This window comes from Nothoprocta perdicaria, unplaced genomic scaffold, assembly GCF_003342845.1.
Source record: "Nothoprocta perdicaria isolate Ctin4 unplaced genomic scaffold, notPer1 scaffold_38, whole genome shotgun sequence".
Lineage (NCBI taxonomy): Eukaryota > Metazoa > Chordata > Aves > Tinamiformes > Tinamidae > Nothoprocta > Nothoprocta perdicaria.
Genome location: NW_020455621.1, coordinates 5,002,434 through 5,063,381, shown reverse-complemented (window position 1 = coordinate 5,063,381; position 60,948 = coordinate 5,002,434). Strand labels below are relative to the sequence as shown.

The 60,948-nt window shown below is 39.9% G+C and overlaps 2 protein-coding genes across 2 annotated transcripts in view; both read right to left on the bottom strand.

Annotated features, from left to right (window-relative positions):
- Nucleotides 1-1,966: 1,966 nt before the first annotated feature.
- RAB32 (RAB32, member RAS oncogene family) lies at nt 1,967-20,441 on the bottom strand. The gene is made up of 3 exons (XM_026044754.1): nt 20,213-20,441; nt 5,451-5,728; nt 1,967-3,440 (listed from the first exon to the last, which is right to left on the bottom strand). Exons 1-3 carry the CDS (start codon nt 20,439-20,441, stop codon nt 3,291-3,293), a joined length of 657 nt encoding a protein of 218 aa, XP_025900539.1. The 3' UTR covers nt 1,967-3,290.
- A 35,239-nt stretch (nt 20,442-55,680) lies between these two features.
- The window catches only part of GRM1 (glutamate metabotropic receptor 1), a 171,605-nt gene continuing 166,337 nt past the window's right edge, over nt 55,681-60,948 (bottom strand). The window contains exon 8 of the mRNA XM_026044728.1: nt 55,681-56,553. Within this exon, the coding sequence (XP_025900513.1) occupies nt 55,725-56,553 (829 nt within the window). The 3' untranslated portion in view covers nt 55,681-55,724. The remainder of the gene's footprint in view (nt 56,554-60,948) is intronic.

Sequence of the window (60,948 nt, the reverse complement as noted above, 5' to 3'; positions counted from 1 at the left end):
GCCCATGTACCATGCTTCCAAGCTTCAGTACCCCACTCTCAGACAAAAAAAATGAATGTTTACCTGGGTTGCTATAAGACCAACATTTTATACTGTAAGACTAAAGAAATGGAGCAGCAGGGAGACCTTGTTCATCTGATTGACATAAATCATCAGTTTACCATATGTGCCTAAAGTGTAAAACAAGTGATGTTTGTCACTTTTTGCTCACTTTGTTGCCTGAAGTCAAACTGTCTAAGCTTCAAATATTTTGTTTAATTTCTTTTAGGGTTAGCCTTCTGCTGGATCAGCTTCCCCAATTCCCACCTTTACAGTCTCACATGTAGTAACACTACTACCTGGGAACAGGACAGAAAATGACAGCGGCAACAGAAGGGAAGAAAATAAATCTAACTAGCAACTCACAGTGGCCATGTATTAAAGCTTCCCCCCCCCACCCACCCAAAGGAAGGCGGGGGGGGGAAAAGGACTTCACACATTAGCAAAGAAAAATGATACAATTAAGTTGTTTTGTAGGCTATTAGAATTAGATAATCTCAGCAAGTCTGCAGTAAATACAGTCTTGTCATTTGACACTTTAGATATTACTTCATTTTTATTTATAGCTCTTCCTGAACCTTACCCTGCCTCAGCCTCTCTACTATATCAAGAGTTGCACAGACCACTGTAGTTGGACAGTCCTGGCCACTCTGCATACATGTAAATGTAAGAACACAAGCCACACACAGAGCAGGAAAAGTGCTTGCACACAGCAGTAACAGTTCTTTCAGCAGAAGCTTAAAAATTTAAAAAGCTAGAACCTGTACAGACCATTAGCCTATAGCCATAACAGGAGACAGGGCTTACCAGTGTCACTGACAGGATCCCATGAAGAATAGGGGCTCCAGAGCTGGTCTTCATTCTACTATTTCAAGAACATCTTTTAACATCTGAAAACTGAAAGCACATGCTGATTTGTTGGCAAAAATAAAATTAAAATAAAAGCCATAAACCTTAGTCTTCCCTTAGCAGTTGCTCCAATGAGGTATTTAACAAATAAGTATCTGAATTTAGATTAGTTTTGTGTAGTACAATTCAATATATGAACAGGCAGAAGCAGTGGTATGTTCTTCCACAAGCAAGCAGTTTTGCATAAGAATGCATGCATCTAAAATATAATTTCATGCTACTGTTGCTTCAAATACATACATCATCTTTGACTGGTCACCAGCTGCTACTGTATGTCTTGATCTCCAGTGATCAAGCTATACACATGCTTCTGTTGCCAGTTACTGACTTTGTGCAGTTACGTTCAGAAACAGTATGGCTGGGAATAAGTGGCTTTAAAAGGCCAGTTTACAGTTCAAAGGGAGCTGCTCTGTAAGTGAATGGACAGGGATATTAGTTTCAGGTTAGGTAAAAGGACTCAGGACAATTCAGGATAAACAGTAAATAAGGAACAGGGATAAGGGGCAGCTTCCTTTCTGAGGTGACATAGGTTATTAAAGTTGGAATTGCAGACAACCTTTAATGCCCAGTAACTCTGCACAAGCCTAATGGAGACCAGTTCTTCAGTGGCACATAAAGGGAGGATGAGATGATGGACAAAAGAGAAGATCAAACTAAATAGAAATATTCAGTGAGGAAAGTCGAGCATTGGAACAGCTGTGCAAGGCTGTGCAGGCTCTATCATATTATGCAGTCTGGTGTCAAGTCCTCAGTGTGCTGGTGTGATCTCAGTTGACCTTGCCAGGGGTCAGAGGCTGAACTAGACAGTCTCTAACCTCCTCTCAACTGAGTTATCCTGTGATCCTAATCCAGCCAAAATCCAGTTTCAGCTTATGCCAAGCCTTACTGTAATAAAGGTCTTTGATGCGGCAGCCACTGGGGGAAAACACCCAACAGTTTTCAAATGCCAGTGAAACATTTATATATAGAGTAAGTTAGCATATGTAAAGTTTGAGCTCTCAAAAGCACACACCAACAATAAGATGCCCAAATATATTTATTTGTCTCTTAAAAATGTTCAGAAGACAGACAAGGAATTCTCAATACATATTGAAGTAGCAATCTGGCACAACTTATGCTTACGTTTAAACACCAATACATAAGGCCAAGCAAGCTAAGATTTCAGAAGTCAGTGGCAATCAAGGCAACAGGATTTAAGAAGCCCTTAAGATAAAAGTGGGCTTCAAAGCTTCTTGGCAAAGCAGAGCCAGAGTTCAAGAACATATGCATGAACTGTAAAAGCAAGTCTCTGCTCCCTTTTGATCTTCCTCTGCTACCAGCAGTGCATGCAAGTTGCAACAAGAGAGGAAAAAACCCCAAAAAGTTGAAGCATCTCAGTATACTGCGTTACAGACTGGTAAGCCAGTTCATCAGCTCCAAGTAGTCAGAAGAGTACAGCACTGTTCTAAAACTGAAAAGGTTAGAATTTAGGGGTTTTTAATTCATTACCAATGAACATCAATTTCATCTACTTTTTACAGCTCTTGCCAGTTTCAGTGTTAGTGCATTAAAGTTTCTTGATGCTTATTTCTCGGTGTGCATATGGGTGAGATTATCACTATTGTGCCAGCTGCACAACTGTATTTTTAATGTGTTTAAGTATTAGCTGAATATTTGCCTTAACGGCTAGAGATGCATTTTTGTTGATACCTCTGTAATATTCCCCATCCCTTCCCAAATACAGTCACTTTCTCATTTTGTTCTTATTTAGTGGCAAAATCTGCCATCTACTACTCATAGTGAACACACTAAGAAAAAATCTCCTGTCATTGGCAGTCAGCTATTTCTACCCATTTCAAGATCTCTATGATGTCTTGATCAAGGAGAATTAGCTATGAGACAGACTCTCATGATGAGGATAATAAATAGGAATAAGTGCAAGTGAAAAGTCAGATTAGAGTGGGACATCACTGGTGACAAAGAAAAAGTTTACAGCAGAGGTATAAGTGCTTATTCAGCTAAAACCATGCTGTGTGAGTCCTATTTGGATTATACCATGTTGTAGAAACAAACTACATATCAAATGTTGCCTTTGATCCTTTATGGGAAAGTGTAAACACTACCTTATGTTCTCAAGTAAGAAACTACTCAGACACAGCCACTGAAGAAAGTGGAATGATATCACTCACAACATACTCAGTTCCAGGATAAATGAGAATATGTAAACACCCACAAGCATCACCTATTCCAAGAATACCAGGCACCCCACGTGGATTGTCACAACGCAGCACCATAGCAGCTGTGTGATTTAAGGAACAGTCTTGCTGCTCATTCCATCATGTTCACACTGAGCAGTGGTAGCATTAGCAGCACTGTGATTTACTCTCCGCTTTCAACGGGTCTAGGTCCAGTTTTGGTTTCCCTGTGTCGTTCTCTTCATTAGGAAAGGTTTTGTAGTTTGCAAGGATGTTTTCCACCAAGAATCGAGCAGCTTCATCTATGTTGATGTTGTCCTAAAAGAGTTGAAGGCAAAGTCGTGAGGTCCTTTAAACAAAGGTCACACACATACTTAGTAAAAGCTGACCAAATGCAAACCCTTCTATATATACAGTCTCATAACCTTGACATACAGCTTAAATACACCAGATCATTGCTGGCACACTTGCTTTTGCAAAAAAATACTAGAAAAAAAAGATAGAGGTAAATACCTTTTTATAACATGTAGGATATTTTGACTCATCTCTAGACCACCTACCAGGTTCATGTCACTTGCATTTAGAAAGTTAGCAAGTACTATAGTGTTTCTGTGTAGCAGGAAGAATAGTATAAAATTACACAATTTTGTAACAGTATTCTACATTCTGGGGCCTTTTTCTGCCTTTGCTACAGTTTGAATGCACTTACTTATCTAAAAGAATATTTTTCTATGTCTAAAGTAGTAGGCCAGATGCCTAGAGCTACATTTCAGCAGCATACCTCAGATGGGCTCTTAGCTACAGCTTCTGAGCAGGCAAGGATGCCTTTTACTTTACCACTGGGGAACCACTTTTGGAACCATTTTTATTTTTTATATCAATGGAGATACCAAGACAATGCACTGTTTGGCCTCCATAAGGGGCTACACCAAAGACTAGGTCATAGAAGCATATTTAAGCAGTTGCTGTTGTAGTGTGAAAGCTCGTGGTTGACAGACAGAAGTTAGTTTTGTGGATCTGCAGGCAGATGCTTTTCTCTGCCCATGGTGGGGGGGGGATGAAGATTTTCTTCCTACTGGGCAGATGTTCACAGGATTTCCATGAGTATTTATATTCTCTGCAGATCTACTGCCTAATGCACTGCTAGTAGACACTAACATGACAACTAGACTGAATATTCAAATATCAATTGCTGATATTGATACACAGGAGTGTTAAGTGCAGCTGAAAAGTTGCACAGCTGAACTTTCAAGGAAAACACAACTCATAGCAGAATATTAAGAAAAAAAGGCTCTTTTTACTAAATCCTTCTCTTTCTGAAGAGCAGATGGGTGGGTTTAAAAGTTAATATGCACAAGTAATTACTTAATTTAACTTTAATTCCTGCCATTGTGTACCCTGCTTCCTTTTTTAAAGTGCAGTCAGGAAGAGACTTGTTGCTTTCTTCTTACCACATTCCTCTTGCAGATCTTTTCTTCTTTTAACGTTATCTAAGCATCATAAGATGCCAGAAATGGTTCACACTTACAAAACAGAACACTTTGTGCCAATTTGTCTCAGTAGTAGATGAGGGAAGTGGGCAAGTCAAGGGGAAAGAGTGGATCTTGTGATTTAGTGTATATGAACAAATTGAGACAAACAAGGAATTCAGTTTGTTGGGCACATTGATTCTAGAAGTGAAAGGCTGCTCTAGATGAGGACAACCAGATCACAAGGTCCTTGTTTTCTTTAAGCAACCATCTGATTCCATTTCTGACGGAAGAGCAAGCTTATAAGCATATTAGCCAGGTTTGTAGACCATACTTGTAATTTAGATGATATATTGTAAGGTAGTCATCTACCTTAGCTTAAGTTACTTTGCCAAGAGATTTATTGTTTTCAATTTCATTTTTGCTACTACATAGAAAGATACTGGATAAAAAGATGATTTGGTGGAATCATATAGCCCGATAATACAAATAAGCAAATAGCTTGTTCACTTCTGGAGTATAAACATTTTCTACATGCACCAGCGAAAAGCTCAACTTAAATTTCAGTTAAATATTATTCTTCGACACTCTGATCAGTGTTCAGTAGCACTACCGTCTAAACCACACTGATCCTTGACACATGCATAATCTTAGACTCATTCAAATCAATTAATTCAAGATTTCTAGTTAAGTTCAGAGGTAACCTGAGGACTACGATGCAGTTCTTATCTAAAAAATAAATATGTTGCAAGATTTCCTTAGCAGTAAGATAATCCACACACCAATGTTAACTTTAATAGTCCAAGTCTCCAGTGCTTAGCAGTTTGTGCATCCAAGGAATTTAACATTTAAGACTCACCTTGGCAGAGGTTTCAAACCACCCAACGAAGCCACCTTCTCTGCAGAATTGGTCCATTTGGGAGAGATTCTGGCTGCCATCCTTTTTCTGGTCACACTTATTTGCGAGAAGAACTGCAGGGATGGGGCTGCCATTGGGAAGTAGCACTTTACTGTCCAAATCGTGCTTCCATTTTGAAACAGCCTCAAAAGTGGAGCCTCTTGTGACATCAAAGACCACAAAAGCCCCAACTGCCTCTTTGTAGTACACTCGTGTCATGTTTCCAAAACGCTCCTGGCCTGAAAGAGAGTGACAAAGAGTTTATTTTTAAGCATCGCCTGCAATAATGGTAAATGCATTTTAGTGCCAGGTTAGTAAATATGAGTTTAGTATTCAGAAGTAGTCACCTAGTTTATACAACATAGCTCTGCCTCTACCCTCCTGTGTTAGTGAGCTATTATGTATGTGATGTATGACAAGACTCAGATGCCAGTTGTTTTGCATTTCCACTACTATTTACCAATTATTTTACTTGTAAAATAGTGTTCCTTAAGAGAAAGGCCATGACTAAAAATGCTACCAGCACAACTAGTCCCAAATCTCTTTCCTCAGAGAAAGCATCTACATATAACTGAGGTATTAGCCTGGTTTCTCCATATAAAACCTATAATGTATTTTCAATAGGGATAAGCTGAAAAAGGAGCCTTTAGTTCCAGCTTTGGCATTTATCTGGAAGTCAAACTGTAGGTTTCAAACTACAGCAAGCAGTCACAGGATTTGGCGCAAGATTACCAAGACCAAAAAAAGACAGTTATTCATAACAAAAATACCCCCATATGCTAAGGAGCAGAAAGATCAAGGGGCCGCTCCCCCGAGCAAGGCTGGCAGCTGCTAGACTGCAAGGGCCACATTTGCCTTGTGGCAGAGCAGCAGACAAGACAGATGAATCTCCTCACGGAGTCCTGACCGGGAGAGGCCACTGCGAGGAAGGCTGTTGTAACCAGGCTCTGTGGGAAAACACAGAAGCCAGGGTCGACTTTGAGACAGGTTTTCTCCTTATTGTATGATATGACGACACTTCTGGCGGGAAAGCAAGCCCACGACACACCTGCTCTTTGCCTTGAGACCAGTTGGTGCTTTACAGCATCCGCCTGAAAGAAGTGCTCCAGCTCCCCAGGAAAAGTATCAACTTCCAGTTGGTTTACTGACAGACATCAAGTTATTTGCTTTTACACTGAAAGTTTTACATTTGGAATAACATTAACACATACTCTTTTGTACTTTATACTTAGGTGAAAACTAAAGACAGATAGGCCCATAACACCTAGCAATGTGAACAAGCCAAATCACTGCTTACTGAATTTCAGTTTTGCCTGCAAGTGTTTGATATTTCTTTACCCTGAAAACCACTACTGTTATTTAAATTAATAGTCCCAATATGCTCCAGTATGGAGTGCTCCTCCGTTCTGAAGTAGCCCAAATGTCATAAGCTTTTGAATTACATGGAGAACTGCTTCCACCTCACTTACATGCATTGATGCTAGACTTGATCCACATACTAGTTTATGGCTGCTTTTTTATATCATCTGGAGTCTTACAAGGAAGTAAATGTTCTTTGTATTAATCTAAATAAAGAGATGGTAGAATACGGCTTGCCTGCAAAAGCAAACTGCAGAGCATTTTACTCTTTCAAAGTCTGCAGGTCTGAACATCATTCTCTGCTTCTGATTGAAATTGTAAAATGACTCCATTTTCACCGTGCCCTGTCCATACAGTGACTTGTCATCTCCCTCCCTAAGGCAAGCAGAACTTTCGTTGCCTCCTCACATGGAGGAATGACTAATATTGAACAGTACATAAAATAGATCAGACACTCAGATGGGAAAAGGATAGAAGTGACCAGAAGAAATTAGACTTATTCCTGTCCCGTTCCTTTCATGATTCCATGTACCCTGAGTTTAAAGCTACCTGCTTACAGCAGTAAGCAAGCAGTAAGCAGTTACAGCAGTACTCAGAAGAGACATTACAGGTTTAAACATGGTGGTAGGTCTAGCTCTTTGACACAAGCCTAGTGGTACCAGACGGGTATCCATCCATGTTCGAGGAGATGACTGGCTAAGCTATAGGACAGTCTTACACATTAATTTTTTTTTTTTTTTTTTAAGATATGACAGTGGCCACATGCAATACAGTTCTGCATTCTCTAGCCACACAATTTCCACATCTAAATGACTCAGCGCACTTTGTCACCTTATTTTTTAGTAATTGCAACAACATTAAGCGAAATAATTTCATAATGTCATATATGAGGAACTAATGAAGTTCCATGCAGCAGAATCCTAGCAACTGAGTTTAAAGTAAATTTCTATCAGTGTTTAAGAGCTTTCCAAGTTGCATTTTGGAAGAGCTAAAGAGCTAGAGATTAAAAAAAAAAATAAAAAAAAAAATCTATATACATATATATAGCCAGTTCTATTACTTCTCCACAAAAGTTAAGGCATTTAAAAGGACAAAGAAAGGTTACCACCAGATTCAGAAAATACAAGTCTTGCCTTGAAAAAGAGGTAGAAGTTTCTACAGCAATCTTTCCCTGCCTAAGGAATAAACAAGGGAGTCCTGTTTATCACAGCAGTGAGACTGATCATTGTGCCAGTTTTGCTTTAGTTAACAGAAGCTACCCTGTGCTCCTAACATTATTCTGCTCAACTTCTGTTTGAATTGAGGAAATAAAAAAAGTTAAATTCAGAAGCGATTGCTGAATATAACATGCTATTAAGTCTCCTTCTCCCAAATTACTTACCATACTTAAGGGTAGATTTAAGTCTTAAGACAACTGTTATGCATACCAACATGAACGTCAGTAATGAAGAACAAAACGGCCAGTCTAGAAAAAGCCTCCCCAGCTCTATTTTTGTTATGGAAGTGAATTTTGGCTTAACCTGTTCTACTGATGGAATTGACAAGAAGTTCACCTACCTTGCAAAAGCTAAGCTTAGTCAGTTCTGAAACTATGCAACTCTGTCAGAGTAAGCAAAGTTTAGTTACATGTAAACCCTTTAAGCTTATCAGAAGAACTACCACTGGACAAAATCTAAGAAGTCTCTGATGAGACCAACAATTTCAAAAACTTCCTGAACTTAAATCATTCAGGAGAAGCAGAAAGATGACCCAAGGGTTATAAAAGCTCCAAAACAGGAAGAATGAGGGAACAAATAAAGGCTTTTGCTTAGCTCATATTAGCTGAACTCTTCTTTGACAGGCTAATCAGCTTAATGGATTGCCAGAAGTTGATATTGGACTATTTGATGTAGACCTGTCAATTTGTTACTTACACAAGTCAAATTGAATCCAGACTGCAGTCACTCCCCCAAAAACCAAAGGCACGGCTAGCTGAAGAATTCTGTTTCCGAGCTGTCAGAATGCTGCACAATACATTTTGCAGTTGCCTCTGCATCCAGTACACGGAATTTCCTGGTAAGTAGTGAGGATTTCTCAAATATGAATAAGGCCAAGCACTTACTGCTAACATTTTGTCCTTCAGAGTGATAAAACTCAGAGTTTAGTTAATTTAAAAGCCAGTTTAATTTCAAGAAAAAGGAATGTCATACAGAAGATACATAAAACAAAGCTAAGAAATACCCAATAGCATTACAGTAGTTAAAGAAAAACGCAATCAGGAGACCTATGGGATCAAAAATTGAGCAAGTTAAGGTACATTGAAATAGCATCCTCCTAAGGTGCTTGAGAGGCTCTGCTTTCCTGTCCTCAGGTGAAGCTCAAATACAGTGCTCTACCATCAAATGATTTTGATGCTTATCAAACACACCAAATGAGTATAATGAAGGGCTTAATTCCATAAATAAGTAAATACTCTTCTTCCACTGCAAAAAGTTCTTTCTCAAGGATCAACTATTCTAAATGATAATCCATAGTCAAGGTTAATTATTCTAAAATTTTAGGTTGTTGCTATTGACACTTCTTAAGATTTCTTAGAAGCTTCTTGGGCTCACAGTTTAAATACTTAGAAAAGCCTCTCTCAGAGGCTGAGGTATTTTAAGTTTTCTTGCTGTAAGAAAGCACCACGGCTACCAAGTGCTCACTACCAGCTCTCCCTTAGCCTCTCTGCTTGCTAGTGTAGACAGCACCTCTGTTCAGACCTTAATGCCAAACTAGAAGTTAGTTCTTTCAAACAGCTCTTCAGAACTCAGCAGCAAGTGCTTTTATTTAGCCCAGACAGGAAAATAATGTAATATTTTTAATAATTATAATACATGTAACAACCAGTTTAAGTTGAAAACCCTTCTTGCCAGTATTCCCCTGACAGGGGAAGGTCTAACTTAACTAAATAAGGAGGTCAGGACCCTTATCTCTGTTCTGCTGCTCTACAGAAGATTCAGGTCTCTGCATTTCTACAGTCAAATTCACACATAGTAAAGTTATGAAATATCTGAGTGGCAGCTCCTTATTCTTGATTCCAACAGTTTATTAGATTTTTCAATGGAGGTAAATTTAAATCAAAGGAGCATCCAAATGACCTGACATGCAGCCCAGCCCTGGCCCTGCAACATCAGCAAGTTTTACAGAACTTAGGACCACCATCCCTTGGGAGCTGTAGGCAAGAACACCCTCCATGTCAGATGCCTGTTGGCCCTATACCTGACTGCTTGGCACAAGACAGCCATTATCCAGCAGTGCCCAGAGGGTGCATCTCCCATTTCTCCAGACACCTAATATGCATTTTAGCACTGCAAGGGTCAAGTGAAAGCCAAGTGTGACTCCAAAGGAGACAGATACAGTAATATGGTACTGACAAGCCACTACTGCTGACAGTCTTTTTCTCAAAACCTGCACAGCTTGACCAAGAAGTGTCTCACTCAGATAGGCTTCTATTCAGAGGAGGAAGTAGGTTAACCAAACCACTATCAATGTGACAGGACATGCCCAAGCATGTCACATGGGGAACAACTTTAGATGACTAGAATAGTGAGTCTGACCCAGAGACAGTCAGTGCTAGATGTCTCTCACCTCCTCATCCCTTCTGTTTAAGCTATATGTGCAAAGTTGCCAAGCATGTAGACTACACAGGTGTTGAACTGTAGTTCGAGTTGTAGCAGTATGTAGGAACCTCTAAGGGCTACAAAACGCACATCCAGGCTGAGTCTTGCTTTCCTCTATTATGCAAGTCATATTTGGGATCTGTGGTTCTGCTGACAAATGCCAAGACACTATAAAGCAAGAACTTAAAATATTTTCCTAGATTACCCAATAATAAAAGTTTTCTGACTTCAGCTCTTAGTTTCTAATATATAAAACAGCCTCGGAGCCTTTTTTTTTTTTTAATTAACTACTAGAGTCATTGCTTGAAGTCAGGAAAGAATAAACACTACTAACCACTGGATCAATCTTCTCCTGACAGCATTCCATGCAGTCACGGAAAGGGTCTCCATGCAATAACAACTAGCCAGGCCTAGCCCATCTACCCATCACCTCACCATACAACCTTTGGCGCTTTGTCTTCATCATACACAAGCAGACCTGCAGAGAAACAGCCTGTGCTGGAGGCCTGTCACCCACAGTATAGACAGGGGGATTTATTTTAGATCACTGCTAGTCTATGACAAAAGATATGCTCAAAGTATATTAAAAAGATTAGATTAAATATATATATATTTGGGATTAGTTTCAACCAAGAAATCTGGCTGTTACAATCCATGATCATTTCATAAAATAAAGCAAGGCACAACAAAGCCAGAACAATCAGCTATCTTTTTTCCAGACACACCAATATAGACAGTTTCTTCTGCTTCCATTTGGAGCTCAGCTTATGAAGTTAGTTAGCTTCTCATCTAACCCTCAGCTTCTTAACTGCAATATTGAAGAATAGAGGCTTCACCTAGAGAGGTATGGTCCTTCTTAGTGTTGGTCATGAAAGGCTAATTCCTATCTTCTGGTTTCATGTTGTAATAGGACTTTTCTTACCAGCTAGATTTTGCTTTAGATCACTATCCTTATTTCTACTACAGAACAATAGGAAAAACAATGAAACCAGAACTCCACAGACATTTCTGTTAATGGCACAATGGAAGTTGTTCACTTACACAGGTTATTTGGGCAAATCCCTTGAGAAGGCTGAACAACTTCCCTGCACAAAACCAGCAAGGCGCATGCTGTCTCTAAAAATACAGCATACGTAACATTCACTGTAAAAATAGCAGTTAAAGTTCATTGTTTTGATTGTTTATATCAATATGTGAAGTGCTTTCACTCCTGACCTTAGATTCAGTGTTGTTTCATTACAAAGTAGTAGGAATGAGTTTAAAAAAATTGTACCACATGGGCTGAACCTAAACAGTTGGAAGTTACCTCAAATTTTCACAAGCATGGACATCGATCTCTTCGATCCCGTTCTCTGCCATTGTTATATTTTACTGCAATGAAAGAGAGGTTTGCTCTATTCCCTAGAAATGAAGCAGCAGGAACACTGAAGCCCAAGTACTCTCAAGCGCTCCCGCTTTCCGTCAGTAAAGTTGATCACTTAAGCGGCTACATAGGAAGTCTGTAGCAGAATAAGGTTAACTCGGACTGCAAATTTGCCCACTCCTGCATCTACAATGCTGTTTTATTCCCCATAGTCTTGAGGCAGAGCTTTTGCCACTCGAGTAGAAAGGGCATTCACAACCTGATATCATGATGATATCATAACAACATAATCTTTAAACCTTCATATCCCCTTCGGGACCAGCTTTGGGACTGGAAGGAATTAGTCATCTTCTAGAGTAGATTTTATTCATGATAGAGCCTTAAAAATCTGTGTGCAGTGAAGCAGCCTGCCAGCAGGCCATGGGCTGCAGAGGACAGCTTACCAAATCCCCTCTTGGCACAATGGCTACAAAGCTCTGTTCTGGCTTAGCCTCCATCCCAGCAGAGGAAGAAGGACACCATCTGCTTTCACAAGAATATGAAGTTTGTACTGAAAATTCCTCCTGAAACACTGCACAGCTCTCAGGAAAGGTTATAGAAAAAGTGGGAAGCTTTGGTTGTTGCTCATAGCCTTAGTTTGAATGCCTAGAATTAGTCCCCAAAAGCTTAACAATTTGCCTAAGTTTAGAGGCAAGACTCCCCTTTAATGTGGAGCTGGCTTTGTCCAGCAGCAAGCGCATTATATGTGAAAGTATGAGTAGTCTACTTTGTATTAGAAAATGTACACATTTATTCCTACTTGTTTTGCTTACAACTTGAATAGAAAGCATTTGAGCAAAAAAGGAAGTTCCTGACTTAAAAACTAGGTTTCTATCCCCATTCAACTATAGTCCAAGGCTAAAGTAATTTCTAACTAGTTGCTAAACACAACCTGTATGAGAGCCCCTTCTACATAGCCCAGTTAGGGCCAGCAACAGCATGAATGGGTGAGTCCTACTTTAACTAAGCTTATTCAAACATGTCCTCCACCGCAGCTAAAATTTTATGTCTTATCCTCCCTTACCCATTTTCTCTGGCTCGCTGCCATGCAGCCAGGCCTGTACTGTATGCTTAAGTGATGCTGCATGGCCCTACAGTGTTTTGCAAGACACAGGAGAACAATTCCAAAGTCAGTTTGTCTCAAGAAGTTTATCACGAGACTGAAAAAATGTTAATCTCTGGAACTGTAAATGTGTCATGGCACATTATGTGTGACTGGAATTCAGTATCAAATTGCTGCCACGTTGCTCTACTCTACCCAGCACTCTAATCTGGGAGTGTTTCAACAACAAGTTCCCATACCCTGTTTCATTCTTTGAAGATCTGCTAAAAATCAGCACAGCAAAGAATATTGTTTTGCACTTGCTGCTAATCTAGAAGCTACCCCCACTGAAAGGGTAATAGATTTTCTCTGGGCAGAGCTAGGATATATTTCTAAACAAGCCCTATAGTAACCCTGAAATCCTGTTGTGCTTCAGAGTCATCTTACCACATCTACCTTAGCTCTGCATCTCCACGGAGAAAGGAAAGCTTGTAATGCCTAATGTTTTACCACAGAGATTGAGAAGCACGTTGTACTTTGTGGTCACACACATTGCTGTTTATACTAGTTCTAACACTTGCAAGAATTTACAAGACAATACAAGCAGAGGATCTCCAACTGGAAATTACTTCCCTTTGAGACAGCATGCCACACTTCAGAAAGCCTAAACTGAGCACTTGGAGCAGGAGCTGCAGCTGCCCTGTGAGACCGAATTTCAGCAGAGGGTCTCACACTGGAGAACTGCATTCTTGTTTGCCATTCAAGCACAGAAACTTGCTTTCCACAGAGGCTGCTGGAGCCAGTCATGCACACTAAGAAAACTGAAAAGACAATCAGATACAGTCACCAAGATAACTTTTGAACCTGACATTGCTGCAAGAAGTGCTGATAAAAGTAGATTTGCATTCATGTAAAATATATGTTTTTAACGATGTATTACTGTCCACACCCAATTTGGCTCCGCCGGGCAAGCTCTTGACAAACACTTACTTAAGCAGCTAGTAATTAAGCTTGTTAAACATGAAAAGTGAGAATTTAGTCAATACTTAATTCAAAAAAAACTTAACCACTAATAAAAGTTAATGGATTTTTGCACCATTTCTCGGTTTAGTGCTCTATAATTTGATCCAAAGGTTAGTATTATTGAGCAGCATATGCTGTTTCTGTTCTGTTGGCTGCATAAGAACTCAGGTATTACAGTTTCCATTTAAGGTAGAATTTGTATATCCCTCAGAACAAACAACATCCACCCTTTATCTGCACTAGAAAGCTGCAGAAATATTTTCAGTGATCATGCAGCAAGTGCAAAGCTTCTGCTTAAATACACACCTCATCTATTTGGAAAATCAGGTGGAGATTCAAATTCACTTATACCATAGCAATTAGAAGCTCATACACTAAATAATATTTCCAAGTATAAAGTGCTTCCTTGTCAGTAGAAACAGCTCTCAAGATCAATACAGCAATCTTTATGCTTTAAGCATGATAAAGCACTTCATTTTCAACAGAAATTAAAACTGCTTATAAACTCAATACATCAGTCTTTAGGCTTTACACAACGCTTAAAACCTCACACCTTTAGGGATATTTCTTCTAGAATGCCTAAAAAGAGTAAATAAATTCTGAGGTCATTTCCAAGCAGCTTGCTCTCAAGTCTACCATTTAACTGAAAGAATTAGCCAGTCCCATTTTACACAACCAAAATGGACTAGCACACTAAATTGCCTAACAACATCACCTTCAAAGCACTAACATTTTGCATATGCTTATGGTATCCCTAATTTTAGGGAGTTGTATTTAAAGCTTCTGTGGTGATAAGCTGAGATAAGTAACAACCTAAACTACTGTGTGTTAAGAAAAATACTTATCACTTATTTCAAATATAAGATTCAGTACTCCCCACCACCACCCCCCAACCATTTAATACAAGGAAGCTGCTTACCAGCAAGATGAAAACCATACCTTGATATCTTTTGATAACAAGCTACTTAACTAGAACAGAATTCAAAAGAAAACATGATTTCCAAGAATCTGGATACCACCGAGAATCCTTTCGGTCAGGTTTGTGGTGCGCAAAGACATCTGAGACTTGAGACAGACTAAATGCCACAAATTAAACATTCAGCACTTTAGTCTAAACAACAAAGCTCCAAGGTCAGCAAAGTACATTCCCAATTAAAACATTCCTAAGTATAAATCTGCTGCTCCAAAGAAGTTGCTGGGAAGACCTACTTGAGACTTCCCACAAAAGGGCCGTTTCCTCCTACAAGGAAGTTATCTTCAGTTCTCTACAACTTCCTTCAAAAAGAGCAGGTCTACTACTTTTCCTGAAGCTTTGTCTGAAGAGACACAAAACTAATAGCTCATGTTATCCTTAAGCAATTCTTCTAATATGAATTTTATACTCAAGTGTGTGCATGCAGAAAGCTTATAGCAAGCTTGGAGGCCTGTGACTTCTCTCTGTTCACTCTGTCTTTAAGCAGACCAAGCTTCCTCACATGAAAGTCTCTCCAGTCCTGACTCTGGGGTTACAGACCTGCCTCAGGTCTTACCAGAGCACTAGTGCTCCCAGCTCCACAGGAAGGCAGCTGCAACTGGAGCCCCATTGCTGGATAACAAACAAGGAAGTTAACTAGCATAAGCAGTTATGTAGCAGTCACCTGCTAGTTCTTCCAGTTTCTGAAATGAAGCTTTGAGCTCCAGTTTTTGCATCTGTAATGGACATTAACATGCACATTTTTAACACATTTTGCTCTCTTCCTAACACATTTCTAACACATTTTGCTTCTCCTCTTCATTATTTGAATGAATAACTGTTGGTCTCCATGCAGACACAGAGCTACTCAATTTCTTAATGGTTTCTTTGAAGGGATTAAAATGGGAACTTCTGCATGGATCCTCAAAGTGTTGCAGGCAAGTACAAGTTGCTGCAAGCTTTGTCTTGCTTGAGAGACTACTCTGAGCACTCCACAGAGAGAGCAGGCTCACCTGAAAAAGCAACTAAGCAGTATGTGCAGCACAGGCATGCTTAAGTGAATAGCACACCAAAGAAGTTTTCCAGATATCCCATAAAGATAAGGGACGGAAAAAAATAACATCATATAAGGCTTGCTTTAGATCTTATAAAGATGTCAGGTTATAATTAAAACTAGTTCACGACCTAATATACAGAAGTAGTTTGGTAGTTTTTTGCCACACCAGTATCATAAACCCAGACCTAGAATAACCTGAAATATACAGCTGCTTGAAGCTAGAACAATTTTGCATACTGGAACAGCTTGAATGTCTTTGAAACTCAGTGAGAAAACTATGCAACAGTACAAAAGTATGCTGCACAGGCAAGTGCACCATCACCAACCACTCTGGCCCTCCAGACAAGATATACCTCATGCCAGGGAGACAAGAAGATTAGCAAGTACAAGAAAATCACTTCTGCAGATCAGGGCCAGAAGGCTGGCCTTTTTGCACTCATTTTCTTCCCTTCCAAGGGCTTATTTCACTTGGGGATTTCTTCTCTACAGAAAAATGTTTCAGAACATCTTCCTCTTCCCTGTACCACACAGTTTCCTGCACCCACTTGCCCATTTGTTATGGCTTTCTGTAGATAAGCATAAGCTAGCCTTCCAAATACCTTGAAAATTTAACACCTCTACATATCTAACACCTATTTTTCTCTATAAAGACATGTTTCATTCCAGCCATTCAACTCAATATTTGAACAAAAATATTTCCTGATGAAGATGGAAATACTAGTTTAGATTTCAGGCCGCTTCAAGGAGAAATAAGAGTTTTATTCAACTTACATGCAGTGAGTCTTATCAAACAACTCCAGAAAATTTTAATTCTCTAAAAATGCTATACCCATTAGTACAGTTGTTCCTCTTCCATTTTGCCAACTTCATGGCCATATTCTGCCAGTTAAAGCAATGTTTAAGTTTCAATAAGTCCTGGAACTCTGCAGTTACTGGAGGTAAGACAGACTGCTTCACTCAAAGCTTTCTAAAAGGAGTGTGGTGTCATTAGTGACATGCTTCAGGGGAAACCAAACACAAGTGATTGCTGGGGACTTTTGCCATCCTTCCCCTCCAGATGGCTTCATGTCCATTCAAGCTAATGTGAATGAGTGTTAGCTGGCTCTTTAGGACTGCACGGGCTACCATCAGAGATGTCAATCAAACCGAGAGGCTGTAGGGTTCAGGAGTCCTCTACAGTATTCTTTTGGTGATATCTGACTGATTTTAATCCTCCTGCACTATCCTGTATTCTCTCAACATAGTTATTCTCTCAAGTGTAGTTATTCTCTCAACAAGGTAGAATACTCAGGAAGGCTATTTTCTTCTGTTTCCTCAGCCAGTTACTTATGTGCTTTGAAGAAGCAGTTTAGCCTGCTTCTAACACTATTCAATTTATCTTCCTGGGTAAACTCTGAAAGACTTTGCATGCCAAGAAACTACAGCAGTAATTGTGCAAGGGCTGCTGCATGTTCATACCTGTGGTCTGTTCAGCTTCTTCCACAGTCTTCCATGCTACACAGAAGATCATTTGACAGTGGCTAAACTAACACACAACCCCTTTTGGCTCCACTATTCAAAGCCCCACAGCCTGTGTCAAGACAAGCTAATGTGTCTGAGTATTTGCTGAATATACAGGTATACGCACAATACCCTCCATCCCTTTTCATTCTGCTGCTGCAGGAATCTGTTATTTTGCACCTTGCAACAGGAAAGCCTTTTTCCTCAGAAAAGACAAGACATGAGTGTAACATAACATATTTTATTGGAGGTTTCATAGCTTTACCACAGAAAGAAGAAAAAGGGGATATACATATATAAATATATATATATATATGCATCCCCACCACACACCTTTAGCTAGCCAGCACGAAAGAACCCAGGAACTTGCTGCATTGCACTCACCTACTTGGTTACAATCACACCAGACACCAGCACAGTAGGGACGTTATAATCTTTAGCTGATGGACTGAGCTACATAGCACATTCTTATCCAACTCTTCAAGGAAGGCTTTTTTTTTTTTTTTTTTTTATAAACTTTTTCCAGTGGACTGTAGGCACAAACTCTGACGCGGTGAAAAGCAACATGCTGTGCTATGCTTAAGATCAAGGCTTAAATTCAGAAGCCATTTTAATGGCAAGAAAATCAATCCAGAAGGCCACACCACATAGCTTGGAGGGAAGTCACATGTAATATCACTTACCATAAGATTTAGATCTCTTTCAAGCTGTTTGTCTGCACCCAGAGTTATCTACATTAGTTGCTGAAAGCCAAAAGACAGTCAAGCTGATGAGTTAAAGGAGCATGACTATCACATGCTCTAAGACTTTGTTATATACTTTAATAAATTAGCAAGGCTTTAGGGAATATGAGCCATGACTGTTCAGGAGCCATCTTCTGCCTGACTTTCTGTAACTAATAATTTCTATATGAACCTTTTAGCATCCTCCAGTATTTATAATGAATTTAGACTATAGACAGCTGTAGAACACATTCCCAGGTCAAGCATATTAGCTACGTTAAGACCATTAAACAGCCCTTTTATACCAAAATCCAGTGTATTTCAACTATTAGCACTTTGCTGAGATACATCTGTGCAAGCCTAAGCTATGACTGTTACACTAGCCAAGCTTAGCCCAGATATCACTAAAAATAGGTTTGATTCTGTTCTCTGCCTTGTTTTAATTTGAGGAAGGACACAGCCCATTGGGAGCAGGATAGCCCAAACTTCCAATTAGATATAAGAATTTTGAAGGCAAATTGTATTTCCTCCCCCATTAAGACAAGCCTCCAGGGACTTAACAGCAACCCTTAACTGAGTGTTGACTAGCCATATCCACTGTTCAGGAAAAGAAGAGTGCTTTGAATCCTGAAATTAATCCACAGGTGTGCTGACAGACTCTGTTTTTACTATGGGAAGTTCTATCCAAAGTGTGTTACCAATTACAGCTAGGTTTCCAGCTAGCCTGTTGAAACAGATTGCTTTAGGGGGTGATAAAAGCTAGCCCAGCCTCCAAAGCCAAGGACTGCAGAGAAGTTAAACCCAGGGGTGGTAGCCAGCCAAAGCAGAGTAATCTGATCAAGTGTTCTGCCTTCAAGATTTGGGATGCCAGACTTGCTAAGATATATTGGGAATGTTCTGGCAACTCACACCAGAACTACCAATAGATAGAAAACACACATCCCACACAAAAACCTTCCTTAAAAGAATCCTTCTGAAACTCTTATCCAAAGGGAAAGTTGGCTATTAATTCACTTGTTCCTCAAAATAGCAATTAGCAAATGTGTTTGTTTTTCCTACAGGGTAACATTTCAACATATCACAAGAAAATCAGGGTTTTTTTTTTAAGTTTGCAAAATCATATTTGAGGTGCTTTTTAATGATCCTTAGAGCACAAGCAGGACTGAAACTGCCAGCCAGGTTTCCCACAGGCCCCGGCCGCCTGGTTTTTACACTTCCTGTTTCAGGAACTTCCACTCCACAGGGAGACTGCAATAACTGTTGCAGCAGCTGTGACTGCTTCATTATAGTATATCCTAGTAGCATATATTTAAAAAAAATCCTAATTCAAAATAAAGACCACTTTCTCATACCCTAAAAGATATACTCGGTACACTGCAGAGAAGAATACAAGTTAACACCCACTCTACATAAACAGAGAGCTACAAATCCAACACAGAGTTTCACATGCTAAGGTTACAGACCTCTCAAAGAGTACAACAGAACAGTTTGTATTGGGGCATTTAACACCTTGGCATTAGTAAAGTTAACTGTGCTGTGTTAAGTATTCTAGTTCTTTCAGAGAACAGGTTCGAACTATGGAGAGGGGTTCTGTGCAGTCCGCAGAGGTGAACATCTCCAACTCAGGTGTAGAATAGAATGCCGAAGGTTGGAAGGGACCTCAGAGGTCATCGAGTCCAACCCCTCTGCTCACGCAGGGTCACCTAGAGCACGTAGGTGTACTCAGAGTATCTTTTCAAGCACACAAACCCAATACTCTGAATGCAGAGATAAACATAACACAAATCCCCTTTGCTCACACCGAGCTGCAAGGACAAAAGCTACTTTTAAATTAAGTATGCCACTAAAAAGTTTGCCCACAACATCAGCTACCAGAGTTACCCCTAACCTGCAAGGCAGATCTCATAAACACAGTCCACTTAGGATAAAAAAAGAAGTGTGTGGCTAAGTGTATCTAGAGGTGCAGAGCACAGCAGCTGGATGTGAGAGGAGAGGGAGAGTGGCGGAAAGGAGAGCCGCGGCGCCCACCTGCGATGTCCCAGAGCTGCAGCCGCACCAGGGTCTTGCTGTCCCAGTTGATGACTTTGAGGGCGAAATCCACGCCGATCGTGGCCCGGTAGTGCTGCGAGAAGAGCTGGTGCACGTAGCGCTTGATGATGCTGGTCTTGCCGACGCCCAGCTCGCCGATGACGAGCACCTTGAAGAGGTGCTCGCGGCACTCGGGCACGCCGGAGCCGCCGCCGTCCCCGCCCGCCATCCTCGCTGCCAGCCGGCCCCGTGCGGAGCCCGGGCCCGACCGGCACCGCTCGCGCCCGCGCAACTTCCCGGCAACTTCCCTGCAACTTTCCCCCGGCCGCCGCGGGAAGGGGAGGAGGGAGGGAGAAGGCCCCGCAACCACCTGACTGCAGTCACAGGACGCGGAAACTCGGCGCCTTATGAGGGCGCGGGCGGGCGGGCGGCGGGAGGCGGAGCTGCCTCCGCGGCGGCTCCCCGAGGAAGGGCCGGGCGCCAAGGGCCGCCCGGGGCGCCGCTCCTTCCCGCCGCGGGCCCGGCTTGCTGCCGGCGTGGCCGGGCTTTCCCTGGGGAGCGCGGCAGCCCCTGCGGGGACCGCCGTGACGCACGAACGCTGCATGTTTGGGGCGCAGACGGCGGGCTTGGGAAAGGGCCCGGCAACTAACTGTGCTGCCAGTCCGTGCGAGCTAGTGCTCCTCATCCACGCAGTCCTCGGGGCGCAGCGCTGGGCATGGGCGCTCCCTCCAACCATCCTGCGCATCCGTGCAGGGCATGGCAGGCGCTGCTGAGCCCCGCGGCACAGGCAGGCCCGTGCGCACGCAATGGCCCGTCGCAAAGGCCGTGCTGCGCGAAGGGCTCGTGGCACGGAGGAAGAGGCCGTGTCCTCATCTGTAGGGCTTCCTCGGTTGAGCGCTTGGATCTGCGTTCGTTTTGCTTTTCATTCCTAAATTAATCCCCGCCCTTGAAGTGTTTGTTTTATTGTTCTTTAGATGTGCCAAAAATACATAAAACTGTGGAGCAAGCGAGCAGGCACACTGTTAACATCCAAAACAAATAAGCTTCCTGGCTCTAGGAGCTTGCGGTGCCCTGTGCACGGATAGTCTATGCTCAGGGAGAAAAAGCAGTTTTGCTATTATGCCTTCTGAATGGTAGACCCCAATCTTGGATATCTATTCCTGAGAGGAGAGGAAAAAAATGTGCATGGAAACAATAGTATCTGTGTTGCAATCTTTAGCCATCATGGAGAGTGGGATCCCATTATGCCTTGGCAGCCGAGAGGAGCATTTGGAGAGGGAGTCGCCGCGTGGCCGTCTAGACAGTGCGTGCACATGCAAGGAGCAGGATCAGGGAATATACGGTTAGGAAGGAACGGGAGTCTCCCAACAGGAAACAGAGCAGTGGGGAAACAAAACACTTGGCAAGTGATCCGTTGAGCAGTCACACCATTCGCTCCTGATTCTGTAACAGTTTAGCGTGTATATGAACTCCTTTGCCATGTTTTAAATTAGTTTGCTCTGTTTTAAACTAGAGTGGCTCAAGAAAAAATAAGCCAGACTTTCTCAGCTGGCTTGGAGCATGCCTTTTTTCTATGTCACACGAAAATGATGTATTGAATATAGATGGAAGTGGGTGAAGAGAATAGCTGACCAGAAAACAAAGCAAAACAGCTTTGTTTGTAAACATCCTGTATTTAGGGATGTTAGTTTAAATTTATTAATTTAAACTGTCATGCTATATTGGCTTCAAGATTGTTTTTTTTTTTTTTTTTTTTTTTTTTTTCCTAGTTAACTTCCCAGCAGCAGGAATAGCACCAGAGAGTAAATGAAGGGGAGAATGTTCTTGAATGTACTTCAGTAGACTTGAAACTTGATAGCAATGATACAAAGAAGCCTGTAGGTTATTTTTTTTTTTCTCATGTACTGATTTTGAGCAGTTAGAACTGATGGCAATAATAAATCTGTAAAAGTCATGGTCTGTTCACAGAAAACTCACAAAGAGAAATAAAGGCTAAATGTGATTAACAGTTGTTCACAATTAATAGTTTGATCAGTTTTGATTATATTACAGGGCCTGGGCAACCGAATACCAAATAAATACCACTGGATCTTGCTTGAACTATTAATTTGCCTTAATGTCCTTGTTATTCATTTAATCAAAGCTGACTAATATCTGTGTGTAACAACTTGGCAAAATTCTGTCATTCACAGTCCTGCTATTACTGCTCTGCCTCAGCGCAGTGCAGTATAATCAACCATGCATGAGGTTATAGAATAAAATATAATCACCATCCATTATTGCAGGGGATATAATCTGTATATCATGGGCTAAATTTTGGTGTCTCTTGGTCTTTTGCATGTAATTCTACTTTTCAGTTGACTCCGTGAACAGTTAAGTGTCAGTAAAATCCTCTATTGAGTGTGAGTTGGTGGCAGTATGTTCTACTATACTGTTACCTTCTTTTGCCTACAGAATTGTTACTGTGCCGTTTTAACCAACTTAGCTAGTTGGTTGCCTTTAAATAAGGCACCTGTGTCATATTTCGAACAGCAATTGTAAAAGCTGTTTGATTCTTTTTTTGGTGCATTAGAAATATTAGGAGGGAGGGACAACATAAAACTTACAAATCAGTCTTCGGGTATCCTCTCAACCAGAATGCTGAAGGTTTGAATAAAAAACAATTACATTTTTACAGCTGCTCTTTGCTGGCATAAGCCTATCGATCCAGTGGGGACCATTGCTATCAGTTTATGCATGTTTCACAGTGTAGGTGACCTGTGTTTCTAAAGGTATTTTGGTTCAAGGAATGAATGCTGGAAACTGCATGCTGGAAATACGCAATATCTTAATAATCATTAGATCTCGAAATACTGAAGGATTAGTAAAATAGGTTTTCATATAAAATGACACTGTAACATCTTTTTTTCTTTTTTGATTGTTGATGTCTTTTTGTCTTCATTTGAGACTACGTCATCTAATTTTCATCACACCAACTTTAATCCTCCTTTAACCTCATCCTTTTTTTTGTCTCCTTTTTGTTTCCATTTATTTCTTTTTCCCTTGAATGTCCTTCCTCACCTAACCTCGTAACTTTAAAACCTATAACCTCAGTTCAGCCCTTGTTTTTTTGTTTTCATTTTGTTTTGTTTTTCTTTTTTTTTTTCCATAGTTCATTTGCAGGAGATACACCTGAATTAAAGGAATAGCTTTCTTTTATTCTCCCCTGTAACTGCATTAGAAGTGAAATTTCTAGCTGAAGGGATGATGTGACTAGCTTGAAAAGCAGAAGTATGGGCACATGGAAAAGGAATCATCTTTATTCCAGGTCACGAAGCACAGCTTTTTGAATGCTATGATTGATTCTAGTTGCATGCAAATTTATGTATCTTCATGTGTTTGGTCACATAGGGGCTTCACAGAAGAGTTTTATGTGGCATTTCCCAATTGGCAAGGAAAAAAACCACCTGTGTTGTAAATCAGTACTGTTATAGTAGACATACTATATTGCCTGGAGCAGTGTAGGTGATGGAACATTTTATTTTAACAGTGTTTTCTTAGAGAAATGCCCCAGAGTGCTACTTTTAGTTGTATTAACATGCAAACAGTAGAGATCAAAGAAGACATATGCAGCTGGGGGTTTGTAGGGCCCTGTCTGGAGGAAAAATACTGCCATCGCCAAGTAAAACACTGGACAATAAAGCACATGCACTAGAGAAATGAATTAAAGCTAGATGCTACTTCTATATGAATTCACAGACAAATATACATGCCTAAGTTTTGCCCACTGAACATATTCATTTAGCTATATGAGAATACCAACAAATGTAAGGCTAAGGGTATATGTAAGTATTAGTCTACCTGGGACTTCACTTACTATATCGTAACACGATGTTTTGTCATCTCTTGACCAAAAATATAACCACATTATGTTGAGTTGAGCTTTGGGCAGTGTATCCTGTCCACATAAAGGACAATGCAACCTAAACTTAAAAGATTCAACTGTTGAAATACAGATGTTGTTTCTACTTCAGTTTTAAAATGTAGCTGGGATGCCTGCAGAGAGGCAGCAAAACAAGCACTGATAATATCTTGGAACGTACTAAAAAATGAAAACATGAAGGTTTTATTAAATTCCTTAAAATACTGTGGTATATGAAGTAGTAGATAAGTGATTTTGTCTAAAGGAGGAAGAGAAACCAGCAAGCGAAAAGTCTTTGACAGAACTGTGGAGAGGGGCCTGATGACCAAGTCTTGCAGAGAGGTTGGGATATCCTCACAGAGACTAACTCATGACTCATCTACGTAAAGAACTGGTGCGGAATTTCAACCGCCATTTTTATAAGGCAATCCAGCTTATTTGTTTCCTGTGTACATGCTTCCTATTAATCAAATTCTGTGATAAGTTTTTTTTTTTTTTTTAATTTCTGTTCCTTTGAAAAAAAATGTAGTCTCTGCAGTAATCAGCAACTGAATGAATGTGCATAATTTGCTGGGCCTGAGACTAACAGACAGTCTAGCCCTCTGGCTGTGACTGCTTCACATGATGCGGGTCAGGTAATAGTCAAAGCGCTAAGGCTCTTCCCCTGAACACTTCCCTGCACCTTTCAGTAAGTCTACATCTAGGAAGTTCACAGCAAAAGAACTTTTGAAGTCTCTCCCCTTCAAATATATATATATTTTTTTCCTCTTTGCAAATGATGATAACAGATCCAGCATCCTGGAGAAGGTATATAATGTACATGTGTATAGTTCAGTAGCCTGAGCTGAGAGAGAGTGCTCCCTCGGAGTGCTGTTGATGGGCAGATTTATGGCAAAATAACAGCAATACTTAGAGAGTTAGCACTGGTCTAAAAGCTGAGGATCAGGAAGGGAGGCAGTAATAGGCTGAGGTTCCGGGAAGCAAGATGGAATAGTCCACTGAGACATGAGTACTGCTCAGTATTCCCAAGCCGTGTGCTAGGAAGGATGCAGAAGAGCTCCCGCTTCCCATCCACAGGGCCTCCTCCACAAGATCAGGGTCCTGTTGATCACTATTCCCATAGACATAGTCCTAGGGCTAGGCATTGGCTTTCTCTGATGGTGACTGCTGGCACCTACAGCCGAATACTAAGGACCAGGAGCAGCAAAGGGAGAGGTGAGGTGAAAGGATTCAGGATTTACTTCAGTGATCGGCAGCTTTGTTAGCTGGGCAAGGGAAGATTCTACAGTAGGCACTATCCAGGCATGAACTGCCCTTGTGAGTGAGTGTTTTTCATATGTTTTAAGCAGTTGTGAAATTTAAGTTACAGGAAACCACTGGAAAATCTCTATTATTATGTTTACATGGGTGAGTCAGCATAGGGTTCTGTGCCATTCTTATCTGAAATCCTTATCTTAGCTCATCTTGATTTGTAAGCATACTTTTCCTGCACCACAGCGAGCTATGACTTAGTTATCTAGATAAATATATAGAGAGATATTTAAAGAGATAAGAGTGAAAATTGGGCACTACTACCAAGAAATCCATGTGGAGTCATATATTTCATTTTAACTAACTAAGGCCTGTTTCATTTATAGTGACCACTTAAAGTAATAACATTTATTATGTAGTACTCGTACACATCTGAGTATGTGCAGAACTTTGGATGCTGTGAGTCACCCCATCCAATATAGTGTTTATAGGTTATTCATGTGCGTAACATTTATCACATGCAGACAGATTCTTAGTTTCTATGGTGAAGCACTGAATGAAGATGAATATTACAGAGCTGCAAGTATGGCTAATGATATGCAAGTAAACATAAATATACATCATACTTATTTACTCAACACAAGTTTGGCTGCTGCCTTTGCTGCACAGTTTCATACTTGTAACAAAAGAGGTGAAAATACCCATTCCTTTCTCTAGTCCCATTCCAAAAAGCAGAGATTACTTTAATAACCATGAATAACATGTTTATTGTATTTTGATTTGATATCAGTGCTACTGCTAGCTACTGGCTAGTAGTCAGTTCTGTAGGTGTTTTTGTAGTGATTATACTTTTTTTCCATGTTGCTGTATTCTCTCCGTTCTAGCCTTCAATTTGGCAGCAAAATGAGCAAATTAGGGCATTTTTCATTCACCATTCTTTCCAGATAGAAGTGGCAGCAGCATATTTGGAACAGGTAAGTAGCGTGTGACTCCTGTAAGTATGTGAGAATGGAGCTGTAATTAATTCCCAAAGTACTTTACCTTTCTACCAAAACAGTTGTAAAGTTCTTCTTCAGGACCCTCTTTTCACTTATATTTTTGTGTACAGGTTCAGAGTGTCCTTGAGGCCACTTTCTCCCTTGAGTGTGTGCTCCATCACTGCGCTGCAGTTCTTGACCTGTCCCCTGCCCTAAGTGCCTTGGCTCAGCAGATCCTTCCTGAACAGCAGTGCCACTCGGTCCATAGAGAGCTGGCAGCACAGAGCTTCGGCTGAGAAATTTTACCAGATGGCTCATCAGCTGAGGCACAAAGACAATGGTTTAGCTGTTCTATCTCTGGTCAGCTCCCAAGACACTGTTGTCCTACTGACTGGCATGACTGATGCGATCAATGACAATTTTCTTTATAACACTGCTGATCTATGTACATATTGCTTCTTTTCACTCTAAATGTTTGTTAATTTTCTATAATTTTACTTCTGTTTGAGGGGATCACCTAAAATTCTACTGCCTATCTTCTACATTTGTTAGCAATAGAAAGCTGCAGCAGTAAACTTCCTCAAACTCTGAAAATAATCTATGACGAGCTCATTGCCTAAGCTTTTCTAAACCCTCTAATACAGAAAACAATCATCAGAGATTCACCAGAAGATGTAATCACAATCTTTCCTTGTCCTTCAGTCCTGACTTGTGTCTCATTTCTAGAAAGCAACATGATGTAAAAATTCATACTAAGAATCTGGAATCTTACTTTCTATTTTATTCATAAATACAACTAATATGCTGTGTAATTCTGAAAAAAAAAAAGTAATTAGCTCTTTCTGTTCAAGGTTCCTTGTTCATAAGATAGGAATAACTGTACTAACTTTTCTTTGGAAATCTTTAAGTAAAAACCTATCAATAAAAAATGCCTTAGTCTGACATGTGGTTGATATCCGATAATCCTTGATCTATATCAAAATTTTGATAGCCTAAGTATTGGTAGCCTAAAAGTATTTCTAATCTTTTTCTGTCACTACACATCTATCTTTCTTCATTTAATCTCTTCAACTTTTCTTCTAAATTCTCCTCATTAGAATATTCTACTAAGGAAATTTAACTTCTGTTAAAATGTCTCAAAATATCTTTTTGAGATACTCTGTTTAGTTTACAATTCAGGCAACGTCACCTAGTCTGTCATTGCATTTAGAGGAACAAAATGTTCCCGATTAATTCAGAAGTTTGTTTACTTCATTGCTTATTTTAATCCTCTAATTACTAGTTTCCATTTCAACAATTTTAAAAGTGTCTAACCACTTTGGTGACAGAGATAACTTCCAAATAATAACCCAATTTCAAATATTTTACACAGCAAACTTGACAGGATGAAATTTTGTGGGCCACAAAGCACAAACCCACCCATTTCATGGTGCTGCTACTCTGTGCCTGTGATTTGTGCCTGTGATGGAGATGCTGAGATCTCTGCACAAAGCTTCCAGAAGACATATGTTTTCTTCCCAACAAGCTTGCTGTTTGCAGAGTTCAACTATTCATCATTTTAGGTGCTTTGGTAGTCTCTTTCTGTACTAGATGCAACACACAGAAGTTCCTCCTTGACAGGAGTCAACTGACTTAAGGAAGAGGATAGTGAGGAGTATATGTTTCCTATAGAACATTCGCCTTGAAGATCAGAGGGTTTTCCATCAAGAAAAATTCCTCAAGGGAGGTGATCCTGTCCCTCCACTGAGCTCTGGCGAGACCTTATCTGGAGTACTGGAGGCAGTTCCGGGCTCCCCAGTATAAAAGGGATGTGGAGATTCTAGAGAGGGCCCAGCGGAGGGCAACAAAGATGATTAAGGGACTACAGCATCTATCATACGAGGAGAGACTGCGTGAGTTGGGCCAGTTTAGCCTCAAGAAAAGAAGGCTGAGAGAGGATCTGATTAATATATATAAATACCTGAAGGGTGAATATAGGGAGGAAGAGGCCAGGCTCTTCTCAGTGGTGGCCAGTGACAGGACAAGGGGTAATGAGTGTAAGTTGAAACACAGAAGTTGCATCTGCATGTGAGAGAGAACTTCTTTCCTGTGAGGGTGACAGAGCCCTGGCACAGGCTGCCCAGGGACATTGTGGAGTCTCCTTCTCTGGAGGTCTTCCAAACCCTCCTGGATGCCGCCCTGTGCCCCGTGCTCTGGGTGTCCCTGCTGGAGCAGGGTGGTTGGACTAGATGATCTCTAGAGGTCCCTTGCAACGTTAAGCATTCTGTGATTCTATGGTTTTGTGAAGAATACATATCTCAGATGTGTATTGAATCTTAGCAGCCGTAAAATTGGCTATTCTGATTCTAATTTGATCTGCTTCTGCCCTCCAGAAAAACATCCAGGATGTTTGAAATTTGAGTGTTTTGACCTAAGAGCAATTGTGATTTTGGAAATAATAATACATTTCAAAACTCCTGATATTAATTCCAATGTTGCTGTAGATTATATCTGTTAAGCACACTGGAGATTATTATTTATAAAGTGTGGATTATTATTTATAAAGTGATTGGAGGATTGGAGCAAATTTAATAGTTTTTGAATACTATTAGGCTCAAAGAATGGTCTTTATCCAACAAAGGATGTATGGATGTACTTATTTTCAAAGATACAAGTTGACCCGATAGGCCTATGTGGTACTTGATAGTCATGCCTCAAATGTATATAAGTGCTTTATTAAATGACTGCCGTGAAATCAAAGTCTGGAGGAACCTACCAGTAGATTGCATGCAGCAATAAGAGTTTTGCCCATGCTACTCATCTACTGGATTGAAGAAATTATGGTCTAATAACCTCTTGGCTTCTCTATTTAATATGCCAGAAAATACTGTCAGTTCCACATGATATAAGTGATAACCAGTTGAGGTAACTTCTGGCTTTCTTTTTAAGAGGACATTTTTTTTTGTACAATACAATTTTACATATTACACAGGAGATCCACCAAAATATCTACATTAAGAAACAATATTCATTTTGAAAAACCAAGTGTACAGAGTTATGAAATGCATGAAGTGAGGCTGCCGATGCAGCCTTCATTTGGCGCTATGTATATGCATTATGATAGAATGCTTATTAGTGTCATCATATCCATTTTTTCCATGCACCCATTCCCAGCTTCATTCAAAATAGTGTGGTGTGCTTGCAGAACGCAACATCTGTTCAGTATTTTTGTCCTCATTACTTAACTAGTAGTTACATCATATAATGAATTAAGAATTACTCCTTTCCTCGTGATCCTTTCTAGAGCATTCATCACAATAGTGCCCAAGTGAATCATAAAAATTAATGATTATATCTCTGCTATGAGGTGAAATGCATTTAATTATCTTCATTTAATGTCCTTGGAAGGAGAACCAAATCCATCTCTGGAGGCCATGCAAGGAATCAATAGATTCTAGAATCTAGAAACATTTACGTTGATTTTAAGTTAATTGTTTCAGGTTTAGAGGAGAATTCACTATCTCTGCCTTTTTTAAGCTATCACTTTATCACATCTATATTTTCAATTTTCCATTCCTCATACTATAAGAACTCTGAGCAGCTGTGAGAACCATTAGCATTGAGCTACTGGTATACGTCATAGTATTTTAAATGTTTCAAACATGAAATTCTTAAATCATTGTTTTCTCAGTTCTTGGAGCCCATGGGCAAAGACTGTACAAAGATTGTACAAAGATTGTAGTCTATTGCATATAATTAAGCCTTAAATCTCTTTAGTGATGCCTGCAGAATCCCAGTGAAGAAACACCTCACTGCAGGAGAAATACTCCAGATTAAAAGGGGCAACTACAGCCATTATAATTGGTAATTACTCACATTGTATTTCTGCATATAGAAGACAACCAAGGAAGACTACTGTATACTACAAAATTTTTAATTTACACAATTATGCCAATGGAAAATTCAAGCAGTATTATTCAGTGATTATATTGTATGCTGCATATAATGATAGTGATATATAATGACAATATACAGTGTAAGCCATGTCTATTGATCCATTTTATTTTGTTTTGTATTTGGCAAATGAGTAAGAACTCATTCACTCATGTGAATGGCTCGTGGATATGATATTAAAGGGAATTCTAAAGCAGAAACATTCCCAAAGAATTTAGCAGCACATCATTTGAAGAGGGATTGCACAATAAAAGGCACAGAACCATTTAAAATCATTTCCAAACAGCGTGACTTGCTGATAGGTTTCTGTTTCATCACAGCTGTGCTTATTTGCACTGAAACAAATGCATTCTATAGCTAATGAATAAGCCCTGTGATTGTCTTTTCTTTTTTTTCTTCTCTTTCCTTCTAGGAATCCCTGGCAGGACTAAGATTGTCTTCTCTTTTGGATGACAGACCTTTCTTCATATGCTCTTACTCACTTGACAATTGGTTTCTTGAGTTTTAGGGTTGCTGTGAAATGTAATGAGCAGACTGTGCAGATATGAAACTTCACACCAGAGGGTTTCATTTCTTTATGTAGTCATTCATTTATTCTTTGCAAGCTTTTGCCTGTATACTGTGTTTCTCTACTTTGTCACTCTTAAATTAAAACAAGACTGCCGGGATTTATTTCTATTTAATAATGATCTGAGTAAAATGAGCCTTGTTAGGTTTAGCAAGTCTGTGAAAGTGTGACTCTTCCTCTAATACCAATTCTTCTCTGTAAAGAGATTTCCTGATTTTACTTGTTAAGAGATGTAGCTATAGTCGTCTGAATCAATGAATTACACCTTCCATTCTAAAGAGTGTTCATAATTTAAAACTGCTTACACGAAATTTTCCATCAAACACAATGAAGGTGGAACAATAAGGATATCATCTTTAACTTCATGGGTAAAATCATAATTTATATTGATCAGGGCTCTTGTTCTGATAACCTTTTCTTTCATCCTCATATAAATTCACAACAAGACCAGGTTAGATTATTTTCATTCACAATATCACAGTTCTCTCATCATCAGACACCTTAGTAGGACCCAACCTACAGAAGACTGAAATAATGTTACCATATCTAATTATCATATTGTTACTGTGCACGGTTTCATTTCATTACCTGCTCAAAAATTTATCAAAATTTATGTGCAGAATTCCAATTGTAAGGTTGTAACCAGGAGCAGATGAAGAGAGGCATAATTAAATATACAGTGATAATATTTCAAATTCTAAGACAAATGAGAGCAAACATGTGCCTAATCCTTGTGAAATGTATAGAATTAAAATATATTTTCATTCAAGCTATAGTTACATTTCTGTGTTGTTACATTCAAACCACAGTTACATTTTTTCTGTGAAAAAAAAATCCCTTTACATTTCTCATGCAAAATACAAATATAATATTAATGACATTCTGGTTGTGTTTATGAGTCTATGATTCTATCTCCCATCTCTCCCATTCTCCTGAATATAATATGAACGTTTTTTATTTTCTAGACTATTTTGAGATACTTTGAGTCCATAGTTCAGTTTCTTTTTCCTCCTCTTTGATAACGTACACAGAAGAGTATTTCAGTCTACATAAAAAGACACAAGATCTCCAGATAGCAGGAAGGTTCAGCTTTTTCAATCAGTAAAACCAATTCATTTCTACATGAATTCAGTCCAGATTGAACTCTGCTGCTCAGGACAGAGGTCTAGTGTGAGCTGTTATCAGATAGACAGCAGTGTTGGCTGGTGTTGCAGTGTTTTATGTCACTTTACTAGATAACACTATGCAACCAAACCCCCATGGCAGGGGTAGAGAAGGCAGAGAACTTTTGTCAGCTTCATTTATGCTGTTTGTGTAGCTGATGTAACGAGATCAGTGGGAAATCTACTCCTATATGCTAAGTTTCCATTCAGGAGCTTTGCAGATAAAGCTTTGTTCATAATTCAAAACTTCTATTATTGCTTCTCCCATCAAAATCTATGTGTGTGAAACAATAAGGAGTGTCATGGCTCATAACATATGCAAAAATTATTATTTGTGTACATCAAGCCATCTGTTCTGATAAGGCCTTTCTGCCTGTATGTCAATTCAGAGCAAGAGAAGGTTATTATTATCTTTATGTATAATATTACCCCAGTTCTCTCTCGTGCTAACATCCACTTCTTATGATCTGACTTCCCACAACATAAATTAGTTGTAGCAGTGGAAATTCTTTACATAAGGTATATGCTTCTTGCCACACCACTCACAAGCTATAGACTGCATGCACAGGCAGCTCAGCTGTCCCTGCTCTGGACATCCTTGTGGAGACCACACCTGAGCCCTAGTTAGCAGGTGGGGGAATGAGACAGGAGCTGGATGCAATATGGTTTATATGTGAAGACTTTCTTTGTGAGGCTGACCTACAGAAAGATGAGAATCAGCAATCTAGTTAAACTTCAGGTCACCCTCTTACTTCTTGGCTGCGTTATACTTTGTGAACAGAATTTCATATCACTCTGTGAGAATAATTATTTTAACTCTTTATTCTTAAACAATCTAAATTAGATATTAGAGAGTTCCTGGACTGAGAATACAGCAAAAGTATTTTTGAAGAGAGTAAAGATGCAGCTTGCCACAGGTACTCGTAAGTAAAAGGAGAGAGTGAAGATGTGGCAAGGAACAAGTGAAGGATAAAGGACAATGAAATTGCCTGAAAGATGGGAGGGGTTGAAAGGGTTAGGCTAAGACATATAGCATTACGTGAAATTTATGCAGTGAGTCTTTACCCTGAGCATTGAGCTGAATAGGTTTTGGATCATGCCATATTGACATTGGAATTTGGATCATGCCCAAAGAGACAAATTGTGTACCAAGTCAAACTTGTCAAAAGGTTTCACACAGGCATTTTGATCCACTTAATGAACAGAGTAACCCAGCAACTCCATTTATACTTAGTGGGATTACTTTGTACCATACTGCACATATCTTACTGAGAACTGTGAAAATTAATTTTAGTCTACGGACACTAAGCACATAGCAACACAGATCTTGAAGAAGTAGATCTCAAATGCAGTCAAAAAACACGGCACATCACAACTGCTGATAACTAGCTGTTATCAGCTGTTTTTCTTCTACAGAGGATGTCAGGGCCTGCAAAAAGTTATGGTGACTTAGCAAAGATTACAGAGTAAACCCAAAGCTTAGTTAGGATCAGGATATAATCCCTGTTGTTGTAATCCCTGGGTGAATGTTATGTATGAGGGTAAAACTTATCCAAAGCCAGGCAAAACTTATGTCTCTCTTAGGTGAATATCATATGCATATGAATACCAGTTCTATTTAACATTGCTGTTCTATTTTTTGTCAGATGTTTACTGCTAGAGCTGGTAGGCATGGTTTACTCTAAGAAACCGAATTTTTATCTGTGGAAAGAATCTATCTGCAGAAGGAAGTGCTTTGAAACTGGACTGGTTGCTCCACAAAAATAAAATGAAAACCTTATTCAGTTTTAAGTACGCAAAGAGCAACTTATTGGAAAAATCATGCTTCAGATCAAGTTTTTGGTTCTCATCATTCATGCAATAATTAATTATATGGGAAGGATATTTAGTTCCAATCAAATTATCCTGAGTTATACAGCCCATAGCACTGTGAAGATATGCATTTCACTGTGCCATGCATGATTCCTGAGTACAGTGAGGATTAGTCTCTCCTCAAACAGCAAATGGGATAAAAAAAAGATTGGAAAGAAAGATGGTTGTTCTCATTTTTAGAAGAGAAACTGAAACATAGATAACATTACTTGCAAAGTCAGCTATCTGGACAAACTGAAAAATATTTTCCAGCAAAATAACAGTAAAAAAAAAGATTAAAAACCAAAGAGCTATCACTGATGAATAGTTGTCAGGGTGTACGGTCCTTATGGGCAATAAAATATAGTCCCAGATCCTCTTGATTCAGAACAGGACCTCCAGCCAAGATTTCCTACATTGCTTCTTATCACAAGGTGAGCCATAGTCAAGGATCATTTGGAAATTGTCCATAAATTAAAAGTTTTACAGGCTTCAAGGCCAGCAGAGACTGTCTCATCAACTAGTGTGTTTCATATGTAGCATCCGTTCAGTACTGAGCCCAGCAACCTATTTTGACTGATTCAGAAAGTAATTTACTTTGCTCTTGACAGGAACTGATTCAGTAGTGGGAAGGAGCACTGATGTGAATACCCCCATTAAGACAAGAAAGTGCAAAAAGAGAGAAGAATAAGCTTGAATAAGCATCATCTATAGCACTTTCAGTTGTCTGCTTTTGTTTTGTTTTGTTTTTCACTCCAGATGCCTGCCAGTATCTATGTCCTTCCCTTGAGCTTGGAAATGTTGTGAAATGTAAAAAGTATTTTTCTGAACTAAAATCATACAAATGAGATATGGCATAAATGGTGCCTGGAACTAGGACCATAAAAAAAAATTAAAAAAGAAAAAAACTAAGCCAACCACCATCTTCACAACCTATAAAATAATAACAGCAAAAGCTATGGGCTAATGTTGTGATCCATGAGCTTTCATCACAGTCTCTGTTGCAGTTGATAACTATTGTCATATAGTCTCTAAAGAAGGGCCATTACTTAACAGAATTAATTTTCTGTGCATAGTGCTAAATGCACAGCAAACTGGAGAGTGTCACTTTCCTGCCACTGCTGACGTACAGTCCTGTGTACAGTACATTGTAGCAGATATTTGCAATTGTTTATTTTGCCAGTCTTAAAACGATAATTTTTAAGGAATAAGTAACTCCAGGAGCTGGTCTGCTAAATTTCTTTTCTTGTGAAAAAGAAAAAAAATAAGAAAATGTCATTTTAACAACATTTAATATGAAGGCTAGATTGTTAAGAAAAGCATAATTTTCAATCATTGAATCCAGTAAGTGAAGTATTTTCAAATTGCCTTTCTTTACTAAAAATACATTTTTTTTTTCATAACAGGACATTTATTTCAGTAGCTTGGCTGGGGCCAAGTTCATAGAAATATAGAATCCTTAAAGTTGGAAGGGACCTCTAGAGGTCATCTAGTCAAACCTCCCTGCTCCAGCAGGGACACCCAGAGCACGGGGCACAGGGCAGCATCCAGGTGGGTTTTGAAGACCTCCAGAGAAGGAGACTCCACAACCTCTCTTGGCAACCTGTTCCAGTGCTCTGTCACTCTCACTGTTAAGAAACTTTCCCTTAAGTTCCTAAGTTTTTCCTTAAGATTGGGCACCTTGTCAAGCTTCTTTTGGTGCCTGTGCTCTGTAGGTTGAAGTAGATGAGGATGGAGTCAAGCCTTGGCCGATGGGACTATCTAGGATGACACAGATCATTCTGCCCTCATCCGCCTTCCCAAAGATCAACCACCTGTGTTTACCTTAGCAAGCCAAGCACAATTGGTGCAGCCTGTACTGTTGGATTGCTATCACAGTCCATTTGTGGCATATTGTTTCTTCCAGACCGTCTCCCAAGGAGTTCCTGGGTGGCCTCAAGGGACAGTCCCGTGCCTCAGGGACTGTCTCTACAGGCAAACTGAATATGAGTAGTGTTTTGGATATGCGGGATTTTACCATAAGCCTCAAGGACAGAGAATAGGTCCTGTCCATTTGGCATCCGTATAGTCCTATAGCCATCCCCATAGTCCCTATCCCTGATGCTGCAGGATATAGTAGCAAAGTTTGAGGTGATGCAGAAACCTGCAATTCCCCTTCCTCTGCAGGAACTGCTCTTGCACTACACATTGACTGGTGTTTGGACCTAACACCAGCTTTGTCACACACACTGTATGTTGCTGACAGTCTGGTGGCAAACATTGTCTTTTGAACATTGCTGACTTATTGCACGTGATGGTTATAGTGAACACAAAGTAAATTTGAAGGACCATATAGTACCTCATAACTAGAAAATTAATTTAGATTTCTGGCATACCTTATTTTGCTTGAAGATGGGCTTTGAAACACAAGCTTTCTCTTAAAATCAAACTTTGAGGCAAATCTGAGAATTCAGCTTCCAAACTCAAGAAAATCTCTCTTTCTTTTTCTTTTCTTTTTTTTAATGTTAAACATAGGGAAGTAATATTATTAGGAATATCAGAATGGGCAAACTCAAATTTAGCAGTTTTGCATACTTCTAGGAATAATGAAAGCAGTTCTTGTGCAAAAGTCAATAACATTTTATAACATAAAAAAAAATTATGTATATAATATATATAGTATAAAGATCATATATAATATATATCTTATATCACAGAAAAAGAAGATATATTTATATATTTGATTTACTATCCTGTACAGTACCGTTTAGATCCTTTTTCAAAGGATCTCTGGGCCCATACTTGTAACTGTCATTCAAAGAATATTAATGATACATATGATAGTTCAAATGTCACTGTTAATTGTGCACTTTGATCTGTGACTTTTGCATATTAATTAATATAATCTATTGAACTGACATTGCAAGCACAAATGGTTTTGATGGCTTAGATTCAAATAATAGTGTTTTATTACCAGTCCTATGAGATATATGCCCTTTTTGAGTCTTCTGCAAAATGAATTGTCTATTAGCTGTCAGAAACTGTTTTTTGGATTCTTTCTCTCCTTTTTTTAATCTCAAATCTGAATTCTGAAATAATGGAGTGGCTGAATCAAAAAATTGAATGCTTGAGTCGTGGTCTAAATTAGAGGAAAGAATTAAAGTACACTCACCTTTATTAAGCCCAGAATTAAGAAGCGGAATGCTAGTGATTTTTTTCCTTTGCTGAATGAGTCTGTGAATTATTTAACCTAAATTATATCAATATTTTGAAAGTTCTTTTTTTTTTAGGCTAAGAGCAGAATTTAAAAGCTGTTTCTCTGTGCTTATGCAGCCTGTAGATGCGACATGTAATCTATGCCTCAGTATCTAACCAACAGGATAATCTGGCAATTTAGAAAATATGACTAATAGTTGCTGAAGGTTCCAGCAGTTCCCTGCTAATCTCCAAAAGCACTAAGATCATCTGTCATTTTTGTAATAGCACCATGTTCAGTCTAAATTAGCTATTCATCTTCCCATGTTCCCAACCTAGCTACTACACTGGTCACAATGCCATTGTAAATCCCAATCCCAAATGTTTATATAAGATTGCGGACACCTTACACTGTCTTATGTCTCGTAGGTCTTAGCTGGATTTTACTTCTTACTAAATCCATGCAGCCTCACAGACTTCAGTGCTCCGTCTTGGGCTGCTATAAACCTGCATGCTACTGCTGCACGTGGTGAGAGATTTGTCAGCTGCTTCTTTCATTTTGCAGGAAATGACAATGATTTCTCAGTTTCTCAAATAGTTTTATTTTTAGTGAAACCTCTTTTTCCTAAAATTTAATCAATATGTGCAGTTCTCAGCAACTCTATGCACAAAGATACTCCCACATGCACATGCAAAGTCTGTATGTAAGTATTACAATTAAACATTTTAACTGAGCAGCCATTGAGCTGCTTGTGCTGGAGGTGTGGGCCACTTTTTGGCTTACTTATCTATGCATATAATTCTCCAAATTATGAAGTGTCCTATCACAAAACGAAGTGGAAAAGTGATATCACCAACTGGTATAATTTTACATATTGCTATTAAATTTCCTTGAATACATTCTCTTATCATTCAAAGTTAAAGAATCATCAAAACAAGAAGACTAATTTTGCATTAATTTTAATTACAGAACTTGGGCCCACCTTTACCAAAAGAAACTGATATGTGCTGAAATCACATTTATATTTTGTCTTCAGTCCCCCTGTCCATCCCTGACAGACTTCCTCCAATAATCTTGCTATACTCCTTTTCTCAGCAGATCTACACAAATATTTGGAATGAGTTTGACTGCTGGAATAAAAGCAGCTTAAAATCCCTGGAAAATCATCTCTTTCCTTCAGCTGTCAATTCACAGGCACCCATTGAAACGTCCACTGTGTGCTTCTGACAAAACATATCTGCTAATGTGGTGATCTTGCAATGCTGGTTTTACTTCCAGCTAACAGCTAGCTACTTACTAGCAGCTTCTTTCCAATTAGTATGCTTAATTACAGAGGAGAGCTCAAACATCAGAGCTCAGTCCAGAATAACTGCCTGTTGTTGAATATTCAGAATCTTGTTGACTACTAATAGTACCCGCCTACAAGAATTATTGTTATACTAACATTAAAGATCACATGATGGAATTCAGCTCTTTCTTATTTCTTCTGTTATTCTATTCAAGGAATTTAGCTCATTAGCACAGGCTTCCTCTCTGCCCCCACCAAATTACAGAATTTTATTAAATCATCACATAACTTAAAAGTAACTGAACAGCATGGCACTTTTAATAAAATACTTGATTGGAAGGAAAAAAAAATGCCATGTCAGTTCCCAGTTCCTTTCTCCTTCATTAAATCCCTCTTATTGCTAATAGAGATTAGTAGACAGTTATTTAATAAATATTAAGATGGTGTGTAAATTAATGGGCACAACCACTGACCAACTTGTCAAGCTGGACAATTGTGTGTCCTAGACAAAGAAAATGTTGAGTTGGTTGCCACAATGACACTTACATTTGCTGTTTATCTTCATATTCATGTATTGGAGAATTATCCATGCTTGTGAAAAGTTTCCCTTCATCAGATATTCATGGTATTTATTCCCTTTTCAGTAATACTGAAAAGACACTGAAAAGTAGTAAAAGCAACTATTGACTTCAGAACATATTTAGGAAAATAAATAAATAAATAAATAAATAAATAAATAAATAAATAATCTCACAGCAAGTTTCCAGAATTAACAAAAACTAATAGCTGAAAAGCAGTAATCTCCCTACTAATGTGCAAGACAAGATACCACAGGGTACATAGTGCCCTATTTCTGTCGGAAAGCAGTTCTGTGTCTTGCTGGAAGAGGTGTCTCCTGCACTGTACTCAGAGCTTGGGATTTTATGGAGTCCTCATGCTGGCAAAGTTTCTGTGGTTTGCAGGCATAAGGGCAGACCCACACCATTAATGTGGGACTGCCATCTTGGGTGCAGTCTTCATGCTCATGCCAGCTTGAATCACTTAATATTATTTGAATGGGTTTTTAGAAATGCATTTTTATATTTGTGTGTGTGTGCAGATATTCTTATCTTGCTAGAGATGTAATACTTTGGCAGTCAGCTCTGAAGTGCTTTGGAGCGCAGCCAAAATATTACTTTCTGAAATCTTTTTGAAGTTCTCCTTCTTGAACCGTGAAAATATTTCATTTTCTCCATCTCAGACATTTTCTTTTTCTTAAAAGGATACTGCCAGCCTTGTCAGCTTTGAGTTATATATGACCAAGTGTGCTTTGTGAAGCACCCGAGATGAAAAGAGGGCTGCTGGTCAACTGCATGTGAGCTTTGGCATCCTATGGAGAGCCTGTGTCTAAAGACTACGTATGGGTAATTGGGCTCTCTATGCCTCGTTGCAAGATAATAAAAGAACAGCTGTTTAAATGAGTTTGTGAGACCAAAGCACCCAAAAGCTGGCCTGTTAATGAAGTCTATTAAAAGCCAGTAACTTACCTGGGTCTCCCACTGACCATGCAGACCCAGACATGCTCTGATACAGCAGTCATAATAAGTTTATATAACATACTCTTCTTTCTGCCCTCCAATAATAGCACTGTTGCTATTTTTTTTTCAGGAATAATGAATTATAAATTAATGGAATCCAGAAATGTGCAATGTTCTCTGCTTATGGAACAAAATTTCTTATTTCAGGGAGAAGAAGAAAATAGAATGCTGCATCTGCGCAAAAGGGCAGTTGATTTTTTCCTTATTACCCCAAGTTTGATTTTTTCCTTATTACCAGTAGACTTCTATGCTACTCCCAATATTGCTTGCCTCTGCTCTTGCTAATTACATAAGATGCCTAATATTTTTGGACGTTGAATACTTGGTTGATACATACATTTTTAAAAAATCATATATGTATGCAAGGTGGAAATCAGAATATTTCTAAGCTGATGAAATATTAAAATTAAGATATTAAATATTCCTAATTTTAATGTCTCCTATTTCAGATAGGTTGCTAAAGTTGTAAGGGTAAAGTTGTAAGGACACATTCTAAGATTTTACAGCATTTTTTTCTTTCTATTCCCCCCTTTCTCTTCTTTAGTTGGATCCTTCGCTGTCTTAACCAATTCAACAAAGGAGATCATTTATCCCATATTTAACCATAAGAAAAAGGTTTTTGAACTTTCTTGCTTTTCAAATTGCAGATGGGAAGTGTTTTTGCATGCCACTGAGAAGCTCACTGAATTTTATTTTGAATGTTAGAAAAGAATGAGCTAGTGACACTAATTATTTGTCATTTGAAAATGATTCATTAGGGATTATTATATCACACTATATCTATCTGCATTAGATAAGTAATCACACCCTCACAAACTTAAATTATCAGTTAAAATATTAGAACTTCTTGGTGAGCTCACAAAGCTGTGAATTATTCCCCCCATCCCACCCCACAAACACACATGCCAGAGACCTGGCAGTCCCTGTGACTCCTTGCTGTGCCTCCCTGCAACTCACAGAACCTCATGTTCCTTTTTGCAGAAAGCAGCAAATAAAACACCAGGGCCACATATGCATATGCATACAGTAAAACCATAAAAAATGAAATGTTCATGTGTACTTGCCTATATGTCAGGAGCTATGGGATCAAGTTATCATTCTCAGCCTTTATTGCATATTTTATATCACTTATGTCTTGTATACATGGCTGAATATGTGATACAATGAATAGCTACTGCAGAAAAACTGAAGAAAACTGGTCTTATAATGAGGAAGAATATCAAAATTAGCACTGCCTAGCAAATGAAGTTGCCACATTTCTTAAATGAACTATAACATAAGGAAAAAATGTGGTTGTCTCTGATTAACAGTGACAACAAAAGCCCCAAACCCAAATAACACCATTTATACTGTCAAATTATTCCTAGATGAATAGCTTCTCTTTTGTCTAAATAGCACACTGATAATAAATATCAAGAGATAATGGATGCATCTAGATTTTCAACAAGACAGACTGCTTGACAGTGGTTTAGAACTGCAAGAAATATCCTTCTGAATAGGAAAAAAAATCGAAGGTACCTCTCCGTTTTTCTGAATCTGGCTGACATTCCACTGCTATATATGTGACTGAGGGCTGCTACCTTGACACTGCTTTAAAGCTTTGCAGCACTTGCTGCTGTAGACTTTGCTTACAATTGCTTAAAATACTGTTAAACTGGCTGGACTGCAATCTTCCAACAATTTGACAATTCTCAAATTGTCTTTCAGCAACTTGAAAATCTTCATCTGATTTCAAGCTTTGGACACATATATGTGGTACCAAAGTAACTGAAAGCTGTGCTTTTATTTATGACTTTATATATGATAATATTATGTCAAGTGAAATAGGCTGGCCAATCTATGTACCACAAATTAATTTACAGTGTTTCTGTATCAATTTCATATCAATTTTATGGATAAAATATGTGTCCTCATGTCTTATAGGAGAATTACGAAATAAAATTATTCTGATTAATTTGAGAAGAACTTAGTAAAGAGAGCTTCTTCACCTTTGTTCAAAGGACAACAATAAAATACTGAGAATCTGCTCACTATTTCAGCAGTCTATCACCTGCACTGGAAGAGAGACATTCTTTAAAAAGCCAATAATTATTTGATGACATAAAGAAGGTTTTTTCCTAGTGGATGTCTGAAAAGATATCAGAATTTTAGTTGGATAAACAGTCTTACTTTGAGAATGTCCTATTTCAGAATGCTAGATTTTAGGATAGATGGTTGCAGGCTACATTAGTGCAGCTTTTAATGTTTAAGATCAAAACAGACAATTACTCATCTACAAGATAGAAAGAGAGTATTGAGAATCATTCCTATTTCTGCTACATCTTACAGGATCCTTTCCTTTCAGCAACAGCTTGAAACTGCCAGAAAGGCACCTAAACCTATTAAAAGGTCAACATACAGGTCAGCAATCTGATTAACAGCCATTAAGTTCAGGAGAAAAAGAGGACTGAAATAGGCTATTTCTTTTCTTTAAATGTCAAAATAAGAATTTAGTGCTCAGCTTTAGGAAAATATTTGCAAATGTTGCTGTTAGTAGATGATGTGTCAGCCTCCTCACCTGCCAAATGAGGAGGACAGTGCTACATCCCACACAAACATGCTACATTAAAAACAGACTAAATTCATGATCATTTTCTACTCTGTAGAGCTCTAGGAGAGGAGTGTTGGAAGCTTTCCAAAAGCCAGCCTTTAAAGAGCATAAGTGTCTTTTACCAGGTTGTATCATGGCTCAAATCTTAGAGGCAGAAAGCACTTCTGGAGTAAGTGGTTCAAGTGTGAATATAGTATTGGTGTAAGATGTCACATGGTGAGCTTTAAACATCTTCAGTGTATTTGTGAGACAGAATGCAGATAAGCATGAGGTTGAAATCTGTCTTGAGAAACTGAAATGTGTGAGAAGCATGAGCAAGAGCGTTTCTCTGCTTCTGACTCTTCACCTCTAATATCTGCCAATAATAGTGCTGCTTACTGACAATTAAAAGGTAGGCACGTACCTCTTAAGACAAAGTAACTACTTTTTCTACAGGAAAGAAAGATGATGATTGCCAGTGATGAAAACTGAACCACAATCTCTTTATCCGCTAGTATTGGCTTGTAAGAATTAGGCTCTCTGTTTCAGTGCAAACCTCTCTTCCCACACCGCTGGGAAATTAACTCCCCTGTGCTTTTTCTTCAAAGCAAAAGTGCTCCTGAAGTGCCCTTTTTCCCCCAGCATCGAGCGACATTTTCTAGGAAAAGATTCAGTAGAAAGTATGACCTCTTTATGGCTTCTGCAGAGCTTCAATCTCTGAATAAAGAAAATAAATCAAAGACAACCTTATTTCCAAGGCATTTTTTTCTTCATTTGAACCTGTTTAAATGCATATCAGCCACTCATGACAGGTATGAGTTGCTGGTAGGAGAGCTACCTCTTTAGAAGAGTTAGAAAAACTGGCCTGACTGGATGATTAGTGTCAAGTTTTAGCTCACTGCATCAGGTGTTCAGCCTCAGTCAGGCAAGCTGGAAAGCTTGTGTACAACATCCTTAGATACAGTTGTTTTTAGCAGAAAAGAAAACATTACCAAGGGCTTCAGAGAATCCTCACTCTTTTTTCAACTCTGTGTGCCAAGTTATACACATGGATAACGCAGGAAAAGCCTTTTCCTATACAAGTGTCTGACAGTTTATGTGAGAGTTGTGGTTTACTTCAGTGTACACCTGGTGGTCTACAGACAGCTTATTTTTTGCAGTATACTAAACAATAATAATAATAAATATTTTTTTTTAAATAATGTGTATATGGCTTCTCGTGTGGGCCTTTCCTGGCAGGGAGTGATGCAAGTTTCCTTTAAAGGATTGTTCAGATGTGATGCTTTCAAACCAAGACTGAAGAAGGGAAAGACTTTTTGTCACTGTATTCTATATTTTTCATAGTAGGAGCTGGACAGTGATTCCTCTGTTCCAGTGACTTCACATTAATCACCCTGGGGATTTTGGAGCTGCTTAACAAAAAAGACTTCAAACCCTCTCCAAACTGCAGAATGGAGAAATTCTTGGGCCAACACTAAAGGCATCTCATTCCCTGATATCCTGTTAGGAATTAAACTTAAGTTTTTGCTGCACTCAACATGAAATATTGGGAGTATGATCTGCACATAGATTTTATCTGCTGGCTAATAAATCTGATGGTTGTGATGCTTGTTTTGTGAGAAGTAGCTCTTGTTCTTGCCAAGAGGTGGTCTTGTTGCCTGGAAGGGATTTCTTTTCTTTTGCATTTTATTTTTTTATGTCTTTTCTAATGTGATCTACAGTGGCAGTGGTAGAGAATCAAGGAAAATCACCAACTGGGAGATAACGTCTGAGCTTGGCCCATCGGGGACGATATGGAGAAGTGCGATGGACAGAGGGTAGCACTTCCTCTAGCCAAGCAACTTTTGATTTGCATAATTTAAGGTGATGTAATAGATGTCAGAAGGAAGTACCTCATGGGAGGGCAGTCATGCAGCAGATATGGCTTCTCTCCCTTTGTTTCTACAACTGTGCGTCATTAGCACAATATCCATGTTGGAGCTGCCACCCTTGCTCTCTTTTGCCATCTGAGACTGACAGCAGACCACGAGCTGGCTCACTTTGTCTCAGAAGCAAACAGTGGTTTTAATTTCAATTTGTGTTTTAATTACAGACAAGCTCCAAATACATCCTCTGAGTCTCCTGGAACAAATGAACAAACTAGCCCCACTGACTCAAACCACCACAGGATCTACCCCTACAGAAGGGAGAGAAAATCAGTGGAATCAGCAGTCTCTGTGTGACCTCTTTGCCCCTTTCTGTCACTCGGGCATGCAGCAGAAGAGATCATTGCTGCCTAGTTCAGGGCAAGTTATATCTGTTTGAAAATCTAAGCCTTTTATTGGTTTATTCTTACTTTCTCCCCTCTGTAAATATTACTAGATTTTTTTAATATATCTCTAACCACAATGTAATGAATAACCAGCTGTTTTTAGAGGTCTTTCCATGTGACAAAATAACATTTCTAACTGTTTTTCTTCCTTTCCTCATGGAGCCTTTGACCTCATGGTCTGGGAAACCTCTCGCTTGTCACCGGTCAGAGGAAGACCGGGGTGATGGGTGAGAACCCAGCAGATCCTGATGGGGTGCACGGCGCTCCCATGTGCGGTGCCGCCTTGGCGGGTCCTCGGTGCTGCCTTCGGAGCAGCTCCTCCCCGGCAGCTCCTTAGGGCCCTTTTGGCACTAACCAGAACTAGAGGAAAGAACTAGAGGAAACRGCCRCAAACTGAAGCACCAAAAGTTCCCCAGGAACTTAAGGAAAAAAWTCCTAAYAGTGAGGGTGACAGAGCCMTGGCACAGGCTGCCCAAGGAGAATGTGGAGTCTCCTTCTCTGGAGATCTTCCAAASCTGCTTGGATGCCGCCCTGTGCCCCGTGCTCTGGGTGACCCTGCGTGTGCAGGTCGGACTAGATGATCTCTGGAGGTCCCTTCCAACCTTAAGGGTTCTATGATTCTATGATTCCCTCAATACCTGCTATTTCCCAGATGTACTTAAACAGAAGTTAAAGCCTCTAAGAAAGTACAGAGTGCTGCCCAGCTCACAGGAGCTTGTCTCCTGTGTGCATCTCCTGACAGAGCTGTCCCTGTATTTGGTAAAACAGTGTTCCTAGTGCCACCTGCCTTCTTTAGCACTGAGAAATCTTTGCATAGAAAAAATTCTTTTTGCTGTGTTTTTTTAAAAATTATTTTATTCAGCCTTGCTTCCTTCCGTCTTTCAGTTATTTGTGATAGGAAAGTGAGAAGTGTGGGGAAGATGGAAGATACAGAGGGTAATTCTCCTAGCAAGAGTGTTGGGCAATTGAAATAAAAAGCTAAATATTGCTTACTGCAATATTTTTGCCAGTTGTTGTTCACATTGCTCTGAACAGAGATGCTGAAACTGGCTGCACATGAGCCTCCCATATTGCTCAGCTCCAGAGGATACTGCTCTCTTCTGTCCGTGGTTTGTCTCAGAGGAGAAAAATGCATTTAAAATCTGCCCAGGGTGTCATCTCATAAAAAAGGAACTGGAAGCTGTCTTGAAAACACTGCAGCTAGCAAAACAGCACCCTGTTGACTGGGGTTGACAAACCTATATCTTGCCAGGAACACTACATGTCCCTAGATCTACCAGCATATCTTTACTCCTGGGAGTTAACTGTGCTGTGGACTGTAGCCTCATTTGTGGTTTGGTATGGCTTAGAGATAGTCCCAACTAATGTCTGTTACAGCTTCTCTTTATGTGGTCATTCTAGTTCATGAACTTTTGCAGACTTCTGAAGCTTTCTGTAACACTGGTCATGAGATAGCTGGAAACTTTCCTTCCTTTCCCAGGAAGGAAAGTTAGGAATTCAAAGTTCAGCCTAACCTATTGATGTAGATGGTGTTTCTTTCACAACTATGTCACAGGTATTATAAGAAATGGCCAGAAGGAGCATAATGCGGAGTGACACTGAGAAGAAGCTGAGAAAGTAAAAAGACTGTGGAAGTCCTGGTGTCTTTATATGCCCCTCTTTTATTCTGTTCACAGAGCAAAGGAAAAGATAGGCTGAGACTTCAAAGGTGTCTAAAACATTTCCAGGTCCAGTTTCTAGTTATGTGAATTTTAAACTGGCACCCAGTTCCTTTATTCAGCTTGGAAATACCTCTGTTCAGAGGAATGTCCTGAAGTCACAAAATGAGTTAAAAGCAGAACAGAGCCCTGGGGCTGGGCTGAGCTCATCCCAGACAGCCTTAATCCTTCCTGGCTTCCTTTTACAGCACCTGCTCTACGGACCTCTGCAAATCCAGGTGTCAGAGACAGCAGAAGAAGGCAAAAGTCTCTTATTCTGTATCTAGCTTGGGGGTAGATGATGAGCAAGCTGAGAGTTTGTGGGTAAGGATTAGAGGGCAGGCTAACGAGGGAGACACTGTGGTAGATGTTTGCTACAGGCCTCCTGATCAGGATGAGGAAGTTGATGAGGCCTTCTACAGAGAGCTGGAAGTAACACTATGGTCACAGGCCCTGGGTCTCATGGGGGAATTCAACTCCCCTGATATCATCTGGAAAGACAACACAGCTAGGCACAAACAGCCCTGGAGTTTCCTGCAGACTACTGATGATAACTTTTTGACACAGGTTGTGGAGGAGCCAATGAGGAATATAGTAATATTGTCAGAGAATGGAGGGATGTGACAAGGATGGCTAAGTCACATTTGGAATTAAATCTGGTAAAAGATGTTAAAAATACCACTAACAGCATCCTCAAATATATCAGCAGCAAAAGGAAGATTAGGGAAAACATGGTAGTGAACGAGGTGGGTGCCCTGGTTATGAAAGACACAGAAAAAGCAGAGTTACTGAATGCCTTATGGAGAGCAGCCCTGCAGAGAAGGACCTGGGTCTTGTGGTGGACGACAAGTTGACCATGAGCAGCAGTGTGCCCTGGTGGCCAAGAAGGCCAATGGGATCCTGGGATGCATTAAGAGCGTCTCCAGCAGGTCGAGGGAGGTGATCACCCCCCTATACACAGCCCTGGTGAGGCCACATCTGGAGTACTGTGCCCAGTTCTGGGCACCCCAGTACAAGAGGGATGTGGAGCTGCTGGAGAGAGTCCAGTGCAGGGCTATGAGGATGATGAGGGGCCTAGAACATCTGCCATATGAGCAAAGGCTGAGAGAGCTGGGTCTGTTCAGCCTGGAGAAGAGGAGGCTGAGGGGGGACCTGATCAGCGTGTATAAATACCTCAAGGGAGGCAGTGAGGGGGTGGGCCAGCCTCCTTTCAGTGGTGGACAGTGATAGGACAATAGGAAATGGCCACAAACTGAAGCACCAAAATTTCCTCAGGAACTTAAGGGAAAAAATCTTAACAGTGAGGGTGACAGAGCCCTGGAACAGGCTGCCAAGAGAAGTTGTGGAGATACCTTCTTAGGAGATACTCAAAATCCGCTTGGACCCAATCCTGTGCCACATGCTCAAGGTGACCCTGTTTGTGCAGGAGGGTTGGACTAGATGACCTCTAAAGGTTCCTTCCAACCTTAATGGTTCTATAATTCTATGTTTCTTTAAAGAAATTGGTCATTTTGGTCAAGAACAAAGAGCAGAATGAAGGGCAAAACATGCAGCACAGCCAATTTTCAGGAAAGGAAATGGAGCTCAGAAGGAGAACCTCTCAGGATTACTGGGCAATTAGAGCCTGTCATACCCTTCCACTTTGCTATTGTGCTAAGGCTAGTAAGGGCACTGCACCCCAAAAATAAGAACAACAAGTAGCAGCAGCAAACACAGAGATAAAACAAAGATCCTTACGACTATAAAATAAAGCTTGGGGGTGGAGATTGAAAGGAACCTTTAGGTAACTCAAAAGGTAATAGCAGAGCAGTTGAACCAGCTCCTCAAGAAAAATGACAGTGTTCATGGGCTTATTTATACCAGCTGAGGATTCTAGCATTTAAAGTCTTAAATTTCTAGATTAGCATTATGCAGATGTACTTGAAAAACCTGTTTTAGTCATTAATGTGGTTAGTTATCCTAGATATTATTTTTGAGCAGAAAAAAAAATTGCCAAAATATTTGTCAAATTAAAATACACTTGAATGGGTTTTGCGTAAGTGTTCAAGCACCATGTGTACAAAATATCCCAGAAAAAATACATCAGTTCTTGCCTCCTTTCCTAGAAGACATCTATTTGTCAGTGAATTTTAAGTCTAAAAGAGACGTTAAAAAAAAATCTATATTCTTAAGCTTCTGAAGTTGTTCCGATTCAGCTTCTGTTGAGAGCTGTCACTCACAGAGATGGTATTTACATATCTTGCTTTGATGATATTGCAGTGTCTATTTTGGCAATTAACAAGAGCAGCTAAATAATGAAGGGCCAGCTCTTCAGCTTTGTCCAAAATAGAAATCCGAGTAGCTGTCAGGACTTTGCCAGAATGAAGGAGCTAGATGAAATGCTCAGGGATACATTGCCTGCTGGTTAGTCAGGACAGTCCTGCTTGCTCCCGCATATAATAAGAGAGAAAAGAGCTTTTCTCTGTCTCGTTAAGGACAGTGAAGGATAGCGGTAGCCCTCAGACCTGCTGGTGCTGGCAGCTTTGAGGGGGGCAGACACAGTGTTTCAGCCTGCAGGCGTTTGACAGCATGTGCTGCTGGGCATTCAGAAAGTGGCAGTTCATAACACTGTGTTGCAGGAGTGCGGTTCTTTCAGGATTGCTTAATCATAGTGGAGGACACTAGTCTTACCTCGGCCCTCAAGGAGCCTGCTGGAAAAGAGCAGGGAAAAAAAGTTCTTGTCAAGATATTTACTTCATCTGAGGCCCTCCATGGCCCTGAAATCTGGTAGTTTTTTGCAAAGAAGCTCTCTGAAAGAAGGGAGCAGACCAGAGCCTCATATGCCCCAAACCAGCCCCATTGGCACAGCACTTTTCCAACAAGGAGAGGTCAAAGACCTGTATTCGTAATACGGACGCAGAACAGGACAAGAAGGTAGAAGTCCCATATGGCATACTTTGGTGTGGGTTGGGGAAGGGTTCTCATGCCACCTACATGCTGCATGGTATGCAATAAATAAGTAGGTGGATTGAATGTCATACGTACACACCACTCCTAAGCTCTTATCTGACTGCACTGGTATCTGTGCCAGCTGCTTCTCCACCTACCCAAAGGCCTTTTGGTTACAGAAACCCACAACTCACAACGATATTTTACTTCTGTAGAGATATACTGCTTACACCCAACTTTCAAGTAGAGTCTGTAACAGATGCTCTTTCTTGGTACCAATGTCCTGCTTTCTAAGGTAGAGAGCAGTCCTTTGTGTGATTTCCTGAGAACTGGAAGCAGAATTACATGAATACCTTGCTTATTTTTGAACTGGGTAAGATCTACATGAAGCATTGCAAATGGCAGATAGTCTGTCCTGCCTTTGCTCTGTTACCATCTCTGACTGGAAGCTAATAGGGTTTGCCAAACTGTGGGCGCAGGTCCAGAAATGGGGCATGTGATCATGCTACTCTTGACTGCCTGATATTCCTTATCTGTCTTTTTTCTTTTGTCCTTGTTGAAATCTTATGTTGATAAAAATAGGTCCTGATATTCACTACAGAGCCTGCTTCTCCTTCCAACTGATTTGCAGATGAGTGCATGCCAAGTGCCTAGTGACTCATTTATAGGAGAGAAAAAAAAAAAAAAACACCATAACAATGCAATCTGCAAAACCACGCTTTTCCCACTCCTATGTAAGAAACATTTTCAACAGTCACCCAGACCTAGGACAGAACAGGGACTAGAAACCTGTTTATCTGTTCTGCCCTGCAGAGTGACAGACAGCTCCAGGGCACCATTTCCCATTTCCTTTTGGTTCTGGTAGTCACTCACTTTCTGCAAAGAGGATGTGACACACAAGCTGGTCCAGAGACCCAGCTTAGCGAGGAAAGCTTTGGTGGGTAGGCATGGGCCGAGCTGATGGAGGTGCCAATATTCTGTCCAGGCATGAGACATCCTTAGCATGAATCCAGAGACTAAAGCAGAAGTATGCCCATCTGCTTTGCTCCTCTCTGTCCTGGACCACTACATCTATTTACTCAGCTATTTTAGACAGATTTTCTTGACAGCTTGCAAATATTATGATCATTTAATCTGACCTCCTGCATAGCAGAAGCCTAACAATTCTGCCCTGTGAATTCTTCACTGGTTTGAAAACTTAAAAGAAATTTGCTTAAATCATTCCACCATCTGCTACAGAGCTCAATTATCTTGGCAATTCAGAATTGCCTGCCTCTAATTTAAAGCTTTCAGCCTTATGCCTCCCTGGTCTTGGATTTGGTATGGCTTTCTTGTGCTAGATTAAGAGACATGTTGTTGCAGGCGTATAGCTTTGTTGCCCTTCCAGCTTTCACATTATCTGTCCTTGAGACTGGGGACAAAGACCTTTAGCAAAGCCCTACAGCACTGAAGCAGTCCTTTCCTCATCAGACTAAAGCACATGAACTCCTCTGTAGTTCTAGGGACTAATAAAGCAGCTTCAGCAGGCTGGAGCATCTGGCTTTCTACATATTTTCCTTTAGCACTTCCACCAACTGTTGTTTGCTCATATCTACTGGATTCTGTTTATATAGATTTTGCCCAATCTGCTCTTTCTGGTAATGTTCATATTGTTGTGTGTTTATGTGAAGAAAAAAAAAATGTGCTGAGATATTTATGTGATCTGAAATGACTTAAACTGAGATGATCTTGATCCACACTGGAAGCTCAAAGCACAAAAATATGAGAACTGAAAAAAAAAAAAGAAAAAAAACTTGCAGGGCTCTTTAGGTTAGTCAGACTGTTTGGAAAGACAGGCATAAAATAATTAGTACTAATCTTCTATGTGAATATTGCAATCTGTAAATGAATTCATTTCCACAGCATCTGTGTAGTTAGAAACTAGATAACACTTCTTGTAGTATTTTTAGATGGTTTTCAGATATTACTATGGCTCTTACTCCCATGTCCATTATACTGGACTTAGTGTGGAAATAGGTCTGCTTCACAGAATTAGGATAACATGTTTTTGGGTAAGTGAAAAGGAATCAGCCCCCTGACTTCATTAAAAAAAAAAAAAAAAAGAAAATAGAAACTGAAATCAAAATTCTTGCCCATAAAAATCACCAGGTAGATATATCGTGCTATTCATTTTGATGGGAGCTTATACAGTTGTTCTTCAAGATAATGTTCTGTTTGTATAGTAAAAGTATTCTGGCCTGCAGGAACAGTTCTGGTACCAGATATATATGACATATATGTCTGTTGTACTGAATTAGGTGGTAAACTTTCCAGCATAGGTAGGATGAAAGCAAGATTAGACATAAACCAGCAAAACCAAGGTGTGTAGCAGGGTCAGGATCAGACACTATGGGCTGGGTCCTGCAAAAAGTAATTGCAAGATTGATAGTGGCTGCAATCTTGGACCAGGTGCTCTATAGAGAAGTAACTCTGCTGTGTTATCCAGAGAGTGTTTTAATGATCAAGGCCATTTGATCAGCACAACCTTCACTAAGAACTAGCTTGTCTATATTTTATTCAACTTGCCTCCAAAATAAGTAAAAAAAAACCTCTTCCACAAACGAATGGACCAAACTTGTTAGCACTTACTGCAAAATGTAATGGCACTCTGTGGAAATATTCCTGCTATGCAGTAGCTACAAGTGGCCTAACTTCTCACATGTAGGCTCTTGCAAGTTCAAATGGAAAACAGGGAGCCCCTAGAAACAATCCTATTCCCAAGCAGAAAGAGGAGAGCTAGGTTTTGTATGTTTAGAATCATTTGGGTCTGAAACCAAGGCACTAGAAGATATTTTCTTTTAACACATCCTACTTTGCTGAGGCACATGGCAGTCCAGTAGTCCCTGAAAAGCCACAATGTGAGGGAATCACAGAGCTGAGTAGGAGTCAGGAGTCCCAGCTCTTTGCTCTAAGCAGAGGCAGTGGAAGCATAAAATACCAGAGATGGATCAGTGTCTATCACTAATAGCCTCAAAAAAGCATGAATGAATTTCTAGAATGGGAGAAGTTGGCATCCCACAGAGTCAAAAAGTAATGGAGTAGTTCCAGTGAAGGACTGGGGTTTCCCCAATTCTTCTGAAAGCAAAATTTCCCAATGTTTCCCAGTGATTTTTTTCTACAACTGCCCAGCCTTGACACCTACCTTTAGTGGTCCTCATCTTTACCAACAAGCCAAAAAGCCATTTTTTTTGTTTTCTAAACAAAAATCTCTCCATCCCTTCACATACATGCCACAATGTAGCCAATACCTACCTCCATTAGAGCATCCCATCATCCTGAACACGATGCTGACAACCCTGCAACAATTTATTACTGGACGTGGGTGTTTTTCTACTAAGGAAGCAAAAATCAACAATCTTGGCATTCTGTTTTTAAATAATAAATAGAAAATATTTATTTTACAGCATTTTCAAGATCATTTTGACAAAAAGGCAGTTTTCATCAAGCATTTGACAGACCAAAAGAAAATACTTTTACAGGAAGCTTCATAGCTCATACAACTACATACACGAGGTGAGTTCTTGCTCTTTATATATATTTATGTATGTGTATGTTCTCAGTTTTAACAATTACAAACTAAGAGTTAAATACTAAATCTCAAGAAAACTACCCATGATATAATTACATTGTAGTAATAAAGTCAGTGCTTAATATGTTCAAAACAGACAGCTATGAAAACTACAGTACCTTGCCATATTGCCATCTCCCTGACTATATTAGCCTATTATGTTTTTTTTCTTATATGCCTCATTTCTTCAAAGACTGTACTTCCTAGTACTAGCCCTGTGCTTTTTGGAAACAGCCGAAAGCATCTTATACTAAGATTATAAGAAGATAAAATTCATTGCTAATGTGGTGATCAGCAAAGAAAACATTGCATTTTATCATTGCTTCAATACATAATTAGCATTAAAAAAAGAAACTAACAACAACAAAATCCCCAAAGCACCAAGCAGACAAAAATCAACCAACCAACCCCCAGGTGTTTTTAGTTCATTATAGAGCATCAATCTGCCAACAAAAAACAAAAATGTAACTTTGGGCAAAGTCAGTTCATGCTTTCCACAGTGGGATGATGATAACAATTGGCTACTTACTCTGAAAGTAACAAACACCATGAAAAGAGGATCAGGAATAGAGATTACATCTGATTTGGGACAGCAGCCAGACCTTCCAACACCTCTACTGTATATTAAAGTAATCAAATTTGGATCTTAGGAGAAAACATGACGAGTAGCAACAGAACTTTTTAAAATACAAATGGAAAGAAAGAAAATGAGTAGACATATAATGAATTCAGAAAAACTCTGACAGAAATTACACAATGAGCATGATTAAAATTCATTTTTGCAACTATTTTAACATGAAAAGATTCATTTGGAAATAGTGCAAAACAAAGTGTAAAAATAAGGGACAGATCCTCAGCTAAATTCAGCAGCACTATCAAAGTTCACAGCAGCTGAAATGCTGTCCTGAATACATGTCATATACACATATAAGGTAATAATAAATATAATTAAGTTCAAGACAGAGCAATTAGATCTGGACTTTGAACATGCCACCAGGGAGTGTTTGATTAGATCCATTTCCAGGAAATATATGAAAGTCAGAGGAGGAAGAAGGAATGATAGAGCTACTACTGCCTAGAAGTGACTTTTAAGATAACAAGATTGTCTATTTAATCGAAGAATTCAAAATGTGTAGATAGAACACACAACTAAACATAATAAATAGATTAAAAGAACAGTTTAGAACAAAATCTGCATATTTATGTACACATTAAGCACTGATGAAAATTCCTGCCTGGACATAATTTTACTTTTAATTATCAGAAGCAACTAAATAGTTTTGATACATTTTCCTGTCTCACCTGTATAGATTTATACTGGCAAGCACAAGATTTCTAAAACAGACTTCTTTTTTGTTTTCTTTTTTGTTTTTTTTTTTTTGTTTCTTAACCACACTTGCTGCAAACACTTAAAGTAACAAGTTCTCAATGCACTAGTTATTAGTAGCATATGTCTACTTCATAAAATATTTGCAAAATAAAGCACCCTGTTATAAGGGTAACAATTGTCTGAGCTTTATATGAAAAAAAAAGATGTGGTAGCACAGCATACAAACCTCCAAAGATCTATTGAATATTTGTAACAATGCGTTATAAAACATGATTGAAACATAAAAATATTCATAGTATATTCATAAGACAATCTTCCAGCGGTAGTTATTAGACACTACAGTTCACACATACTGTACACACGCAAACGGGGACGCAAACGTTCGCTCACTCTCTTGCTTCGAGATCGACTCGGTAACACCCGATAGGGAATTGCCTTTGCTTCAGAGTCGTGGTGGTTGCTCTAAGTAAGTTGCTCTGCTTCCCAATGTACTTGATTCAAAAGTAACACAAAGTAATGATGTCATCGCATGGCAAGTATATTGTATTATGAAAAGTTCGTCAATAAATATTGTTCCGCTACAGTAAATGTTGTGTAACAGTTTAGCCACATGGTTTACCATCCTATACAAAAGGGTGTTCTGTTAAGTCCTTATCACATCACAAATACTACAGAAAGGAGTTTTCCCAATAGCCTCTCAAGTCTCAGCTTGATAATAATCACAAAAGAAGGCAACCTCTCATCACTACCACCACCAAAAGCAGTCTAATATGAAGAATGAATCATTTAGACAAAAATCTTTAAGAGCCATATGCATTCATGTGTTCCTCTTACCCCAAAATATTATACACCATTATACCAGCTATAGAAACCAGAAAAAAAAATCATTTATGCATATATGTCTCATATACAAATAGCTCCATTTCTTCTTGTCACAGTTGCCTTCCTAGCGCCGGGATTTGTCGCTTCTGTAGCAGACGGATTACAGTCACAAGATGTGCTAATGACTCCTCTGCGGTCACACTTCCCAGAGTCCTTCTCAAGCATTGCCAAGAGCGGGTGTGACTGTGACTTTTTTTTTTCTGTGTGTTTATTCTTTTTTTTTTTGCTATAGAAATTGTCTATTGGGTTTGTGCTTTGTTAAATTTTCCTATCGTCTTCTCAAAGTACAATATTTTTAACAGATAGAGAATGTTGAGCCCTCAGAATGGATCTTTTTTTTTTTTTTTCTTTTTAAAGTTCAGAAAAAAAGTTTTTGCCCTGTCATATGTCACTTCACTTTGTGCTTCCTCCCTCTCCCCCATCTTTGGGAGACTTTTCCCCCCAGGATCTCCCAAAGGGCAGCTGCCAAACTCCTCCTCGTCCCATCTTGGCAACATCCGTGCTCTACAGGGTGGACGAACTTTGCTTGTAATCCCTCAGGATGACAGAGGCATAGGTCATGTCTGGGGGCGTGCAAAGCACCGATTCTGACACAGGGGAGCTGGGCACGGAGCTGCCGGAAGCCACCGAATCCCGGAAAGGGGAAGGGGGCGTCAGTGCCGGAGAGTCTTCCAAAGTCAGTTTGCTGGTTGCTGGCTCATCCTCATCCTCCTCATCCTCTGTGCTCTTCTCATAGACGTAGCCCTGGATGAGCTTCAGCTTCTCGCTCTCTGCGTCCTCGGCCGGGGGGGATGCAGGTTCCTGGCTGAAGACCTCTGGGATCGAAGGCGGTGGGGGCTGCTCCTGGTGCAGGGGCCGCACACCGTTGCCCGAGCCGGGCGAGGGGAGCGCGCTGTTGAAGTCAGGGATGCTGGGGGCAAACTTGTTGACCACTCCTTGCAGCTGCTCCATGAGGGAGCGCGGCTGCAGAGGCAGGTTCTTGGGGGACTGCTCGGGCAGGAAGAGGTGGGTCTCCTCCACCGTGGCCGGCAGCGGCGGCGTCGTGGCCACCCGCCTGTGCACCACCATGGAAGGGCTGCTGGGCTGTGTGAAGCGGATGGGCTCGCTCTCCTGTTCTTCCACCACGTTGTACAGAGTCTTACTGCTGATGTCGGAAAAAGTCAGGCTCTTGCCTTGGCCATGGAAGCTTTTAGTGAGGGGTTTGATCACTGCGGTCTGATTGCACCCAGCCTCCTGGCTCTTCACATGCACTGAAAGTCTGTGCCACATGTGTTGTCCCTTGGGAACTTCGCTTCCACCTGGTTCAGACCATGACACAGACTTTCCATTAGAACTATGAATAAAATAAAGATGGGTTTATTTGCATTTACATTACGCACACATGGGCAATATAACAAACAAGCCTACAGAAATATTGGCTCCTTTGCTTCATTAACCATCTCCCCCTCCACCCCCAGTTCTTCATGTCCTCCCAGAAGGAAGCAGAGAAAAATACTGCAGAGGGAAGAAAGAATGTCTCTTAACAGTAGCAGTTACGGCCATTTTCATCCTCCTGGTTGCCCACCCCACAGCTGTGGAAAGCCCAATGCACAGGAAGGATTCAAGGAAAGTTGGATGTGTTTAGAGGGCTCTATTTTGGTTTGTATCTAGGTTCATTCACTGTACTTTGCAGGGGGAAGAAAAGAAAACAAGTTGCAGGGAGAGCTTTAATTAAGTCTGTTTTACAGTTTATAGGAAATATTTCCAAACTGTTGGAAGAAAAACAACCCACAGTCTTAGCTTTTGGCACACGGAGTAGCAGGAGGAGCTGTTAATGACTCCCCCTTTCCTTGTCATTCCCTGTCCCCCAATCACACTTTGAAATACATCAGCTACTACAGAAAAGAAGGTGGCCCAGGGCCTCCTTCAGGTAGGAGGCAAAGTACACTGAGCTCCTCTGGCTGCTCATTCAGTCTGTTGGCCACCTCTTGCTTGCACATGCACGACTCAGGCTACAGAGAACATTCCGATCCCCTGAGCTTCTTTTGCTGTAGGGACTCCTCGTTGTGCAGTTAGGGCAGATCAAATGCAACTCTTCCCAAGCAAGTGTTATTTACAAACAAGGAGAAAATCCTGGGACTTAACACAGTTGGTTTGTGTGGGTGGAGGAACAAGCAGCAACATGACCACAGTGAGTCGAACCCTCCAACTCCTCATGTGGCTTAGCTCCCTTTGAAATGCTAGGGTGTTTGGCTGAGTGAGAACCTGAGCGTTAAGACTGTATCTCAGGAACCACAGTGTTTGTTTGTTGTTTGTTTTACTTTCCCTGCACTTTTGCAGGAAACAGCACAGGTTCTCCTCAAAGCAGGTAGGGCAGAGAGCTGAATGCTATGGAAGAAGACCAAACAGTTGTTTAATTGTAGGTCAAGCCAGTAGACATCATTCACAAATTATAAAATATATCACCTGAGTAGAAACCTAAGACCAGAGAGAAATTTTGAGATTACCTACACAAAGTAGCCTTATCTCAGGGTTTCATCCCTCAGGGGGCAAAGGGTTACAAAGGACTAAATTTTGGGTTCTGTGATTGCAGTGCAGGTGGGAGGCAATACGGGTGGGAGGTTGGCATGGTTGTGCTGCCTGTCGGTATTGCACACACCAAAGGAGATCACTTGCCTTGAGTGCAACCTCTGCTATCTGCCTAGTTTACTTTTCCGGATCGAACTCCAGTCCTCCTCATTTTCAGGGAATAAATAATTTCCTGTTGATTTTTTATAAAAGTTAGTGACCAACTTTGAAAGCTTGGAGAAATTGGTACAATTTAGATAGTCTTGTAAATCTGGCAAGAGGGACAACGAAATATACATAGGCACCTTTCTGCTGAGTAATAAATATTGCTGGAGAAAAGAAAAAAAGAAGTTGAGATGTATCCAAGCTGTGAAGGTCAGCTCCAGTGCTGGACTCCAACACCGGATCTGTGGCTCAGCATCTCTGGGAAGTGGCCAACAAGAGAAGGGCAATCTAAAAGATTCATGTGTCTCCAAAGCATGTACTTGGTAGGATCTGGAGCTGTTTGGATTTAGAGCTTTCACCTAGGGGAGAAAAAAGTTCTTGCTGAAGAATGAAACCTCTATATTATATTGATCAATGAAAAGATAAAAATGAAGATTTAGAAGCATTCCAATTTTGATCAGAATTATCTGTGATATGACATTTTTTTGAAGTTTTATAAAGATAAGTAAATGAATGTAACCACTGGAAGTAAAAGATTTTTTAAAGTCACATTTTAACATACCAAGATTTACAAACTCTTCACATAGAAATGTGTTTTTTCTCCTTGCAGCTCAAAAAAAGCCTCTACTTGTAGACATTAACATAAGTCAAGTGCTTTCACACTGTATTTTGCTGATGCTTTAGCTCACAAACACTGCAAAAGGCTTTTCTGAAAAAAGCCCATGATGATTACCTGCTGCCTATTATGCTAAGTCCTCTTCAGCAACACTTCTTTGTATCTAGCTCTGGTACATTATCCCACTTTGGAATGAAAAAAACCTCCTCACACCATCTGTTTACTCCTTACCTCATTTTTTTTTTCCAAGATTTTGTATTTGGCAAACACAGGCAAACACTGCTATTCTAAGGAGCTGACTACCTCTTTTTTGGATAAAACTTCCCCTTCTTCTGTTTGTTATCCTGCCCCTCACTCTGAAGATCTTCTTTTTGGACTCCCTTCTTCCACAGCATGCTCCATCATGTGCTTAAGCGAGCCCAAGCCAGCAGCGGCACTCCATTCCAGTTACACTGAGACCACAATATCCAACTGTAAGCAAACCGCTCATTCCAGATCCTCCTGTTCCTGAGGTGCTCCAGGAGGAAAGCCGGTGCTGCCAGAGTGCCTCGCCTCTGCTTGCCAGGGCTTATTGCTCCCAATGCTGTTCGCTTTGAGCCACGGGACCTCTCCTGGGGGGCATGGCCACCATTTGATAGGTGAGCATCACCTTCTTTATGAAGGAAGAATCAATGGGAAAAGGCAAAAATCAGAATAATCAACTTGTTGAAATGGGAGGAGGGATGTTTTTTTCCATATAAAGGCAGGAGAGAGCATCAAATCAGATCGCAGTTGGGCTAATGAAAACATGATGCTCTCTTGCTTGACAGGGAGATGAGACTGACTTTTCTTCTATTGATTTTACCAATAAAAAAGATACTCATTTCATGTCCACTGTGTATTTATTTAGCTCCTCTAACTTCCTCCCTGTTTGTTTKTTTTTTTTTGGTAGAGCTTTCTATGGGATTTAGACTTTATGCTGACTGCTCAGAAATGATGCAAATTCTACTCCTAGAAAACTAATGAAGTTCTTTCTTCCTAAGAATGAATGAAACTAATGAAGTTTCTTCTTTCCTAAGAAAACTAATGAAGAAGAGCAGGTGATCAGTGCTTGAAAGGGCAGTGTGACATTCCTCTGGCAGTGAGTATGGGATTTAAAAGGATGGTCTTAATTTCACCTGGGGAATCAAGTGAGGCAAAATGATACTCTGAAACTTTTCACAAAAAAAGACATTACAGATGATCCATGATTTGACCCCAAGACTTCTTCCTTCCCTTGCTGTCTTTTGTCAAGAAGCGAATGAAAGTGTAGGATGCTGATTTTATAATCAAAGCCAGCTATGAGGAAGAAATGTCTCTTTTGCCTGGTGTATGATCCATCAACACAGACTGCAGCATAGATCTCAGTGCAGGGGGCTCTGGTTTAATTTAAGTATTCCACCACCAGCAGGATCCTTTTGTGGAGTTCATAAACTGATGATGAAGATATTACTCTCACTGATAGCCTTTCACCCCTGAATTACACCACTGTAGCCCCACAGCTCTTTTCAGACAGATAGATCCAGCCAAGAAAATGCAGGCATGCTTAGATAGGATTGAGCACAGTGCCTTGCTATAAAACTTTGAAGACAACTCCTTAGAGTCACAAGGGAGCTTAAGGTTTATAGCAAAATCTATCCAATGTAACTCCTGAAGTCTAACTTCTTCATATCCTTCCATCTAGCCCAAATATTCAGATGTGTTCGTGGATATCTTATCAACTTATAAAGGATGGACTTTCTTGTGTTTTATAGGTAAGGAAGTGCATTGAGATTAGCTGCAGTTTCTCAGTTTTCACAACTGCTTTTTCTAGGCTTTTCATATCTGGGGGAAATACGTAACAGTATAGTTCTTCTGTGGGATTCTCTTAGTTATCTGAGTTCCCTGGACAGGTCTGTCTGTCACTTCTCTTCTTTGCTAATTATAGGTGTTGTCTTTAACACACGCATCAACCTTTACAGCATACTCTCTGCATAAGACTGATGATTACAGACACTAAATAACCTAGTAAGGAACTTCAGACCTTAACAGCTACTTGAAGAAAGACTTAAAGTGAAGACATGAACCAGTGGACTAAGGTTATCGAAGTACTGCCCATGCAGCTCTGGTCCTGATTATTTCTCACTAGTGAAGCTGTGGCCTGAGACCCAGAATGCAGGGAACTAAGTGAATTTTCAGTCCTGTGTGCCTGAACCCACGTCTCTTTTGCTCAGATTGTTTTACACATAGCAATATGTAAATAACACCATGTGAAATGCTTAAACAGTACAATACTTACAGGGGGCTTTGATTAGGTTAACTTTAGAGAAGAACATATTGGGAAAACAGCTCATTGTCTAGGCAACAAGGTGCTTGTCCCTGGAGAAGCCGTCAGGCAAAGTG

Bases quoted from the DNA above. Each gene is read 5' to 3' on its own strand.
- RAB32 (XM_026044754.1), bottom strand. From the start codon at position 20,441: ATGGCGGGCGGGGACGGCGGCGGCTCCGGCGTGCCCGAGTGCCGCGAG. The intron at 5,729-20,212 runs GTGGGCGCCGCG...ACTCTCTTTCAG, and splicing joins GCAGCTCTGGGACATCGCAG to GCCAGGAGCGTTTTGGAAAC. The intron at 3,441-5,450 runs GTGAGTCTTAAA...CAACTCTTTTAG, and splicing joins GGTTTGAAACCTCTGCCAAG to GACAACATCAACATAGATGA.